General features: G+C 35.4%; 1 pseudogene; it reads left to right on the top strand.

Annotated features, from left to right (window-relative positions):
• Positions 1 to 13334: 13334 nt before the first annotated feature.
• LOC102927171 (large ribosomal subunit protein eL31 pseudogene) lies at positions 13335 to 67500 on the top strand (annotated as a pseudogene).
• Positions 67501 to 72089: the final 4589 nt, after the last annotated feature.

Raw genomic sequence — 72089 nt, 5'->3', positions numbered from 1 at the left:
TTATCATATGTACATATTCTTTTTCAGTTTTTGAAAAAGAAAACGTATTTCCATAAAATATATCATTGTCAATCAGGTAATCAGTAGTCCATAATACCAACTATAGGATTTTCTGTACCAACTATGGTAGCATACATAAAAAAAAATTACAAGGTATAAGAAATATCCCATTTATAAAATATTCCAAAATTAGGTATGGAATAATTCTGGGAAATAAGTAGAGCAATTAAAAAACATTTTTTTACTTGAAATTTGACTTTTTTGCTCATAGACTTCAGAATAATTAATAAAGTACAATATTATAAATGAGTAAAGAATGTAAATCTATGAAATTAATTGAAATGTGTTGTTGATCTCTTTCAATTAATTCATTCCCTTTACATGTAATGCTCTGGATCAGATCACTTTGGCGTCATGTAACATTGAGTTGCATGATGCCCCATGTTAGTTATTAGGACTGTGAAGACAGATATAGAATGAGAGTGTAAACAAAGAATCCAAATGGGAGTCATAGAAAATACATCTATTCATACAAAAATTGAAATGAATAAATCAGCCACTCCTTCCTATGTTAAAACATATATTATCCACAAAATATAATTGAGCAAAAAGTTCATTAATAACAAAGGCACCAGTATTTCTATGGATCATGAATTAATTCCAAAATATAAAATGTGTTAAAAGTTTTAATTATTGCTATAATCAAATATTACTTAAATATAAATATAATTGCAAAGTAAAATTAGAGAAAAAATATAAAATATTCCACAGAAGTGAAAAGTTGAAGTATATAGAGAAATTGAAGTTTCAAATTAATTGTTTAAGATATTTAATGACATTCTAGTACAATTTCTGTATTGTATTTTTGTAGATTTTGTCAAACTAGAAAACATATGCATAATAATTTATGAAGTAAACAGTACAGAAAGGAATGTTATCTAAGAGATCATAAATCATTTCAAAAATACATTAGGACTTTCTTCTGTCCCTCTCTCTTCCACCCATGAACACACACACCGATTTGTATATAAACATTTAACACCAACACACAGAACATTTCTTAATCAAAATGATTCATTATTTGTAAAGTAAAGAATATCTTATTTTCACATTATTGACAAGAAATATGAAAATATGTTGTCTTATTTTCATTATAAGTAAGGATCCTGGGAACCTAGCAGTTAATTTGAATATATGCACATACCTTGCATAGTCATTGGACATCTATGTTAGGTAGACATTTCCTTCCTCAAAAATTAGCTAACATTGAGCAAGTAGTTTAATATCCAAATGATTGTGACTTTTTTGATCATTTTTCAATACTTTTACCTCACGCTTTTTTTCTTCATTCTCTGTAACAGAGGTTTCTTGAAGATAAGGAAAAGTAGAAAATCCATAGGATACCTAATTCTTTTCTTTTTTATTATGCATTAGCTAGATTCATTGAGATAAGTAAAAGCAACTATACCAAGTATTCAGGTTTCTTGTAAAAATTTCACAATAACATTTTTGCAAGACTAAACTCAAATGTGCCATGAAGTTGAGTCCTAAAAGTATATTCTCCTTAATATTATCTTGCAACAGTTAGCATTGTTAGGATTAAATGATTATTATCTCCTAGAGTTGCTTTTCTTCTTTTTCCGGGTGGAAACTTGTATCATACCACATTACCATGTTATAATTCAGATAAAGTTTATCCCACAATATTTTACAGTCCATTGCCACTTCTCCTTCCAGAACCTTAATATGTAGGTTTTAAACACTATCACCTTATTAGCACCTGTCACAAAAGCTTAACACATACAGTATATACTCTTCATAATATTCTCATAATTGTATGGAATATCTTGCAAAACAATATTATAAAACCTATTATATTATGCTATATATGGTATATTAAAATGTTATCTTACTCCTAAACTATATATTCCTTAAGAAAGGATATACAGTAGCTTCTAATTTTGTATTGCCAATACTCATCTATCAGAATGCTCAGTATATTTACTGAATAGAGGAATACTGCTATAAAATAATTCTTAGTCTAGATGAAAAAGAAATGCTAAGGCCCTCTGAACATTTGAATAAGGCTTTATATTATTGACTTGTTTTATTCATAACAGATAAAACTATTCAGTACCATTTATAATATCTCTATAAAGATTTATATTTCCTTTAGAAAATTGGGGAAGTGTAACTGTTTCTAGTAATTTTGATGTCCTCAGATATCTATGTATAGAGATGTATGCATACATTTATTGTCTTTGGTATTTTGTTAAGAAAACTTCAAATTTAAAAATGGTTATTATTTATAGATTAAATGCTGAAAAACTATACTTTAATCTCTTGTAATAAGCAACAATCTTTGATTGGATAGAAAATGTTAAAACATTTTTCAGACTTACTGAGTATATTGGATTCTCATCTTAACTATGGAATATTTCTTTACTGAAACCTCTCCTATTGACTGCATTACCCATGTTGGTTTCTAAACAACTTCAATGAGAGCTTTTGTTGGTATAGGTTAAGAAGTATCTGATTGCTAATTGGCAGGACTACAGAAGTCTAGACTTATTGACAAAACTTCAAAATGAGCAAAGAATAATTCATATATAATGAAATTTACTACTTCATGAAAATAAATATTTCATCTTAAAATCAATTTTAAAAAGTTGCTTGAATCAGTAAGTTTTTTATGAGATTCTCCTAGTAATGTCAGAAGCTACACTCATAAAGTTTCACTAACATTTCTGCCTAAATATGAGCTGAACAAGGACAACCACAGACATGCAAAAGTGAATGGGGGAAGCTCACAAGGCCTCAACCTTAGAATTAGAGGCAAATATGGAATGTTGAGAGCATAAGAAGAGTATCATCAAGACAGAACATATCAACATGTTTTCCAATACCAAATTTTCATCCTGAAATCTTACATGCTAATAACAATATATAGACAAAGCAATGGTATCTTTAGGATATTAACAATTATCAAAAAATAGGCCATGAATTTGAGTGGAAGATGAAAAGGGTGTATGTCAAGGCTTAAAGGGAGGAAATGGAAAGGGGAGATAATATAATTATATTATAATGTCAGAAATAATTGGACAAAGGAAGTTTGGAATTACATGAATCCACACATACAAATATTTAACCATCAAAATGAAATAATAATCTAATAAACCTATGTGGAAATTAAATGTCAAAAAAGACTTGTTTAACATATGTGTGTGTGTGTTAAATGATGCCATGAAGTCTGAAATAATATTGAACATTAATATACTACTTGTTGATATTAAGTTACAGAAAAAGACAGCTGTTTGACATTTTTGTTCGTTTCTGTATTGTAGTTATAGCATTTCTCTCTTCCCTTTCCTCTCTCCAAACCATCTCAAATACCCCTCCTGATCTCCTTAAAATTCATGACCTCTTTTTGGTCAATGATTATTGCATGCATTTATATATTTGCATATACATATATAATTAGACTTTTAATGTCTGTATGTATCTAATTCTTAGAATCCTAGTGTCAACTTTAATTCAGTAATATAGGGAACACTATAAAATATTGTAAGTTATCATTCCTTAGAAAATTGTACTGGACAAGAATGTTTTCCAGTCATTCCCTTAAACATTAGTTAAATGCAAAATCAAGCATCTAATTTGGAAATCTACATTGCTAAAAAAAATCTAGCATTTATTATTTTAATATATCTCATTAAATGTCTACACACTTGACCTCAGGGGTACTGAATTCCCATGATCACACTTTTGAATAGCTTTCCTGTTGTTTAGTTACACAAATAAAACAGCTGACTGGAAATTTATATTAAGGTATTTTATTATATTTATTAAACAATAGATAAGTTACTACTACAAATTTCTTCAATGGCCTTAGATTTGATTAGATTCACCCAAACCCATTGTGTTCATATTTTCTACTTTCTTCTAATGAGTTTGATCATTAGAACAGCTTTGCTTTATTTCATTTCCTAGTCAATAAAATAATCTATTAGAGAAAATGAGAATGATTTAAATGTTTTATTTTTAATGGAGGTCAATTTTAGAGGAGCTTCTAGTTATGTTTTCACTTTTAAAAAACCAGAGTAAAAAAAAAAGAAGGAATGTGACTCACACTGTTAACTGTGATCATGTTCTATTTCATTGCATGTAATTTCTTTCTTTTCTTTTTTTACTGAAAAAAATCTTCTCTCATGCAGTACAACCCAACCACAGTTCTCCCTTACTCTGCCCCTTCCCAGCTTCTCTTCCTCCCTTCTCCCCCAGATCCACCACTTCACTATTTCCTTCAGAAAAGTGTAGGCCTCCAAGAAACAACAACAAACAGGACAGAACAACACACAATAAGACAAGGCACCAGCCCTCATATTGAGGCTAGACAAGGCAACCCAATAAGAGGAAGAGAATCCCAAGGGCAGGCAAAAGAGTTTAGAGACACACCAGCTCTCCTGTTAGGAGTCCCACCAAACACCAAGCTAATAACCAGAATACATATGCAGAGAACTTAGAGTAGACTCAGGTGGTCCCTGTGCTTGCAGCTTCCCTGTGAGCCTTGCCCATGTGAGCCTTGCTTAGTTGATTCCATGGGCCATGTTCTCCTGTGTCCTACATAAACATATGTTTTAAATAACAAATTTACCTATTACTTCCTGATATTAATCCCTAGGGACAACTTCTTTACACTAAGTAACAAAATGTCTTTTGTGGTGATGTATTGTGTCCCCCCAATATAATGTGCACCCTAATTAAGCTTATCTGAGGATCTGATGAAAAAGCCAGTGTGGTGATATTTTATTTGTATATTAATAAATAAAGTTTGCCTAGAGGACATAGATAACCAGCCATAAACAAAAGTCAGGCAGTGGTAGCGCACGCCCTTTAATAGGATCACTTGTCAAGCAGCGTCGCTGTGTGTTCAAGGACACAGCCAAGCATGGTGACACATGCCTTTAATCCCAGTACACTAGAGTCCTGGAGGTCCTGACAAAAAAGTGAGGTGGCTGGGCTAAGAGCCAATGAGAAGGCAGAACAGCAAGGCAATAAAGGTGCAGATTAGACAGGAAGAAGCTGGTTCTCTTGGGAAGCTACAGAGGCATGGTGAGCTAAGTTTGGCTGGTGACTTACTGTTTCTCTGATCTATACAGTTTTCACCCCTCTCTTTGGCTCTGTGTTTCTTATTTAATAAGACTGTTTAGAAATTCATCTACAAGTCAGCCACTATATTAAGCATAGAAGTCAGGCAATAGTAGCATATGCCTTTTATCTTAGCATTCAGGATGCAGAGACCAGATCTCTGTGAATTTAAGGCTACACTGGGGAACAGAACCAGGCATGGCAACATATGATTTTAACCCAGAACTAACCATAGAGTTCTGTAGGTCTATAAAGATAAACAGGAAGTGATGTAGCTGGGTGGAGAGAGGAAGTGAGATGCAGAACAGAAATCATATATGCGTGGGTATACAGCAAGTAGGTCTCTTTGGCTAAAGATTTTCAAGTGGTAAGAACGTGGCTGGCTTCTTTCTGCTTTTCTGATCTCTCAGTTTTTACCCCAATATCTGGCTCTGGGCTTTTTATTAAAACACCATTTAGTAATTTGTCTTACAGTCTTTTATTTAACTTAATTATAACTAAACCTCATTTTTAGAGCTGTCATCCAAAATGTTTCTAATATGAATTGATCTGCTATTTTCTTTTTAAATATATTTTTTAAAACAATTTTAAATTTTAAATGAATTTCACCATATTGTTAACCTTTTCCAAGTCATTCCAGATCCTTTACCCCTTTTTGCAAACCCAACTTTAATTTGTTTCTCAAAAACAAAAGAAAAACCCCATACAACAACAAAACCTCTAAAACAAAATAAAATAGCATCTAAAAATAAATAAAAACAAAAAATCACCAAACTATAAACAAATAAAAGAACATACTAAAAAAAAAAAAAACTGTGAAGTACATTATATGTTGGTTAATCACTCAAAAACATGAGACCTGCCTTGAGTGGTTGATGTACTCACGGTCACGGTCACATCAGAAAGATTTTACAGTCTCCAGAAGGTATAAAAGACAGTTCAGTTGATAACTTTTACCTCAGTAGCTTGGTTTTTATGAATTCATTCATCCATTCAGTTTTTACACATAACATAATACAATATAATATATTAAGATAAGACAAAACTATTACATTGAAATTGTGCACAAAAACAAATACCAACAGAAGTAAAAGAGCCCAAGAATTGGCACAGAATCAGACACCAACTCATTCACAGACTCAAGATTCAAATAAAAACAATACACTGGAACTCATAATATAAATGCAGAGGACCTGGTACAAACCTCTGCAGGAGATGTTCATAAATTGATGGATGTGCTGTAGACACTAAAAGACTACAAATACCAGCCTATACTACTATACCCAGGAAAATTTTTAGTCATAATAAATGGAGAAATTAAACATTCCATAATAAAACCAAATTTAAGCAATATCTGTCTAGAAATCCAGCCCTACAGAAGGTGCTAGAAGGTAAACTCCAACTTTAGGAAGTTAACTACATCCAAGAAATTATGGGGGATAAATAATTCCAGACTAGCAAAGTCAAAAGAAGGAGTGCACCCCCTCCTCTCTCTCTCTCTCTCTCTCTCTCTCTCTCTCTCTCTCTCTCTCTCTCTCTCTCTCTCTCTCTCCACACACACACACACACACACACACACACACACACACACACACACACACACACAGGACACACACACAAACAACAACCACAACAGCAAAATAACAGGAATCAACAATCTTTGCTAATGGCTATTTCTAAACATAAATGGTCTCAGTTTCCCAAAACAAAGACAGACTAAGAGAAGGGATGTGAAAACAAGAGCCATAGTTCTGTTAAATCCAGGAAATACAGTTTAACATCCAGGATAGACATCACCTCAGGGTAAAGTGATGTAAAAACAAAATATCCCAAGCAATGGGACCAAAGAAATGAGATCTGTAGCTATTTTAATCTGGCAAAACAGTCTTCAAACCAAAACTCATTTGAAGAGATAGTGAAATACACTACACACTATGAAAGGGAAAAAGCCCCCAAGAGGACATTGTATTTCTTAAGATATATCCCCCAAAATAAGATCACCTAAGTTTTTAAAAGTTACCCTATTACAGCTTAAATCACATATTGATCGTTACATACTTAAAATGGCATGTTTCAATAACCCACCCTGGCCGATAGATAGATTATGCAGACAAAAACTTAACAGAGAAATGTTGGAGCTAACTGATGTTATAAACTAAACAGCCCTAACAAATATTTACATAACATTTCACTCAAACACAAGAGAATATGCCTTATTTTAAAAACTCATGGAACTTTTTCCAAAATTAACCACATATCCACACACAAAGTAAGCTGTGGTCTGCTTTATAACACACATGTACAAAGGGATGGCATTTATGTTGTCTATGCATGCAACATACAGAATGTATACATCAATTAAATATATATTCAATATGTACCTTACCAGACCTCATTCTAAATACAAAGAACAGCTATATCATTGTCTACCATGACTTTCAGACAGATTAGTAAGAATATAGTACAATGAAAGAGTAGTCTGCCAATTACTAGTCTTGTCACCTTGGACAAGTTGCTGCTACCAGAGTCTAACACTGTTTTAGTGTGGTGATAATAATATGGTAGAATCCACCTCACGAGCCTGTTGTAATGATTAAAAGAGTTAATGAGTGCCTGACATATAGTCAGAGCTCACTAAATATTAGTTGCCAAGTTCTCATCCATACGCACCCTCCTCTTTTGAGATCTAAAGACAAAGGAAATGAAACCTAGATTGCAGGAAGGCTTCCTAGAGAATTGAGACTGGAGTTGGATTCCTAATGTAAAACTGAATGAAATTCTTCTTTTGAAATGTTGCAGGCTGAAACAGTTCATGATGAAGACAGGGGATCAGGAAAGCTCAGAAGAGAAGGCTGAAGAACCACATTGGGATATGAGGCTGAGGAGAGAACTGAGTTCACACAACACTGTTAATGAACCCATTTCATGCAAGAGGACTTAAGGACAGAATTCTTCCAAGAGAAAGGATATTAATGGCATTATAGCTTCTAAAGTCTTCTGCTGTGGGATGTTCTGTATGTTAAATGTGTTGCTCTGATTGGTTAATAAATAAAACACTGATTGGCCAGTAGCCAGGCAGGAAGTATAGGCGGGACAAGCAGAGAAGAAAATTCTAAAACAAAAAGGCTGAGGTGGAGAGAAGCTGTGAGCCGCTGCCCATGACAAACAGATGTTAAGCTACTGGTAAGCCACAAGCCATGCGGCAACTTATAGATTAATAAAAATTAGTTAATTTAAGATATAAAAACAGTTAACAAGAAGCCTGCCACGGCCATACAGTTTGTAAGCAATATAAGTCTCTCTGTATTTACTTGTTTGGGTCTGAGCAGCTGTGGGACTGGCAGGTGACAGAGATTGTCCTGTCCTGACTGTGGGCCAGGCAAGAAAGCTCTAGCTACAGTCTTCCTTCCATCCCATCCTTCTTTGAATTCCATTCACTATCCACATCAAGTTTTGTGTACCTTTTGCAGTGGTCTTCTAAGCTTAGATTCGAGAAAGTACATGGGTCACTCCCCTGTTATCCTCACGAATGAGTAAGATAAAAACCAAATTTGTATTAATCTACAGCATTTGTGTGGAGGTTGTGAAAGTGAGTTTTTTTCAAATTTTTTTTTCCAGTGGGTGGCCACTTGCACAGTATCTTATTCTTTTTTTTCTTTCATTTTTCTATTTTTCTTTGCGGGGGGTGTTTCGAGGCAGGTTTTCTCTGTATAGCTTTGTGCCTTTCCTGGATCTCGATCTGTAGACCAGGCTGGCCTTGAACTCACAAAGATCCGCCTACCTCTGCCTCCCGAGTGCAGGGATTAAAGGCATGCCCCACCACCGCCTGGCCTCATTTTTCTTTATTAAGAAAATTTCTGCTCACTCTACATAATATCCACAGATGCCCCCTCCTCCCTCCTCCCACCCCCAGCCCTCTTTCCTAAGCCACCCGGAATCCCCACATGCCCCAAATTAAGGTCTCCCATGGGGCATCAGCAGAGCCCAGCACACTGAGCCTAGGCTAGGCAGGTCCAAGCCCCTTCCCACTGCACCAAGGCTATGCAAGGTGTCACACCACAGGTACCAGGTTCCAGAAGCCTGCCCATAGATCAGGGACAGATCCCAATTCCCCTGCCTGGGTGCCCCCCAAACAGTTCGAGCCAAACAACCGTCTTCCATATCCAAAGGGCCTTTTCCAGGCCCATGGGGGTTTCACAGCCACCAGTCCACAGTTCATGGGCTTCCACTAGTGTGGCCAGTCATCTCTGCACATCCTCCCATCATAATCTTGACATCCCTCACCTGCAGTATCTCTCCTCTCATCAATTGGATTCCCAGAGCTCAGCCTGGTCCCTGGCGGTGAATCTCTGTATATGCCTCCTTCAGTCACTAGGCAAAGGCTCTATGACAGCTAGGTTATTTGCTTGGCTGGTCCACATTGGTCTGCTGGCAGTGGTCCAGAGGGTGCCTGGACAGGTCTACTCTAGTGAAAAGCATCTTATTCTAGCAGAGATTCTAACCCTTAGATTCCATTCCTATATGTTGCAATGTGCATAATATAATTAGGAAAGGTTAATTTTATCTGAAGAAATTTTCTTTAGTGAAAAAGTAATCCAAAAATTCTATGATAAATATGGTGGATAATCAGTTCTGCATCTAAGCCCCAATAATTTTCTCCTGAGATTTCAAGCAGAAAAATTATTATGACTCATCTCTATCAATATTCCAAAGGCATTTCTCGCAATGAGAAATTGAATTTTACTTCTAAGTTTTCAAACTATCTTTATGACTTGGTAAATAATATGCAAACAATTACTTTGTTGTTATGTCACAAAAACTTTGGTTAGTCATGCTGTTCTTTAAAGAGCACACACTCAGATTATCCTATTATTATTTGTTGTTGTTTCTGAGACAGGGTCTCTCTATGTAGTACTGGCTGCCCTATAAATTGCTAATTGAATATACTGGCTTGAACTCACAGATGTCTTCCTACTTCTGCTTCGTGAGTGCTGACATTAAAGATGTGCACCCTCCTGAAGGACCCCTAGAATTATTTTCAAATTATATAAATAAAGGCCCTAACAAGGTATCAGAAACACCATTTTCCCCTAAAAAAACAATTTCTGTACTGTATTAGTAAATAATATGTCTAGTACTATAAACATAATTTTAGTTTGGAATATCTATTGAAATTTTCTGAATTGTTGAAATATTAGTTCTCCAAAGATACACATACACTATATAACAATATGACCCATCTAATTTTTAAATTTATTTGAACATTTTATTATTTATTTATTTATTTTATTTATTTTGGTTTTTCGAGACAGGATTTTTCTGTGTAGCTTTGGAGACTGTCCTGGAACTCACTCTTGAGACCAGGCCGGCCTTGAACTCACAGAGACCTGCCTACCTCTGCCTCCCAAGTGCTGGGATTAAAGGCGTGCGCCACCACCGCCCGGCTGAACATTTTATTATAAATGGAAAAAGTAATGAAGTATATCTATTATAATTTCCTACCTTCTAAATTCTTAAGATAAAATATTCCTGAAATATTATATTTTTTTATAAAAATTGGCAAATTTTGTTTTAATTTTGTTGTTCCTTGTGTTCAATATATATTGAAATTTTAATCCATAAGATATTTACCAATAATTATTGGGTTGGTACAATATAGAAAACATGTAAAATCAACAAATAAACTTATGATCATTGTCATATTCTATTGGAAACACAAATCTTAAAGTGACAGATCTCCTTCTACAGTTATTTCTTCTTATATCATCTGATAAATACTACTTATTTCCAGAATGAGATTGAATTCATTCATCCTATATTTTCCCTAATTATTATACCTATTAATATATTCCCTACAATAACAAGTACACAATAGTATCTTTTGATATGTCAATGTGACCCAATTATCTAAAATCCTTTTCTTATGCAGAAAATACTAGAGAAATTTTGTGTCTAAAATCATCTTCAAAGGATCTGGAAACATAGCCCAGAAGTTAGGAATACTGGTTGATATTCCAGAGCACTCAAGTTGGAGTCTCAGAACCCATATAGTTTATCACAAATTTCTGTAATTCCAAATCCAGGGGATCTATGACTTGTGGCTTCTGTTAGAATCACACACACAAGTGGTACAGAGACAGATATGTAGGCAAAACATACATACACAAAACATAAATCACATTTACATCTGCCACCCAATGAGTTGATTAGTTTCTCCATAATTTATTGAGGATGATTCTGGAAAATGATATTATCTGCAATAATTTTCTTTTGTTTATTTAGTCTTCAATTTTTAAATAGACATCAGATTCAGGGGCAAGAGACTTCAGTGCTTATAAAAATGTCTCAGGACTAAAGTTCAAGATTGTTGGTAGTAGTGATGCATGTGTAAGAAAATCTACCATATTTGCAAAGTCCAAGAACAGTTGAGAAAGTGGATAAGGGGCAGTAGAAACTGTCTGACCAGCCTAGAAGTCTACTTTTGAGATAAATTTTGAAAATGATATTCATAAAGTTAAGAATTTGAAAATTTATTCTCATAAAGATATTATGCAAAAATATTTCTGAAATGGTATTGTGCAACCATATGGGTACATCTTTTATTATTATTATTGTTGTTGATGATGATGATGACATTATTATTATTATTTTGAGATTCTTATATCCTTTTATTTAAAAGATATGATTATATATTTTCTCCATTCCTGATCTATTGGGGTCCCTACAAGCCTCACAGTGGGCAGGAAATGATCAGCATGAGGTGAAAAACAAGACTGGGTTCTGCAACACTTTAGCAGGTGCTGGATCAAAAACTTCCAGATTCTGACCTTGTGGTTGATTTTCATACACATTTAAGCACAGCAAATACTCCACATGACAATTATCACAGAGCTTCAGGAATGGCTACCTTGATATTCCCTTGCAAAGTACACTTCTGTAGCAAAAAAAACCCCGTGACCTATACAATGAAAACGAGTTCTTTTGCCTGATAAGCAGTGCTCAGGGTAAGGGCCTAGGGAGGAAGGATTTATAGTAAGCATAAAGATAGATTCTATTGATACAGGATGCAAAGAACATGGGGACTCTTTCATAGGAAGGGTTTGTTCACTGAGAAACAATGCTCAGGATTTGACAGGATTCGCGAGAAGGCTGGCTCCATAGAAGAGCAAAAGACCACCAGGTTGTTAGACATCATCCATTTGTCTTCTCAGTGAAAAGGTGTCATTTCCTTCACTCGAACACAATAGGCATACATGTTTAGCAATTGTCATTCCCCCAATGCTTTCTCCAAGCTGTGCTTCTTATGTCTTTCCTCCTTAGAAAACCTCCCATTTGCTGCTACACCCACCAACTTTCTTTCAAATTCATGGCCTTTTTTCCTTTGTTTTAACTCGTCTGTGTGTGTGCGCACACGTGTGTGTGTGTGTGTGTGTGTGTGTGTGTGTGTGTGTGTGTGTGTGAGTGATTTGAATATTACCAAATATAGAAATAAAAACTATCATAACATTATATGGATCAGGTATGTTTTATTTTTATATGTATATATGACTATATCATTATATTTATTTATATGATTATATATATATTTATACATTTATTTATAAACATAAGGCTGACAATTTTGCTATTGGGTGATCAATTGCTGAACTATTTTCTGGGTAGACTGTGTCTTCAGCTCCTAGCATTTCTTACCTTTCTGTACTACTTTGTCTAAATGAGAATTCATTGACCTTTCCCTTTCATGGTAGTATGTCTGCTGTTCATGAATGTAGCCTTTCTGATATTTCTAGGAAAGACACTATGTCACTTCAAATTTCTTGTTCCTCTGGTTCTTACAATCTGTGAGGGTAAAATAACACGAAGGGTGTCAGAAAAGTCATAAATTATCCTATTAACGAACTACCTAAAATACACACAATATATGCAAGTTAATAGATGATAGATAGATAGATAGATAGATAGATAGATAGATAGATAGATAGATAGATAGATAGAGAGAGAGAGAGAGAGATAGATAGATAGATAGATAGATAGATAGATAGATAGATAGATAGATAGATAGATAGATGCTCAATAAAGATTAAATGTTTCTCTGTGGGCTTATGATATTCTTCCCCCAGGGGGCATAGATTATCTAACAAAAACCCCATCTCTAAGCATGAGAAACCCTGTTTGAGTTGCTAGTCATGGTTTTTCAAGAGACTCCCAAATCAGTGGCTACTGCTGCTGCCCTTGGTGGCAACATAAGTCATGGAAGGTAAGTCCCTATTGATTCATATTCGTAGTTCAAAGTGGATCTGACCTGTAAGCCTCCCCTCTGAGTAATAACTGTCATGGTATGAGATTGAATTATACAATCTTCCAAATGAGGAAAGCAACCAACAGTCCTACCCTGCTTTGATGACTATTAGACACAATTCATTTGTTTATTTTATTTGTGTGTGTGTGTGTGTGTGTGTGTGTGTGTGTGTGTGTGTGTGTGTGTGCTGTCTGTGTATCTGTGTGTCAATATGTGTTCTAAACTTTCAAGTGTCATGAGTTCCTGCATTACAGGGTTAATGTGAAAGGATAAAGATTACAAAGAGTCTTTCTCAGGTTACACTAGTGAAATCTGCTTCTGTCTGTAATTCTGCTGTCACTATAACATCTTATTGTGACAGTCACTAGCCTACCTTTATGATAGGCTATATTTTTGTTTTGCAACACATTTTTCTACATGTGTTTTGCTAGTCCTCACCACAACTTTGTGATGAAAGATGAGTCTGTGAAGTTATGGATGTACTTGGAAAATGAGGTAAAGAAATAGAAACCAGCAGCAATGGTCATCAAGACACTGCCTTAACTTTCTTTCCAAATTGCTCTTAGTTAACACAAGGCTCTTAGTTTTGAAAAAGGAAAGATGATTGTGACTGCTGTCTCAAAAATTTGCTACATTGAAACTCATCTCCTTCTGTTCATGGATCATTTACTTTCAATAATTTCAAAGATGAAAAATTATTGCAAACAAAAACTGAAAGCATGCAGTTAAAGATAGGACAGATTCAAAACTTTTATAATAGGATTAAGATTAGTGTAGTGGGAAGAGTGATTGTACTCAATGTAAAGGGTTTGAGAGATTTACTAATACAGGATAAGGTGGTACAAAGACCCTATAGTGTGTCAAGGATGATGAGGTCTTCAGAGTCAGAACATCTGTGTTAGTTCATTGAACTTTTCTGTTAGGCTCCAACCAATACTCTGACACAAGGAAGAATCTTTTCTTTCTTGATAATAAAAATGCCAAGAGATGAATTCAAGAGTTTTGGAAAGGAAATGTGTGGGTTTCAAAATATAAGAATCTGAGAGAAGTCAGTATCAGAGAATCCCAAATAACAACCAATAACTTAAAACTATTCAGAAAAATGTGCTAGGATCAAGGAAATCAAAGGCTTCAGGAATGAAACTGTTTAAAGTTCAGACAAAATAAGAAGATACTTTGATTCTATCAGTTACTAGGCAATTTGAAAATACATACAATAATTATGGACTGGCCATCCATATGATTAATATAAAAAAATAGGATGCTTTCTTACAAGATGAAGAACTAGATATTCTAGGATAATAAACTAAAAACAGTAACACTGAACTGAAATTATTTATGATTTATAATATAATAAAAATATGGTATACTATATTGATAAAATGGATTATTGTGAAATTTGGTTATAGTAATGAACAAGAAGTAGAAAAATTTATAATGTCTGTTAAAGAATTTGCTTTCTATGCAACATTCCAAAAGAATAATGAATGAATTATTATTCAACAATCAAAACAAAATGACATTTCAGTATTGCTAGCTTTAGAGATGAAATAAGTCTACATAAAATGATAAGGTAGTAATTAAATACATGCTTCCTAGTTTTGTTATAAATGAACATTTTTTGTTATAAATGAACAATTGAGCCTTGTCTTGATATATAAAAAACACAGACACAAGGCTCAAGAAATGATTTTTTTTTAAAGCAAAGAATTCTCATGGGTCTACAAACTCCTTCTGAGGGAGATGCTTGAAGAATCAAATGAATATTGGAAACATGCTGGAGGATTCTTATTGTATCTACTAAAAATCATCCCAAATTGAAATTATTATGTAGTATTTCATCTTCTTTTTTAAACAAAACAATACTGTGATTAAGAGCTCAAAAATTAAAATATTTATTCAATAGTTGTTAATGTTGAATATGATTTTACTCTTGATATCAAAATTTGCACCCAATAGATTCTTAGTGTCTTGAAAATAAATATTAAGTATGATAGTAAAAGAATAGTTGATGAAGCACTGCCCTCTTTTGGTTATATAAATTAAGTCTATAGAAAATATGAAGAGGTTAAACATTACGAAAAAGAAATAAAATATGAGGGCTATATGTCCAAATTATAAAGTTTATAAAGAGAAAGAAATTAGACAATAAGTAAACATCAGGTTTTAATAAACATAAGCACAAATCTTTGTAACAAACCCTCAGAGGTTTTGTGCTATTTCATTAATTTCAGGTACATTGGCAGGAGTAGATGGGAAAAAAACTGAGAGTATTTGTACTGCCATACAGGATACCTGTGTTGCAGAACAAAAGTGAATTGCAGATGGCTGAAAACAGGGCTTTATGTACACATCCATGAAAACCTGTGATTTGCAAATCAATGTGAGTGATAGCATGTTTATTCTTCTATGACTACTCAGCAATCATCAAAATTTCAACCTAAAAATTCAGATCAATGACTCTAGGTTTATCTATTAATATTTTTCAAACATAATTGCTAGATTAATAAGCTTATTTTCTGTCCATGCTATAAATCTCTTAAGAAGATAACATTTTATCACATTTGCCATTTCCTCTGTTGAAGGCAAATGAGGAGTAATTAAGCATTCTGTCATTTATTCCATGTTTTTGTTTTGTTTTGTTTCTGTTCTTTAATTATGCTACTAGGAGAGAAAAATAACTAGGAATTCCAGTCTTGTTGTGGAGTATAGTGAGCATGTGATAAAATCAAATCATTATTTAATAAATCAAAATTAATTCTAATACTATGTCAATTTCAAAGAAAGTTGATCTAAACTGATGCCTAGGTCTATTTTAACTGAACATACCTATGCAAACTAATTAGCCTTACAGAGTTATGGTAATCAAATACTTTGCATTATGTAGTTAATTGGTTATTAAAATAAATTGTATAACTGTGAGGGCTTGCTGAGAAGTATCCTAGAACTTATAGTTAAGGATATCCACTGTGATAGTAGTTCAAAAATTATTATATTTTTGGAATACTGATCATGGTAGAAGAATGTAAAATTAATATTTTATGATGTATTTTTCACATAAATGTATGGTATATTTATTTCTTTTTTTCTGAGACAGTTTTTTTCTTGTTTAATCAAAGACAGTAGCAATGTTATTTACAATTCAAATGGCCAAGAACTCAGTGTTGACCTGTCCCATTCCACTGAGTGTAGAAAATGCAGGCATGGGCCTGTATGCCTGGTAAATATTAATTAATGAAATCAAATGTAGTAGTCTGAAAACAAGCAGTAATATTTTAAATTTTAATAGTGCTATCAGTAACTAAGACAAATTATTTATAATTTATGTTTTGCCTATATTAGTATTATTTTTTATTTCTGTCTTTCTCATACCATTTTTTTTATACTTTTATTAAATTTTTTGACACAGGGTTTCTCTGTGTAGCTTTGTGCCTTGTATGAATCTCACTCTGTAGACCAGGCTGGTCTGGAACTCATGGAGATCTGCCTGTCTCTGCCTCCTGAGTACTGGGATTAAAGGTATGTGCCACTACCATCTGGCTCATGCCTTGGTTTAATAGCCATAATATTATTGTATTTATTTACAAATCTCAAACAACAAGTTGTAGTCGATAAGTAAAGATTCAAGCAAAGATATATATATATATATATATATATATATATATATATATGTATATGTATATAATTTTTGACTCTTTGTCCTAGAATCTAAACTTTGCCTTTTCATATCCAGTTAAGTTTTTATGAAAAATATTAGGTCATTACATATTAGTGTTATTTTTGGATTAATTTTTAAAACACAAAAAATTTAAATATTTTCCAATCTTTATTTTTAAAAAGCCATTTGTTTCATTCACATTAGAAATTTAAATTTTAAAGAATACTTGTCCATAAAACTTCTCTGATACCCAACATAGTTTTCTTTCTACTCATGAGTAGATAAAAAGCAAAACAACATCAAAAAATTTCTAATCACACCAAGGAAAACATAATGAATAAATATTTCTAAGGCAGTCAATCAAAAGAGGAGAAACACACACACACACACACACACACACACACACACACACACACACACACACACAACTACCACCATAAAAACAATAAGCAAAAACAAAATCAAAGTAACAGGTATCAACAAACAGAGCTCCTTGGTATCTTTCAACATTGTTAATTTCCCCACAGAAGACACAGACAAACAGAAATTATTCCAAAACATGATCCATCCTCTAACATATCAAGCTGCTTCCAAGAAACACATTAATATCAAGAACAGACATCACATTAGGGTGAAAGATGAAAAATATATTCCAAGCAAATGAACCTAAGAAGCAAGCTTGGGTAGCCATTTTAGTATCTGGCTGAATATACTGCAAATTAAAACTTATTAGAAGAGGTAGGAAAGGACATTAATTACTCATCAAAAAAAAATCCATAAAGAGGAAACTGAAATTCCTAACATCTATGCACCAAACCGTTGAGCAACCAAGTTAATAAAAGAAACACTATTACAACTTAAATCATATATTGACCCTCACTGATACTAGGCACCTTCAAAACTTCATGTCAATAGATAGGTCTTCCAGAACAAAAAAATAGTAATGCTGAACCTACCTTACCCAAACCAAATAGAGCTAAAAGACATTTACAAAATATTTCACCCAAACACAAAGTTTATCTCCAAAATTGATCACATATTGAGAGACAAAGCACGGCTCAACAAATACAAGAAAATTGAAATAACACCTTCAAACCTATCTTACCATCAGAGATTAAAGCTGGATCAACAATAAAAGAAACAAGAGAAAGTTTACAAATTCATACAAACCTTACTACTCAGTACTGGGTGAAAAATAGGTCAAGACAAAAATTAGTAGAATTGAAGACATTTAAATTTTATCTTATTTTTCATATATATTCTATCTTATATTTTATCTTATATTTCATATATATGAAATATAAGATAAAATTTATATATATATATATATATATATATATATATATATATATATATATATATATTTATTCTCTCTTTTTAGCCTACAGGTCCCTCTTGATTGGCTTCCAGTTTAGTGTTTTACGGGTTCCTGAGATGTGTGTCTATTTCTTATGCTTTTCTTGGGCTCTTGCCTTCTGTTTGTTTTATTTTATTTCAATGTGTTGGGTTTGTATTTTATTTTATTATATTGTTATCCCTTGAAAGCCCATTTGATTTCCAATGAGTGACTGAAAGTTTATGGATCCTGACAGGAGATGAGGTATGGAGAAACATGGAGGAGGAAAGAAAGGGAAAATCATAATCAATATATTTTTATGAGGAAATAATCTGTTTTCAATAGATGATTACATACCATATTTGTCTTTCTGAGTCTGGGTTACCTCACTCAGGATGATTTTTTTCTAGATCCATCCATTTGCCTGCAAACCTCATGATGTCATTGTTTTTCTCTGCTTAGTAGTATTCCATTGTGTATATGTGCCACAATTTATTTATTCATTCTTCAGTTGAAGGGCATCTAGGTTGTTTCCAGGTTTCGGCTATTACAAACAATGCTGATATGAACATAGCTGAGCAAGTGCTCTTGTGGTATGATTGAGCATTTCTTGGGTATATGCCCAAGAGTGGTATAGCTGGATCTTGGGGGAGATTGATTCCCAATTTTCTAAGAAAGCACCATATTGATTTTCAAAGGGGTTGTACAAGCTTGCATTCCCACCAACAGTGGAGGAGAGTTCCCCTAGTTCCACATCCTCTCCAGCATAAGCTGTATTCAGTGTTTTTGATCTTAGCCATTCTGACAGGGATAAGGTGGTATCTCAGAGGTGTTTTGATTTGCATTTCCCTGATGATTAGGGATGTTGAGCAATTCCTTAAATGTCTATCAGCCATTTGAGTAAGACAAATATGGTATGTACTCACTCATAGGAGGATACTATATGTGGAACAAGGATGACTAGACTGCTACCTGGAAAACAGGATCCCAAGAAAGACACGAGGATTGCCCAATGATGGAGAAATGGGTGAGATCTTCATGAACAACCTGGACATGAGTGGGAGCAATGAAGGGCGAGGGTCGAGGGAAAGAGAGCGGGAGATCCCAGCTGGATCAAGAACAAAGAGGGAGAACAAGGTATAGGAGACCATATGGTAAATGAAGACCACATGAGAAAAGGAAGAAGCAAAGTGCTAAAGAGGCCTAGAGAAATCCACAAAGATACCCCCACAAAAGACTGCTGGCAATGGCCCAGAGACAGCCGGGACTGACCTACTCTGGTGATGGGATGGACAGACACCCTAATAGTTGTGCCAGAAACCCCATCCAAGGACTGAGGAATCTGAAGCACAGACAGCCATGGCTCCTGAGTGGAGTGCCGGGAGTCTAATTAGCGAGAAAGAGGAGGGTTTATATGAGTGAGAATTGTTGAAACCAAGGTTGGATAAAGCACAGGGACAAATAGCCAAACGAATGGAAACACATGAACTATGAACCAATGGCTGAGGGGCCCCCAACTGGATCAGGCCCTCTGAATAGGTGAGACAGTTGATTGGCTTCATCTGTTTGGGAGGCATCTAGGCAGTGATATTGGGTCCTGTGTTCATTGCATGAGTTAGCTGTTTGAAACCTTGGACTTATGCAGGGACGCTTGGCTCAATCTGGGAGGAGGGGACTGGACCTGCCTGGACTGAGTCTACCAGGTTGATCTCAGTCCTCGGGGGAGGCTTTGCCCTGGAGGAGGTGGGAATGGGGGGTGGGCTGGGGAGAAGGGGAGGGGGGCAGGAAGGGGGAGAACAAGGGAATCTGTGCCTGTTATGTAGAACTGAATGTTATTGTAAAATAAAATTAAATTAAATTAAAAAATAGATGATTACAAACAAATTTTTAAGAATTAATGTCAAATTATATATATATATATATATATGAAGATCTTAAATACGTATGTATGTATTATGTAGGTATGTATGTATGTGTGCACATTTATGTTATTCCTAAGCTTGTAGATATAGTGGACTTCTCCTGGATGCATCACTTATACATATATGTATCTGAACAAACGGGTAAAAGTCAACATGTGTAGTATCTGATGACATTTGATGACACCTATCTTTGCCCTTTTTGTGAAATTCTTGTCAAATATATTAAATGATTTTATTTGGTACAAAGTTCAAAGAATTCTAGTACATGCTCTACAAAGACCATAAGTGAGCTTTCTTTTACGATATTGCGATGTTGTAAGTGAAGGTGGCTTTCAATGATATCATATACTATTATTTTGATGTCCTATTTTTGAGATTCTGTTTATAAATAACCTAAGTTAAAATTGAATTCTCACATGTCTTTAACTTCCATAGGGGTAATGCATGTTCAACTATCTATATCTACTCATGCTGCTATAATAAATTCTTTGGCTGTTAGACAGTGATGTGTTGAAAGCTTGTGCATTTATAACTGTGCATAAAATTATATCTTTTATAATGCAGAACTCAATAATTCTCATTAGCCAGTGATTATCTATTTCTCTATATTTTTTGTTTGTTTGTTTGGAGACACGGTTTCTCTGTGTAGTTTTGGTGCCTGTCCTGGATCTCACTCTGTAGACCAGGCTGGCCTTGAACTCATACAGAGCTTCCTGGCTCTGCCTCCAGAGTGATGGGATTAAAGGTGTGCGCCAGCCTATTTCTCTATATTTTTAAATCTCAGTTGAAGTAAAAGTTAACAGTGTGAGATGGAATGTAGATGGTAAATTTTGCTGCAGGATACATTTATATTCAAGATAATGACTAATCTTTCTGAGTTGTCATATGTTTGATAGACCTCTAGCAGTTACTGACCCTTCGTGGCATTGTCTGTTTCATACATAATGCCACCATTTGTTCAGCTCTTCGATTTTACAAACCAGACATTTTTTTTCTTTTTTTTTATTATTATCATTTATTTTACAATACTATTCAGTTCCACATAATAGCCACAGATTCCCTTGCTCTCTCCCCCCTGCCCCCTCCCCTTCCCCCCAGCACACCCCCATTCCCACCTCCTCCAGATCAAGGCCACCCCCGAGGACTGGGATCGACCAGACAGACTCAGTCCTGGCAGGTCCAGTCCCCTGCTCCCAGACTGAGCCAAGCGTCCCTGCATAAGTCCCAGGTTTCAAACAGCTAACTCATGCAACGAGCCCAGGACCTGGCACCACTGCCTAGATGCCTCCCAAACAGATCAAGTCAATCAACTGTCTCACCTATTCAGAGGGCCCGATCCAGTTGGGGGCCCCTCAGCCTTTGCAAACCAGACATTTTTATGCCATGTACAAAGTACTATCTCTGATTTCAATGTTTTGATTCATAAATTCTCTTTGTATCTTTGCAAATCTACTTCTAATTTGCCATTTCATACAAATGTGCAATGCTCAAAGTTGAAGAGATTTCCTGGAAGCATGTGTAGTGGAGCACAGGTGCCTCATGGATTATGCTAGATGTGGGTAAGTTCCAAAGGAGCTCAGAATAAACTTTGTCACATACATAGATTTCTCTACAGAAGTATTGATGAAAAGAAGTGATGCACAGCAATGATAACTCAAGAAATATAGTATATGGGCATCATGTTGCATGCCAAAAAATCTGAGAGTAGAAGAGACAGAAGCAAACAAATTAACAGGTTTTCTATGGCAATATTAGCTATCCCCTGGACCTAATTCACTAGCACTTCTCTTCCGAACTTAAATGTTATGTAACGCACTATAATTATTTAAGAAATAATTTACAAACCTTTCTTCCTTCTTTACAAATTGTTTTCAGGTGGCTTAGAGTATTAAAAAGGTTGAGGCTAATTTAACTTGTCCTTGATTTCGGAATATAAGTAAAAATTAATTGAGGTAAAACACATTCATTTTTATCTCTAAGCTGACAGACTTAAAAAAATGGATTAAATTGTCGTCAGTGTGACTGAACAAGTGATCACTTGCAATGGCAATGTCTTGAAACTGTCTTTATATTCAATCCAATGTTCCACAAGTGCAAAATATTCCCTAAGATATAGCCCCATTAGATCGACATGCTTTTCATTCTAAATATAGGGAATTTGAACAAAGAATGAGCGACAATAGGAGCTCCAATTAAATTGTTCATTGTGTACAGTGAACTTGATAATACAATGTCAGAGAGAAATATAACTGTAGACAAGAGAAAAAACAGGCATAAGCATCATGTGCAAATTGGGTTACCTAACCTTGCCCATTTCACTAGTAAATAAAATAACAATTGTAAAAATCGAAGAGTAAATTATATGATGTGTATAGAACATATTAAATATGTTACATTTAAGATTACGGTAGGAGTAAAACAGAGGCGACCCATTTTTTTCCAACAGGATAAATAAGAATATGTTTATTACAAATTAACACATTTAAAGGTAAAAGTTTTCCACAGTATGCCTTGGAATGTAGAAATTATTTTTACCATATTTTCTCTGAAATTAAATGTTTTCCATTTGACTCAAGTAGTTTTAACTCGTTGCTAACTCTTTTTAAAAGATCTCTAGAATTGATATTTTTAATAAAAATCTAATTTCTCTAGGGCTTGCCAATCTCATCATAAAGTGAATGTTTCATTTTAGGGTAATTTAAAATGAAGCAAGAATCTATTAAAAGAGGCTTTTTAAAGGTCAGGTAGACTGAGGTTAGCTAAGAAGCAAAGAATCAACATAAAGTTAGGCACCCGTGATGCTAAGGATTGCAGGTATGGTCTAGAGTTTTAAACCTTATACACTGTCTGCTTTAGAGCAGAGCATAGCTCCTTGGCATGTAGGCATATTCAAATAGTATGGTAACTACAGTTTGGTACCATAAAGAGGAGAAGGAACCTAGTACATCTGATTTGCAGGTCATATAATAAGTCAATGGGACTGGTATAGCACTTTCAAGGTCAGTATACCGTTCTAGTGCAACTAAAATTAGAATCTCATTTTACTCACTTGAAATGATGTCATTTTACCAGGGAAACTTACTCAGAGCTCATTATGCTAAGCATATGACATGGGTGAATGCAATGATTTTGATGAAAATAAAATCTAAAAAGATTGTTTTAAAAGATAGAAAATTAATAGGAAATATATGTATTATATTGAATAGTATTACACTGTAATATTTATCCTTAAAACCCCTAATTCCAAAAGTTACTTGTTTTGCAAATTAATTATATATATATATATATATATATATATATATATTCATCAATAATATACTGGTACTCACAACATAGCAATGCAAATTCCATCATATGGAAAATTTGTAGCAATGATTATTTGATATCTAAATGTATCAATAAGACATTAGCTATTCTGTAAGCTGTGCAGCCAAATATGTAATAATTATAATCACGATTATTTAAATAATGCTTAAAAATTGAGAATACCCTGTTAATGACATCACAGAAAATAGAAACCACTAAAAGATACTCCACCCTGACTGCAGAGGCAGCATTTGGACAACTAAAGCAAATGAAAGCACCTGTGGTTTCTCATCCCACTGTCTAAAACAGTTATTGACAGCTTTCAGAGCACAAAGGCCATTGCAAAACATCTAGTCAATTTCTGTGGCTCCTTGATGCAGTCAAATAATTTATTTCCCACTGAAATAACAATGAAAATTTAAGAAAGAAGAAAAAATATACAAGACCTCAGTAATTGGGAGAATTTTTTTTTAGTGTGTGCAAGTTTGTAAACATATTTTCCTCTTTAAAAATACAAGCATTTTTCTAAAGATCAGTGATGTGTTGAGAATAACTGTGATAACTGGATAATTAAAGATATAACAAATAATAAAGGTAATAAGAGATATATACAAGGGATTAAATAAATAAAAGATAGCAGCAATTTAATGAGCAAAGTTAAAATCAGCAATGCCAGTTACATGTTAGGTTCTTTCACAGACTTTAATATATTCTTCAAGATTACAGTGGGAAACCATATATATATATATGTATATATATATATATATATATGTGTATAAAACAAAAATATTGTAAGAGTTGTCACTTCTTAACCATCATGATCATGTGTATTGAATGTGGCTGGATGCAAACTCCCTCAGAGTGCTAACACATTTCATACATTTTATGCTTATCTGAATTGGTAATATAACTCATTTCACATTAAACACCCAGGGGGTAGGTAACAGTGTTGAGATTTTACCCAGTGTTCTGGACAGCATGAGGTTCCACAAATAAAATAGTTTTTCTAGCGACTGCTGTGCTCAACTGGTGTCTACATTTGCCACATGAATGGAATGCATTTTGTCCCTTGTCAAGGTAAGTAAGATACCATGAAAAATTTAATCACCCCTCTCCCTCTGATAGCTAAATATATTCCCTCTTGATTTGATAATACATAAAAATCAGTGTATAGTGATACATGACAAATGTTTTTCTTCTCTGTTCCATGGGCCTCATGGTCTGAAAACAGGCTCTCTGTTGTCAGTCAATCACACATATTTTATTTCCAAAAGGAAGGAGTAAGGACACAATGAGAAAATACTGCATCAAAGCAGGAACAAAGCACAGCAAGGCCAACTCCAACCCCTATAGTTTTATATCAGTTATCTAAGAGCTTGCACGGCTGTGCCTCTCTAGCTTTACTGGTTGTAACACACTGCTCTCTCTTGGACTGGTCCCACTCTTTCTATGCGGCTCTCCTTGGCAGATAATCCCCAGCTCTTGGATCTCCAGAATGTTGGGGTCTCCAACACAATCCACAACTCAGTTTCACAGCTTCACATAATAGCCTCTCTATGCTTCCATGCAGGAACTCTCTTTCTGCATTCCTGGCCTCAGTCCTTTCCCTGAATTGCGGAGGAAGATATATGGACTCTTTTACTCCTGTATCCTTCTTGCTTCTAAAGGCAGATTCACTGAGCTGGTGCTATGAAAGCAGACGTTTCTGTCCCGCCAACAACTCCCAAATGCCTGGCAGCTGCTTCCCAAATAATTGACTCAGAGGCTTAATATTACTTATAATCACTCAGCCAAGAGCTCAGGCTTATTGCTAAGTAGCTCTCACACTTAAACCAATAATTCTTATCTATGTTTACCCACGTGGCTTGATGCCTTTTTCTCAGTATAGTATTCTTATCTTGCTTCCTCTGAATCTGGCTGGCAACTCCTGACTCCGCCCTTCTCCATCCCATCATTCTCAGTTTGGCTTTCTCACCTAACTTCCTGCCTAGCTACTGGCCTTTCAGGTTTTTATGAATCAATGAGAGTTATACATATTCATAGTATAGAAAGGGATTGTTCCACAGCAGCGCTGCCAAGGTCCACTGCTTGCTTAGGATGGAGTCTGGCCACCTACTTGAATTACATTGGATAATCTTTGATATGTTGTTTTCCTTGGTTGTTTTCTTTTTACAGGCTGAAAGCTTGAAAAGGGGAGTCTTGTGTTGTGGGTAACACTCCCTTTTTCCATTGTTGACCACGCCTCTCCTTATCTCTTTCAGCACAAACCTTATGTCATTAAATGCCCTGCTGCTCTCTTTCTCCTCAAACTGTATATTTTCTAATTTTTCTTAGATTGTTTTCTCCTTTATGCTATAGATCTGCATAAGGGTGATTTGTAGTAAGTCTTCCAGAGAGTCAATGTTAGACTGTCTTGTAAACCTACTACAAATGAAATTAACTCAAAATCCTTCAAAATAGCCTCAGAACAAGGGTAAAAACAACCATTTTATTGCAATTATATTACAAGAATTTCCTCCATCTATTGGTGAAATTATTAAGGCCACTTCACGTAGTTAAAAGGAAAGTTTATTTTGTGGGGTAACTTACAAGTGAATGGATAGTTTACAGAGTCTGGGAAAGGCGTGGCCCAGTCCTGCGGTGTTCTCTGGAGAACTCTGCTCGGTCTACCTCTAGGGTCCAGGGTCTATCTGGATCTTGGGTCTTCAGGGTACTTTCTTGGCCCCGCCTTGTAAGCATGACAGTTACTAAAGCCTCAATGGGAGTTGGAACTTCCAGATCAAAGCTGGAATGGCTACCCACTACATCCATCTAATGTTATTCTCCTCTGAAACCTCTTGAGCTTGTCTTACTATGGACACATTGTTCTCAGCACCATGGTCTTTCAAGCTTCTAATAGTGAAATAAAAAAAGTATTTTTATTAACAATTGATTAGACATAATGAAACTGAAGGAAGGAGAACTGGAAGTAAAAGATGTAAAAACATATAATGATGCACAGATGGAAAAATGAATTATGGTGATCAGTGAGAAATAAAGGTGATATGATATATCACTATTTTAACCCACACAAAAAGAGGGGTCAGGGAAATAAATGAAGCAATAATATCTAAAATACAAAAGTTTAAAAAACTAAAGTAACATCAAAGTCTTTCTGTCTAATGAAGAAACCACTTTGAGATTCTACATAATCAAGTTGTTAAAAACCAGAGATGGAAAGAAAAGGTCAATAAAAATAATAAAAAGATATATAATCAAAGTGAAGGAACAGTTGCAATGAGAATAAAATGCAGGGGAAATGAGAATGTGTAAGAAACAAATTGTGAAAGTAGAATTCTGTATTAAATGAACGGTAGGAGATAAAACTGAAGCAGAGTAGACATTTTAAAATTTGATTGAAATATAACGTGCTTTTACAAATTTTTCTTTTCATATTTCAGTAGATATATTCTCGTTTATGTTAAATATCTTCATTTTATTTAAAAAATTACTAAATATTATTTTATTTTTAATATGGTTAAATCTAAAACAAAGCAAAAATGCTCAAAATGCAGAAATATTGTATGAAAAGAAATTGAATAAGAAATAATGATGAAAATTCAAATTAATTTATGTCATGGGAAAATCTGTATGAGTAATAATTGTAAGAAAAAAATGAAAATATAAGTAAAATATTTGAAAATATCAGCAACTAAACTGAAAAACATCAAACTAGACCTACAGACTCTGAAATTTATCTTATCAATATTTGATATGAGTGACCTCACTCACTATGATTTAGAATAAAAGATCCCCATAGATCTTTATCATAAGTATTAGATATAATGATAACGAGGGAATGTTAGGATGATAGTAATGAATTTAAAGTAAAATAAAATGCATATTTTTCTTCAAAGTTACAAATATATTACAGAATAAAGAAATATTTAACATAAATATTAATTAAGATACATAATAAAATGTCCACAAGAAATCAAACATATATTTCTTTGTAGCTAAAACATAATAGACCATTAAAAATGTGATATTTATGTGACATAATCTTTCTGAATAATAAGATTTCCAACTCATTTTATGTACCAATAACACACTGTAGTTAAGCTCCACAAACGTATAAACATCAAATGAGAAAATTATATGTGGTGGTATTCTAATTGTACTGAAATGTGATTTTGATTGTATGTTAATAAATAAAGTTGCCCGGGGGTCAGAGCTATTAGAGCCATAGACAGAGTGTGGCGGTGGTGGCACACACCTTTAATCCCATAGATCTCTGTGTTTTCAGGGATACAGCCAGCATTGGAGACATATGCCTTTAAGACCTAGGGGGCTGTACATTCAGACAGTGACGAGGCAGTCACGTGTTTGGGTTTAAAACCAATGAGAAGGCAGAATGACTGGAAAATCGACTTACACACAGGAATTAGCTCTCTTTCGGGAAGCTGGGACACCACAGGCGGAAGGGTGAGATTTTAGCTCTGAGCTCTGACCTCTCGGCTTTCTCTTTTACATTGTTTCTGTGTTTCTTATTTAATAAGACTGTTGGATACATCTACAATTATATAAGGATATATAAACACAGATGTTTACAGTGAGACAGATGAAATATATTTAACTACATATTAGCAAACCTAATGTAACAATATACCAGAAAAAGGGATTGTGATCAAAACAGAGTTAAATAAAGAAAGTTAATATTGGATTTAAAATTTAATTTATCTCAGAATGTTTTAAAGATTTTAGTTTACAATTGTATGAATAAAGAACTATATGGCCTACTACTGTGGGCCCCTAAGCTAGATCAAGCTAGACAACTGTCTCATTATGCAGAGGGCCTAGTTCAGTCCCATGGAGTCTCATCAGCTATTGATCTAAAGTTCATGAGTTCCCGCTAGTTTGGTTTGGTTGTCTCTGTAGGTTTCCCCATCATGATCGTGATGCCCTTGCTCATAGAATCCCTCTTCTCTCTCTTTGACTGGACTCTTGTGTGGTGGTAATCTAATTGTACTGAAATGTGATTTTGATTGTATGTTAATAAATAAAGTTGCCCGGAGGTCAGAGCTATTAGAGCCATAGACAGAGTGTGGCGGTGGTGGCACACGCCTTTAATCCCATAGATCTCTGTGTGTTCAGGGATACAGCCAGCATTGGAGACATATGCCTTTAAGACCTAGGGGGCTGTACATTCAGACAGTGACGAGGCAGTCACGTGTTTGGGTTTACAACCAATGAGAAGGCAGAACAATAATACTATAAAAAGGCGTACAAACAGGAAGTAGCCCTCTTTTCGGGAAGCTGGGACACCGCAGGCGGAAGGGTGAGATTTTAGCTCTGAGCTCTGACCTCTCGGCTTTCTCTTTTACATTGTTTCTGTGTTTCTTATCTAATAAGACGGTTAGTTACATCTACACTCTTGGAGCTCGGCCTGTTGTCTGGCTGTGGATCTCTGCATGTGCTTCCATCAGTTACTGAATGAAGGCTATAAGATGACAGTTAAGGTATTCACCAATCTGATTACTAGGGTAAGCCAGTTCAGGAACCCTCTCAATTATTCCTAGTAGCCTAAGCTGAGGTCAGCAGAACTTCTATATGTTGCTGGAGGGCTTCTCTCCAGGCTCCACCAAGACCTGCAGTCCCACAATCCACGTATAAAATAATCACTCAGACACTTATATTATTTATAAACTGTATGGCCGTGGCAGGCTTCTTGCTAACTGTTCTTTTATCTTAAATTAACCCATTTCTATAAATCTATACCTTGCCACGTAGCTGGTGGCTTACCGGCATTTTATATGCTGCTTGTCCTGGTGGTGGCTGTAGTGTCTCTCCCTCATTCTTCCTGTTTCCCCAATTCTCCTCTCTCTTTGTCCCACCTATACTTCCTGCCTGGTCACTGGCCATCAGTGTTTTATTTATATAGAGCAATACCCACAGCATCTATATGAGGGGTTGCTAGTGTTGTGTGAGAACTACTATTCAGACTGCTTCACACACAGTGAAAGAAAATACAAAAGAGGTCTTTATGATGCCTATAGGAACTGAAGTTTTGTAAGAATTGGTTCTCATTGAAGTGGGATATTATATTGCTAGACACACTCCAATTCCTGTAACCAAAGATTCATAGTCATATAATACTTTCATCTGTGGTTCACATTGCCTAATGTGTCCAGGTGCCAAGCCTGCTTTTTATGTCTGAGGTCTTCTTATTCCTCATGACATGTTCTTATGCCATTCTGTTTACACAGCTCAGAAATATGTATCTTATTACATTTTTAATGGATAACAAAGAGTTGGTATTATTTTAACACGTATTTTAAGCAAATTACCATAATTCATAAATATTGGCATGACAGTAGTAATGATGTTCTCTCAAGAATTTATTAAAAGGTATCAAGTGTTTCCTTAGAGAAAAGGTTGTAGTTTTAAAGATATTCTATGCCCTTAAATTCTTTTCTGTAGGCAAATCAAAACAGAATAAAAATAAATAAATTGATCAGTTTATTCAGGTCTCTTGGCATAACATTAATAAAATGAAGTAAAAAGACAGCAGATGAACATTACAATGTCAATCCTCTTATAATACTGTACTAGGTAGCAAATTGAAATTAAAAAGTCATTCAAAAACATTGTAATGATGTTCTTTCTAAATACTTCATAAGATTATCTAATAGGAAACAAGTATGTGAAAATTCTATACAGATACATTTTCAAATCATATTATTTTCAAAACCATATATATATATATATATATATATATATATATATATATATATAATAACAGACTGCTTTATGGCTGCAAAATCATGTTTGATTTTATTATAAAAGTATTTTTATCTGTATCTTAAAATTTATTAATTATAATATAATATTACATGATTTTTGTTTTAATTTCAGAAAGAATATATATTTAATAAATATGAATTGACAAACTGTATTTAAAATTGGAATAAGAATACATGTCTACGTTCTATTAATGAAATAACCAGTTAATAGTTGAAAGAAAATACTAAAGGATTTATAGCTAAAAGCATGTTTTGCATTTTTGCATACTTTGTACATTTATATATCAAAATGAAATATAAAATATGCATATGGCCAATGGCTGAAGTAACATATTTAATGGAAAATGTGACTTGTTTGCCAGGTACACATATTAAAAAGTATTTCAGAAAGAACACAGAACAGTGAGTAGATACAACAAAGAATCTTAATCAGATAAAATGAATAGAAATTATGTCACCCACTCATTCTCTTTCAGAAACTATCACATGATGATAATAGTATGAAATATTTTCTTAATTGAATTACAGTAATGTATTAGCTGTATTTACTGACTATATATAATATAGCTTACCTAATATATGTCTTTTCTTAGAAAAAAGTGAATGTTTTTGTACTCCAGCTTACCTACAATTTCTTTTAAAGGTCACCCTTTTATACCAACCTCTCAATCTGAAGCTATTCATTTAAAACCTTATTGAAAATGCATAGCACATTTCCTTGGAAGCCACCTTCCTCTCATCTTAAGAACTTGATATAAAGGGCATTTTGGAAGGAAACAGTCGATTGTTCTGAGATACACCGCTTTTTAAGGTGGTGGAGAATGACCCTGAAAGTATTTTAAGACTAAAAAGATGCATGAATTTTAACAGAAGAAAAGGTTTTTAAGATTTAGTAGATTACCATGGTGATTGCCTTTTGAGATATCATTCTGGGAAGGATTCTGTAAGTGTTAGTATTCATTTCAAAGGGTAATAAAACTGAAAAGATTAATAATCTTTCTTAATTGGACCTCAAAATAGTGAGCATAGACAAATACAATTCAACTTGTAGCATTGCTTCAGTTGGTTCAAATTTTGTTCTGCATACATTTAGTCCAATATGCCTGTATATGTTTGACAATTTTATCATATAGTGACACCAAGTGTCTACTAATAATGTTTCACTTTAGAAAAAATCAATTGTAATATTAGGCATTTATTAGGTTTATTGAGTGTTGAATTTGATATAATACAACTGATGTTATGAAATCTCAAAATATAGTTACAAAAACAAGACCTGCTTAATGACCACACAAGACAATACTTCAACATGGATAGGGAAAAATCTCACAAGGTTCCACCTTAGATGAAGTGTGACAAGCACTCAATGACTGCTGAGAGAAACAGAATTAGTACATCTAGGGAGTATCCCAATAGGAAGACACAATATAAGGGGTCCCTGATAGGAAGACACTATATATGTAGTATCCTGATAGGAAGACACTATATAGGGATACTCTGATAGGAAGACACTATACATGGGGTACCCTGATAGGAAGACACTATACATGGGGTATCCTGATAGGAAGACACTATATAGCAAGTACCCTGATAGGTTATCCAATCTAGTGTGTTCATGCATAAAAACTAGTACAGAGAAACAAAACTAAATGAGCTCAGTGGATAGACATATACATACTGACATAGATATAGAAGTGTGTGTGTGTGTATTTGTAATATATATATATATATATATATATATATATATATATATATATATATAATTACATTGTATATAGAAGAGTCACAAATTCACGAGTCAGTAGCAAGAAATAAGGAGAGTTGGAAGGTAGAGAATGATGGGTTGAAATGATGTTAATATAATACACATGTATGAAGTCATCTTATTTTTAAAATAATATTGAAAATAAATAAAAATTTTAAGTTGAAATTGAAACTAAAGTCTATACATCTCTTTCAACTTCAGGAATTTTATCTCTTTAAGTAATTTTTTTTCTCTCATAAAATCAGTAAATCACAGAACTAGGAAATCCTGATATGGTACTAAAAGTCCTTGGTTTGAAATTTCAATCAAAAATTCAATAACTTGCTGAAATTTGGTTAACAATTATTTCCATTTATGAGTTTTAGCTCTGGGATGGCGATGCTCACAGAATAGGTCATAGCAACGCTGTGGTGGTGAGGGATATGCAGTTCAAAATATAGTAACTCTCAGTTCATGCTCAGTGGTTAGCAGTTCTGAGTGACTTCCATCACCATTTAAAGACATTGGATTTCATGAAGGCAAATTAGAGATAATAGAAAACTTTAAATATATTTTTTTAAAGTGACGAAGCAAGCATCCAGTCCAGTCATTAAATGTTCAGAATGTTAGGGTCAATGAGTTCATAAAATATTCAGTGTCATGGAAAGGCAGAAAAATATTTTCATTACTTAGATTATATTATGAACAATAGAAAGAAAAACATCTGAGCTACAAGGAACAGTCAATCTCAGTTCGCTTGAGTTATTTATTCTAGATCATCTAAGAATGTAAACAAACAGTTATTGTGCATCCAAAATGAAAAAAATATGAAAAATTCAAAGCAATAACATTGAGGATAGAATATAATCATTTATACAGACAAAAAAGTACAAGGATTTTACATACCAATCACAAATCCCTCTCTCCCACATTTCCCCCCAACACATCCCCTATTCCCTCCTCCAACAAGGCAAGGTCTCCCATGGGAAGTCCACAGAGCCTGGTACATTCAGTAGAGGCAGGTCCAGGCTCCGCCTGCTGCATCAAGGCTATACAGGGTGCCCCACAATAGGTAGTGGGCTCAAAGCAGCAAGCTCATGCACCAGGGATGGATCCTGATCCTATTGCCCCTTAAGAAGATCATGCTACACAACTCTCTTGCATATGTGGAATTCCTGAATTAAAAGAGAGAGAGAGAGAGAGAGAGAGAGAGAGAGAGAGAGAGAGAGAGAGAAGAAAGGCAAAAGGGTAGACAATTACAATATCACCAATATCACATGACAGAGGTATAAACACAGATGTAGAAATGAAAAAAATTGAACAAAAAATAATATAAGGATTACCCAATTACAATTTTATACATCATGCTATCTTAGATTTTATTATTTGACCTGTCAAGCCAATAAGGTAGCAGCAGTATAATGCATAACTTGGGGGTAAACAATTGCTATCTATTTGGGCTTAAAAGTTTCCCAACAAGATGCAAACCATGTATAGTATTGAAAATCTAGACAACCACCTGGGGCTAATGAAATCATGGATCCTGGAGGAGAACTTAAAACCACCAGTTTACTCAACCACCATAATATATAACCACATTCTAAATATTTGTTCTTAGATCTACAGATAAGTAATCACCACTCATCAAAAATATGTTTTGCAGGGACACAGACCTTTAGGGAAAACCACAATCTATCAAAATTCAAAGCTGCAGAACATGGTCCTAATGGCTACATCTACAAAACACTTCTTGAGTATAAAGCTCTGGGATCCTTTAAAAAAGGAGCCAGAGCCATTGTAAGAGCCAAAGGATCAAGGAGATTGCTGTGAGATTATGTCTCCTTGTAATGTCAGAAGCTACACATACCAAGTCTCACCAACATCATTGCCTAAACCTGAGCTGAACAAGAAAGACAACAATAGACATGTTCAAGTGGAAAGGACATTCCACATGGCTTCAAATGTACATAAATAACTACAAGGCAATGAAGAAATGCTAAGAGTGGGTGAAATAATCCTCCCCAGACAAGCACACACAAATTGCTTATCCAAGACCAAATGGTCAGCACTGAAAACATACATACATGTGGTAATATACAGACTGAATCAGTTGGATTTATGCATGTAGAAATATATATGTGTACATATACAAATACATAAGTATGAAAGTCACCCTCTGAAAATTGACAGTGAGGTCCCATTTCATAAGCATAGCTCATTGAACATATGGAGGTCTAGTGGGCGCCTTCTTGGAGCCCTAACCCCTATGTTCAAGTCTCTTTGATATGAGAAAGTACTCTCCAGGCTATGTAAAGAGAAACCTGGACACCAACCCAGCCTCAAAACACTCCTCGACCTACAATCTCTCCTTCCTACAAGATATGCTGGGGCAACAGTGGCACAGAACTTTAGGGAGTGGAGCACCATTGTTTGGTTTAGCAGGAAGCCTACACAATGAAAAGGAGGCCATTCTCTACACTGCCTGGATAGCCAGGAACTGAAGAATGGATAACTCAAAGACCTAGGATAGAACCAAACACAACTGGTTAAGACTAAGAAAGAAAAAGAAAGAAAGGAAGGAAGGAAGAGAGAGAGAGAGAGAGAGAGAGAGAGAGAGAGAGAGAGAGAGAGAGAGAGAGAGAGAGAGAGAGAGAGAGAAAGAAAGGAAGGAAGGAAGAAAGAAAGAAAAGGAGGGATGGAAGGAGGAAAGGAAGGGAGGGAGGGAGGAGGGAGGGAAGGAGGAAGGAAGGAAGAAAGGGAGGAAAGAGAGGAAAGGAAGAAAAAAAGAAACACGATATTCTTCTACACTCATATCAGTGCTTTCTCTAGTCATCATCAGAGAAGCTTCTTCCAGCAGATGATGGGAGTGTACACAGAGAAACTCTTCCAGATTTTATGTGGACAGAGTGTCTAAATTGGAGGTCTCCGTTGTGTCCCCTGGAGATTGGGAAAACCCCTGGGGGATTGTAGAAATCTGAGAGGATGGAGGATGTCAGGAGAACATGGCTAACATGGCTCACTTGGGCTCAAAGAGACTGGAGTATCAAGCATAGGGCTGCATGAGTTTGCACCAGGTCCTCTGCATATGTTATGGCTGTTATTTTGTTGTCTTTATGGGACTCCTAACGGTGGGGACAGGTGTATTTTGGACTCTTTTGCCTTCTCTTGCGACCCTTTTTCTCCTACTGGGTTGCCTTGTCTAGCTTTGAAATGAGTGCTTTTGTGTTGTTTTTGTTATATCTTGTTTTGTCCTTTTCGTCTCCTGAAAGCCTACTCTTTTCTGAATAGGAAATGGAGGAGTAGATCTGGGGATGAGGGGAGGTTGTGTGGAGATGGGAGGAATGGAGGGAGAGGAAACTGTGGTTAGGATTTATTATATTAGAGAAAAATATATTTTCAAAATACTACTACTACTACTACTACTAATAATAATAATAATAAATAAAAATCAAGAAGCCACACATTTGGAAGAGAACATGGAGTGGTATATTGGCAGATTTGGAAGGAGGAGATGAAAGAAGTAAATTATCTAATTATAATCTTAAAAAGTAATAGGAATAATTAAACAAAACAGCAGAAATAACAACACAACAAAATTAATTCAGACTGATTTCAGTGAAATATTACTTTGATAGCATTGTATAAGCTGAACAACTTATGGCTACTAATATGAACAGTAGGCCAGTATAAGAAGCATAAACCATTATATGTTCAATCTGGAATTGAGCTGAACCTAGAAAAAAATCTAGCTAAAACAAGTAATGGAAACAAAGTGTCTATGTTAAGTAAAAAAAAAAAAACTGCAATAACTTTAATATGCGAGCCTAGCTTTGATGTATGGTAATGCACTTCATGATTGAAAGGATAATTATGGCAGGGATGTCATTCCCTATTTTAACACTGGAAGAACTTCTTGTTTTGGCTAGAGAAGAGTAAAATTATTAAGTATAAGTGAAAGAAAAGTAAAAGTACCAAATTCATTTTATAAATTATTTGATGGAAGAATTAATCACATATACTAAGAAGATAATTTCCCACTGTCAGTTACACTGATAGAATCGAAAATCAGGATCAACAAATCAGATAAGATCTTAGACGACAACTGAAAAGTCTTTAGATTATTGGATTCCTTTCACTTTTAAGGTAAAAACAATTAGTATATTGGTTAATAACACAGATAAAGAAAGGGCAAGGATGAAATAAAAAGATAGGAAAATTAATGAAGGTGTAAGGTTGTTATCCTATAGGCCATATAAAAAGGGGTGATAGATCGTGAGAGTATAAGGTCAAGAACCCAGACAAATTGCCACACATTCAAACAAGAAGGAAAGATAACAGTTATGACCCATTGCATTCTATGTTTAAATATACTAGGATAAGAAATCCAACAGGCATATTCTCAATGATCTTACTTTGCTCTAATTGAAATTAGAATTTATCTGCTGAGAGAGATGATGGGTAATCGCTCAAAGAATTCAGTTGTAAACATAAGAGCTCTAAGCATCAATACCAATGCAGTGAATTAATCTGGTTATTAGATGCATATGATATATATGTGCATATATATATATATATATATATATATATATATATATATATATATATATATGTATATCCAGAAAGTTCCTGATTAAATTGAATAGGAGGAAGTAGCAGAAGTGAGGAAGTAGGCATATTTTAATGTCAGTAGTCGGTTTTGCTAAAATTAAATGCTTGTGGGGTGATGGAAGATGGCTTTCAAAGAATAAAACTTTGGCAAAAGGATTGATTGTTACAAGTAGGGACTGAAGGTCTAAGATATTGATCTCTTGACTCAATGTGGGAAGTGAGTCCATGATTTCAACTCTGCATGAGTGGAGTATAAAAACAATTCTGGGCACTGAAGTGGAGCAGCCGTAATGTCAGCTGTGAAGTTGCCTTGTGGAAACCTTGCCTGGAATTAATTTCTTCCACAAATTCCCTTAGGGTTTTATGTTGCAGGAATTCTTAAAAGTTATTATTAATAAAATCAAACCCGAGGCGAGTTATTGGGGTCCATGCTGGTAGATCAGAGAGACAGAACAAGCCACAGCTATCTCACCTCGCTGGATCCTCAGCTGATCCTGTTTCCTCAGACTGGAAGCTTCTGTGTCCTCATCCCAATGGCTCTCAGCTGAACTGCTGCTCAAAAGCCTGAAGCTTAACCAGGCCAAATGCTTAACCAGCCAAATGCTTAACCAGCCAAAATCTCTAGTTTCTGGTCCTCATGCCTTATATATCTTTCTGCTTTCTACCACCACTCTCTGGGATTAAAGGCTGGCTTTCTGGGATTAAAGGCGTGTGTCACCATGCTTGGCTATTACCAATGTGGCCTTGAACTCACAGAGATCCAGAGGGATTTCTATCTCTGGAATGCTAGGATTAAAGGTGTGAGTGCCACCATTTTCTAGCCTTTGTATCTAGTGGCCATCTGTTCTCTGACCCCAGATAAATTTTTTAGAGTACACAATATTTTGGGGAACACAATACCACCACAGTTTTAGGTATTGTTTTTATGAACTTTGATCCTCATAATAAGTATTTTAATTTTCTGTGTACTTATCTTAACTGAATGCCCATGTGACTTAATTAAATAAGTTATCAAGAGTAGCTTTGCAGCTCTTATTTAAGACCTGTTACAACAAGTGTGAACATTCTTATTTCCAGTCATTCAAGGCAATCTGCAAGTTTGCCTTCCTTTTAAAGGACCAAGTTAAATGAAGAAAAATCAAGTTGATTCTGTATTATACCACACTGATGAAATTCTCATTTCTAGAAGTTTTCTGTTATAATTATCAGGATTTCCAAAGTATATGTAATCTGCAAATAAGCATAGTTCGACTCCTTTTCCTATTTGTATCCTTTTATATTCCTTCTCTTTTCCTACTGTTCCAACTAGTACTTTGACCACAATATATATGCATGTATTCTATTTACAGGCATCTTATTGAGCATTTTTGAGTGTACATTTATGACGGATGTTGGTCTGTAGATTTCTTTGTTGCATCTTAACCTGGTTTGGATATGACAGTGAAACTGGCTTTGTAGAAAGAGTTTGGTAATATTCCTTCTGTTTATACTGTTTATGAGTAGTGTAAAAGGATTAACTGGAGGTCTTCTTTGAAAGTCTGGTAGAATTCTGTTCTTACGCAATTTGTCTCCACATCTTTTTTTTTTTTTCATTTGAAAGGCTTTTTATTACTACATCAATCTCTTCTTTGGTTATGGGTCTGTTTACGGTATTGACTTATTCTTGCTTTAATTTTAGTGGTCTATCGGAATCTGGAAATTCATCCATCTCTTTTAAGTTTTCTAATTTATAGAGTTAAGGTTTTTTAAATTATTCGTTGATGATATTCTGGAATCCTTTGGATTCCATTTTTATGCTTCCATAATCATTCCTGATCCTTTTAATGTTTTGGAGAGTTGTGCCAAGGGTCTGTCAATCTTGTTTATAGTCTCAAAGACCTAGCTCGTAGATTTGCATATTCTTTATATTGTTTTGTTCTATTTTGTTGATTTATGCTCTGAATTTTATTTCTTGGTAAGTGGGTTTGTATTTTGTTTGTTCTTTTTTTTTCTAAAGTTTTAAGTGCATCATTGTGTTATTTATTTGTACTCTTTCTGACATTTTAATGTAGGCACTTAGAAGTATACATTTTCTTTGTAAAACAATATATCCAAGATTTGTCAGTGCAAATGTGAATTGTATTTTCATTTTCATCTAGTTCTATGGAATTTTTCTTAGTTTGTTTCTGTTTTTGAACTTGTTTTTTAAGACAAGTTTTCTCTGTGTAGCTTTGGAGCCCTCCTGGAACTCACTTCACATATCAGGCTGACATTGATCTCACAGAAATCTGCCTCCTGAGTGCTGGGATCATAGGCATTCACCACCCCTGCTCAGCTTGTTCCAGGAAATTGAACGTGGCATTTTAAAATTTGTCGTAGAGATGCTGGGAAGATTGCTCAATGGCTAAGAGCATTGGTCCTCTTCTTTTGGTCCCAGGTTTGTTTTCCAGAACCCATAGAGTTTCTCCAATCAATCCATAACTCTTGTTCAGGAAATTCATACAATCTTTGACCTCTGTAGGCACCAAAATCATGGTACACATAATTAGATGGAGGTAAAACTCTCACACACATAAAATGAATAAATCTAAAGAAAGTTTAACTAATTAATAAAATAAGGGGAAGATAGATTTTGCAAAACCAATAACATAATTATATTTATAGTTTAAACATATTACTCTATATGTGTTCATTTGTTCCAACCTATTACTGTTGTGTTCAATTATGTGTGTATTTATTGGTTTTAGTTTGCCTGTTAAATTAATATTCTAGGGAAAATTTCTAACTTCTTTTTCTGTAAAATGTTCTTTTGGCATTGGTAAATGGCTTAGTGTGCAAAAGTCCTTCTAGTGGAAGCATGATAACATGAGTTTGAACACACAGAATGCTTTTAAAACCCAGATACAGTAGCACACATCTATAGTCCCATCATGTCTAATTTTATATGGGAGAGACAAGAGAATCCACAAGAAATTCCTTTTTGGTTTGAATACAGAATGTAAACCAGTAGTAGAAACAAGAAGGTTGCCCAGAATCAAAAAGGTGGATGGTGTGAACCATAACATGGAAGCTGTCCTCTGAACTCTACACATGCACTATGACACATTTGTACTCTCACACTAAATTATGTAGAACACAGCATATACACACATACTTAAACATGAATGTCTTTTTAAAATATGTGCTTCTCAGTTTTTCTCTGACATTCTGTATTTATATCAAGTACTATGAATGTTTGATCAATTCTCATAACCATAGATATTATAACCTTGGTGAATTAAACTTATTTGCATAGAGGAAATCTACTTTAGAAAGATACATCACTCTTCTACAGAGAGAGAGAGAGAAAGACAATTAATAGGCAATATATAGTATTTACTGTTTAATAGCTCACCTTCTGAGTTTTATATTTTTGAGATATACATATTATTAGACATTCCGGAACAGGAAAGAGCACAAGCCATAACTGAAGATGAGGATGCAGCCTCATAAAGTAGTGCGGTTCAGGACAAAATGAAGGAGTTGAACTCACTGCAAAATAATGTTCAAATTTATCCACAGTGAATGAATTCACTTAAATTTGACAATGACTCATTGTATATCAATAGCCATCACTTGGAGACCCTGGCTGTAGCCAGCAGGTCGTCTCACTTTACCCTGTCTGTACTTCTGTGCAACTTCAAAATGAAACTGAACTAGGAGATGTTGTGGCTACTCCCTCTGGTTATTGTGAAGGGAGGGTGGAAAGATTTCAGTTTTTAAGATTGTATGCCTATTGTCCTTATGTCCTTTAGTTTACCTCAAAGCAGTAATCAGGTATTTCAATGCAAGGACTTTCTGTATTTTTTTCTTTGTTTCCTCTTATTTCTGATTGATTCACTACCAGTTAGGCAGATAGTTATTTCCAGATTGTAAGCACACTGACATGGACTTACAGGGACAAACTGTCCTCAAAAAGGTAATTACCCCCACAGATAAGTACACAAGTAAATCTGAAACTTCTTTTCCAAGTTATGCAACACTGATGAGAGCATCTTGATGTCCTTGGTCAGTACAGCATTCTGTAAGTCAGCCTCATTTATGCTAAAACAGATGCTCATTTTCTAGCTGTCTTTAAATCTTCTGAGGCACCTCATTTCAGACATTGCCTGAGATACTAAAAATTAAGTTATGAGAAACTTTTATTGACTAAATTCCCTCAAATTCTTGAAGAGGTAAAGACTTTTGAGGAGAAAATAAGGGTTACATGAGAACAAGAGCATGAATCCATTCTCTAATAAACCTGGTGTCCTTGCAAGAAGAGATAAGGCAAGCTGAGCATTCATAAGTGAGCCAAGAAGAGAATTCACAAGAAAAAAATGCATACTGACTGCCTTAACCTGTGAGTACAGAAATGAAGTGTGTTCAGCACTCCAATCAAAGAAAAAGGATGCATTGGTATATTATTTTAGTACCCTAAATAAGAGATAGGCAGTACCATTCTCATTGATGCTTTGCTCATATGTAAATTTTCACATTGCTTTTGTTAACAAATTAATATGGACCTTAACTGAAATCACATCACTATTTTGAATATTGTATTGGCTTATTGTGGAGAGTCCCTGTTGCTTTTCTGATGTTGCTGAGAATAAATTATAAGAATTATTTCTATTGCTATTTTGTATTTATTAATATGACTATTGTGTGCATGTGTGTGAGGATGCAAAGATAGCCCTGCCATGACATAGATGTGGAGGTCAGAGAATTTGGGAAGTCAGTTCTCTTCTACCTTCACTTGAGCAGCTCAAACTCAGCTAGTCAGGCTTGCTCAGAAGCACCTCTACCCACTCCACATCACCAGTCCATAATAACATGTTTCCTGATATCAGTTGAAACTAAAAACAACACTTTGTATAAGTGGCCAGTGGTTCAATGACAAAAATCTAAATTGTCCTCAGTACACTGCCCTCAGTCAAGAGTCAAGGAAAATCAATGGATGTCACTGGTCTAATAGTAGAAAGGTTTTATGATGGACATTCTCTTGACAAACAAGTATAACAGCAACAACAATTTCATTTTGCATACCCAGAAAAATGTATCTAAAATATTATTTGTTTGTCCTAATATTTTTGAGGGATTTCTGACATAGCTTCAAACTGCTTTGCTTCTATTATGGAACTACTGAAAGGTTACTAAGTGCCATGGTTCTGTAATATCAATCAATTGTACTCAAGCTTGCCAAGATTGAGATTTCACTTCATCTATTCACTTTGATACCGGGAAATAGTAGTCTCTACTTTTGACTAGATTCCTTGTCCTCTAAAGAACAAGTTCTACGTCCCTTCACATGAACATTTCTCATGTTAGTTCAACCAGTAGCAAGAGTAACAGAGAGACCATAGATAACAGAAGTGATAGTCTTAGAAGCATTTTTATTGGATTGAAAGTAATTCAATAAATTTAGATATTAACTAAAGATGCTCAATGTTATAGAGCTAGAGAGACGGCTCAAACATTAAGGTCCCTGGTTTCTCTTGTGAAAGTCCTGGATTTGATACCAATTATTCACATGATGATTTATATAATACCATCCATAACGCCAATTCTGGTATATCTAAAGCCTTCTTCTGTCCTCTGCAGGGACCAGCCATGCACACACATGATACACAAACACACTTGCAGTTAAAATATTCACATATAAAATAAATTAATACTTCTAATTTCAAATTTATTTTATTTTATTATTTTTGTATGACTGTATTTATTGCATATATGTCTATGAACCACAGGTAGGCAGTGATTTGGAGGCCAGAAGAGGTCATTAGATCCCCTGGAAACTGAAGTTATGGGTGATTATAAGCCATCATATGGGTAATGGGAATCTAACCTAGTCCTCCACAAGATTTACAAGTTCTCTTAACCTCTGAGTCATCTCTGCAACTCCTCTGGTTCTTTTAAAGATGCTTAACATTGAACCTCTAGTTCATCAGACCTTTTGTATTAGCAATTACTTTAGGGTTTATTGAAACTTCACTCAGATATCTCCATTTGTTAATTCTTACTAGTACTGCAAAAGACATGATGTTATCAGTTATGCTGAAGTTTCTGAACCACAGATTTTAATTGCATATGTACTTAATGGGCTCTGTAAAATTATTTTACTATTATGTTTCAATATGCATTGACAACCTTATTTAAATATCCATGCATCATTTTCTGACAAAATGAAATTAACCTAATCAAAATTGTTACATGTAAAACAATGATGTAACACCTCTTCTGATTCCCACACACTTCTCCATTTTCAAACTAGAAAGAGCATGCTAACTGATCCCTCTATTACTTTCTTTATCTCAGCCACTCTGAAATGAACTTGAAGAAGCTGTTCACATTCCTCACTGCTTATATTAACATGGTCCAGCAGTAGATATTTGTTTCTGAAGGTCATGCTTGTCTTAATAATAAAACAACAGTGGACTACACCATGTTTCTTTCACTTCCCCTGTACAGAAGTAGGACAAGGTAGAATTTTGTGACTGACCTATTTACAGACATCTTGCTCAGAATTTCTCATAAAATTACATACAATGTACTTTCTGTTTGAAACCTGGCTGATATAACCTGGAAGTTATTTGAATAATATCTACTTTGACTTCCATCATATAATATTTATACTAAAATACCATGAGCTCTTTCTTCTTATTTTCTGTCTTTAGTTTTTACAGATAATGACTTGACTCCTTTTATTTATTCCATTAGTTATCTCCTTTTCAAAAAGTTAAATAATCTTTATCTAATCTAACATTATAATTTTGAAGTACATAATTGCCCAGCACTGTTACCTGGGACAATGGTGACATCCAGATATGGCTGCATGAGGACTATGTCTGGGTCCGTGGTCCTGCTGTGGCTGAGGAATGTGCTGAAGTCTGAGTCTCACATTATCACTAAAGTTCACAAAGAAGCCCAGGTTTGGAGCTACAACCTGAGTCTTTGGTGGTATCCCAGGGCCATGCTACCACCATAACCATCTCAGAGTGGTCAATGTTTCCATCCAGAGCCAGGATGTTCTCCAGATCCAAACTCATGCCAAGGTCCAAAGCACACTTCCTCCAATTAGATCACTTTTACTCTAGGAAGACCACAGCTCCTAATAGTACCACTCTCTATGATCCTACGGGGGTCATTTTCATTCAACCAACTATATCCATGATTGAATTACTGACCCAATTCTTAACAATGATGCACTTTGACCTGTATAACTTGAAGTAAAATCCTTCTTCCTCAAGTAGCCTTTTGTCAGAGTATTTTATCCCAGTACCCAAGTGAAATTAAGATAGATACTGGAGTTTGGAATGTGGAGTGTTGCTGTAATGTACTTTTTGTTTGTTTGTTTTGTTTTTAGAATTGTTGAAAATGTTCAGAACTTTAAACTGGAAAAGACACTGAATATTCAATCAAAGCTTAAATGGAAGAATATTTGGAGCTTAATGTTCTGTGGGGTCTTGGAAAATTGTGTGTGTGTGTGTGTGTGTGTGTGTGTGTGTGTATGTGTGTGTGCATCTGAATTATAGAAGAAGAACTCTAGAGGGAGAGGAAAATATAGGAAAATGAATTGAAGGTGGAAATGAGAAATGACCTAACTAGAGGGTACACCTATATGAACTTGAGGCTTGAAAATTTTGAATTAGAAAACAATGTTGATAAAAATACAGAAAACAAAGGTAGTATATGAAGTTACACAGAGAAGTACATGATTTAATAATTTGGGAGAAGTTGGAAGTGGAAGAGTATGTAGGAGAAGTTGGGATAAAGAGCAATATTTCATACAGTCAAAATACAATGTAACCATCATCTAAGAATTAACAAATTTAATATATTTAGAAAACAGTGTGATATTGTTTCTAACCTAGAACTGAAGAATCATCTATAACTAATAAGAAACCAATATCACTTAAGTGAAACTTTGTGTGTTTTCCTGGAACAGTGGATACTGTGAGAGGACAATATTATTGAGCTGAAAATTTCTATGATTCAATGTGTTAATATGTGTGGGGAAGTGTTTTCTAAGGATCAGCACACAGAAGCTGTGGTCCAAGGGGGCACTAACGGTCCACACCTAGCTGGTAGCAGGTGTGGCAAAGAATATAGAACTGTGTTCCATGACCTGCTGGTCTTGAAGGAATAAAAGTAACATGGTAAAGCATATAAGGCACAGCACCTTATGGCAGGGTTGCAGTTTTTGTAGATGGGGGCCTAAGTGGCCATTGTGAAAGTGAAGACTCAACTACATTGGAGAACTCATTACAGTGAAGATGGTAGGCCTGTGGAGTGACTATCAAGGACAGTGATGTGTGTGGAGTAGAGCTGGCTTGAGCTAAGTATCCAGGATATGTTCTGAGAATGGCAGACAGAGAGATGAGGACACCAAAGCCATTGGAACTCTGAGGATCCAGAGTGAGTTCTGTATGTTAAATAGTGAATTATTTTCAGTGCTTATTTTTGGCAGTGCTTTGTTCTGAATGCAAATATAATTTGGTTTTTTTTCCCATTAAATAATAAAATAGATTTGATTTCTACCTACTCAAAATACCTCAGTCAAGAGATCATAAGCATTTAAAGGAATGTTAAAATTTTCTATTAGAACTTTTGAAAAACTGAGAAGTTTTTAAGTTGTTCTATGCTTATAATATCACAATAACAACAAGATATTTGGAGGACATTAAATGAAAAAAGTCATGGTTTGAAGTGATTTACTTATGTGTCCATTTGACAGGGAGTAGAGTGTTCAGGTTAACTTCAGCTGTCAACTTGAAATAGTCTCGAGTCTTATAAGGGATTCTCAATTGGGGATTGTCTGGTATGATTGGCCTATTGCCATGTCTGTAAGCAATTATCTTGATTCATTGATTTGGAGGGCATGGATCACTGTGGACAGCACCATAACTCACATTCCAACAGATCTGATGTCCTCTTTTGGCACCTGTAGGCACAAAGTGAACATACGGTACAGATACAAACTTGCAAAAAAAATACTCGTACACATAAAAGAAAATCTTTTTTGAAATGTCTTCTATAGCTCAATAAATAATAGATTAGTATCTAGAAATTAAAAGAAGTAAACAAAAAAGGAACGAAAAGAAAAATGAAACCTAAACACCTGGAAAGTAAATAACTCAAGAATTGGGTCATAGAATAAAACAGAAAATTCTCAAAAGAAGAAAACTAAATGACTGAGAAATATCTTCAAAAATGTTCACTAGTCATAGCTATCAGCAAAATTCAAATTAAAACTACTTTGAGCTTTAATGTAATGCCAGTCAGAATGCCTAAGATATTTATTTAATAGTAAAGAAAAATTATAAAATATAAAATTGAAGCTTAATGAAAAAAATCAAAATATTCTGAGTGAAATACCCAGATCCAGAAAGACAAACACTATATACTCTCTGTTCTAGGTAGATGCTAGTGTTGAAACTTGAGATATATGTGTTTAAATAGCAGTTTCCATAGAGGCCCAGAAATGGCCATTGGGTAGTTGAATCTCCAGGGAAGGAGGATGGAATACAGTATGAAGGAAGAATAGGGACTATTGGAATGAGAAGTGTTAAATGGAATAGTTCATGGAAAGGTGCCCCAAAGAAGGGAGTAATACTGAGCTTAATGGTACAGCTGAGATTGTCCACAAAGAGAGGCTTCCAACTCTGAACTGGGACAATGGGAATGGTTTCCTCAAGACAAGACAACAAACAGATGGACTTCAAAGTTCTGAAAGGAAATAATCTGGGGAGTTTTCTGCTTCTTGAAAACAAGAGCATACAAGCCTGCTGAAAATGTAATTCTCAGGTGTGATTGTCCCTCCCAAGATGGCTGTAGAGTTTGCTAGTGTTGTGCACATGCTATTGGCTTGGGAAGCATAAAAGATGAAAAGCTGAGGTGGCATTTTATTTTCCTCTGCAGTTTCAGAGAACCGCTGAAGCCACCTAAGTGTGGCAGGGGAGTCCTTGCAAAGCCATTAGAAACCAAAATGTGAAGCTGTAGAGGTGAACCCTGGATTTCAGTGCAGATCCCAAGTTGTTGGAAATCCCAGAGCCATGAAACATCCACTAAAGAGAACAGGTAATCCAAAAGATGCATGTTGCAAGCAGAATAGCTGAAGATGCAAAGTGATCTAAGCACTTTGAAATTAAAAGGAAGATACTGTATATGGTGCCACAAGAGTTGGTTATTGTCCTGCTAACTTTTGGTCTTGCTTCTAACATAATGGAATAGATTATTCCGTGACTTTTAATGATGAATGACTGTGATTTGTGTTCACATCTGCAAGAGTTAACACTTAAGAGATTATCTTTAAATTCATAAAAGACTGGACTTTTCATCAGCGATGAGACTACTAATGGCTATGGAGACTTTAGAAGTTAGACTAAATGCATTTTTGCAATATAATATGGTCACGAGCCCATGAGAGCAAGAGATTAGATGGTGAAGATTTAATAATAAATGTCCCAAATATGCTCAGGCATTTCAACAATTTGTTTCCAGTTGGAGATGTTCCTTGAGGTTATTGATCCTTTAGGAGCTGTAACATTGCTGGAGGAAGCGTGTCAATTGGCACAGGACTTGCACATTTATAGCCTCATCCCATTAACTGTTTACTCTTTCTGCTTCTTGAATGTGTGAGGAAATATGTTTTATCAGATTCTTCCTCTTGCTGCCTATTACCATGTTTCCTCCACCATTATGGACTCTCCCCCAGGACAGTAACTCAAAATAAACTCTCTTATCCATTAGTTTTCCTTGAGCATGTTGCTTTTTCATAGCAACAAAAAATAATACAGGAAGTAAACAGCTACATTCGGAATATGTTTAAAGTCTTATCCACAAGACACAACTCATTCCTGGAATTGTTAGATGAGACCAAATCCCTAAGACTGTCTAGGTCTTAGGCTTTAAGGAAGAACTTATTCTACTAAGTTAACATATTACTAAACTGACCACTACATTATAATCATCATATACATACATATACATAGATTGCTGTATCTTGTAACCCTTTTAAGGAAAATGCCATCTTTTCCATACAAACTAATTATTATAGAGGCCCACAACTTGTCTTGATGCAAAGAATAAGAGGCAAGTAGAATAAGAGAATAAATAGAGTGCTCATCTCTAAATGGAACTTCTACATCATACTACTCCTTCTGGTGTCATTGCAGAACAGAGGAAAGCAAGATTCTAAGAGCCAGAAGTAGTGGGTAGCTGCAAGTCAACATTATTTTTGGACATGACAGGGCCATTGCACATAGTAGCTGTGACTCTATGACCAACACCATACAAGATCAAGCCAATCAAAAAATTCAGCATGATCCAGCAATGGGCTCAGTATGTCCCACCACAAGACAAGTAGCCAAAAGTGACTGATGGTTGATAGAAGAAGGAGAGTAATTTTTCTTCACAGAAATGGCCCTGAAAGGCTATTCATGCTCCAGCAGATGGTCCTGTATACAAGTAGTTCTAAATACTCTTAGTCAAAAACAGACAGACAGACAGCAAGGGGATTCACAATTAATTTGAGAGTAAAATATGTTAAGGGATAGAGAAGGAATTGGAGGAGAGAAAATATGGCATGGATTTGATTAAAGTACTTTATAGCCATATATGAACTTCTCAATTAAAAAAAAATAACTCTACTGCTGTAGCTAGAGTTTTCCTGCCTTGCCCACAGTCAGGACAAATCTTTGTCACCCGCCAGTCCCACAGCCACTCAGACCCAACCAAAACACAGAGATTTATATTGCTTTCAAACTGTATGGCTGTGGCAGGCTTCTTGCTAACTTTTCTTATAGCTTAAATTAATCCATTTCCATAAATGTATACCTTGCCACGTGGCTGGTGGCTTACCAGTGTCTTCACATGCTGCTGGTCATGGCAGCAGCTGGCAGTGTCTCTGCCTCAGCCTTCTGCTTCCCAGAATTCTCCTCTCTCCTTGTCCCACCTACTTCCTGCCTGGCCACTGGCCAATCAGTGTTTTATTTATTGACCAATCAGAGCAATTTGCCATATAGACCAAAAAAAAAATTTTGAGACATGTCGGCTCCTGGCAGTACCAATCTACTTCAGAGAAAATATGGGCATTGAAGAAACTGCATATGGAGTCAACTTTCATTCTGGCAAAAGATAGCCACTGGACAACAAAGTATCCTCAAATCAACAAGACAAAATGGACAGACAGAACACGAAACAAGGGACTACTGATTCTTGCCAAAAACAACAAGGGGATGCTGAGATGAAGCCATATATACACAGCCAAGAAGAATGAACAGCTGAATTAAAAAACTGTCAACAATTTCCAGAATTTAAAATCCTGAATCATGACAGGACACTAGTGGAATTCAGGTGTTTCTGGTACGTGGACTGCTCTCACCCAATGTGAGGTTGAACTGTTGACCTTGTGTACATCCTACTTCACAAATGAGTCTGTCAGATACACTAAGCCTATAGGCTGAAGATGATGCCCCAACACTGCGGAGAAACCTCAGGTGACTGCCCAGGCAGCTGGCTGTTTCTGTCAACTCACAAATTTTTTGGAAGTTGCTTGCATGCACTTCCTGTTTTTACTTTTGTTAGCTAATATTATTCCCTTCTTGGGTCTCTGAGGGAGTTGAAGATTAGTTAGTTATGGTTGAAGATTAGTTAGTTATAGTTGAAAATTAATTAGGATAGAAAGTGCATTAGATACATCTTGGATTTACCAAAATAGGATAGATAATGGAATTGTTTTCTCTGATTTGTCAAATACCTGTTTAGGTATTTATTATTTGTATATATTGTATATAGTTACTGTACTTTTGTATATAGTTTTTCTTTTGTTAGTTATAACCTTTTGCTTTCTTTTTCTTTTTATTAAAATAGAAAAGGGGAAATGTGGTGGTATTCTAATTGTACTGAAATGTGATTTTGATTGTATGTTAATAAATAAAGTTGCCCGGGGGGTCAGAGCTATTAGAGCCATAGACAGAGCTGGGAGGTGGTGGCGCATGCCTTTAATCCCAGCACTTGGAAGGCAGAAGCAGGCAAATCTCTGTGGGTTCGAGACAGGCCTGGGCTAGAGTGAGTTCCAGGAAAGGCACAAAGCTACACAGAGAAACCCGGTGGCATGTGCCACCACCTCCCGGCTCTGTCTATGGCTCTAATAGCTCTGACCCCCGGGCAACTTTATTTATTAACATACAATCAAAATCACATTTCAGTACAATTAGAATACCACCACATACTACTGTAACTTCTTAATATTTTGTGAGCTTCTGCAATTACATCCAAAATATTGATAAACCTTTAATTTAGATTTCACTGGTCTCATACTTGGATTAATAACAGAGCTTCCTATTTTCTTTAGAAAATCATTACTCTTTAATCTGTATATTTTGCTAATAAGAATTCTGTGAAAATGAAAAGATGTTTGCATCATTCACCTAAGTGACAGTTGAACTAATTAGGAGATTTTACAGCATTTCATTCTGTTCTCAAATACACTGCCTTCAATTGTATCTCTATTATTTTTTTTACTCAGACTCCATTAATTGCTCCTCTGGCAACTGTACATAGTTCTAGACTTCCATCAATGTCTATAACTTATTAGCCTATAAAAATATGGGCATCCTGATTATTCAAATTCCTATAAATCAACAACTTCCTAATTTTGTTATTGTCACATATTCTGGCTTTAGTAGTTATCCACTCTAACATTTACCAGAACAGTATAGTCTAACTGTTGTTACTCTTTTGTGTACATGTGTATTTACTTATTTTTGTTCATTAAAGATTGCCTTCCTTACTATATTCAGGGTTCATATAAAGAAAAATTATATTAGAATCCAAGAACTATTTAACATTAAAGACAAAATAGTTTAATAGGTAATTGAAAGAACCTGAATGATGCTGAGAGTCATTAAATTACAGATACTCAAACACCATCTACTATTTCAAGTTTAAGAGTGGCATATATATAATATTATTGAAAATTTGAGAGTATACGTTTACTAATATGCATATTAGAAATAAAACAAGAATAAGAAGACTAAATATTGTATTTGGCAATGTTATTACTATTTTTCTGAGAGTCCTACTTGACCCCAGCAATTTATGTTTTGTATTGAATCTACTTCAAGTGTTTATGTGTAGCATTTTCACTGAAGAAAAGAAAAAGAATCCCTATTCCATAGAATACTACAAATCTCTCCACTCTTCTTTCTTGCTGTGTGTTTCTCCCCTCTCCATTCCACCTCTTTTTTCTCTCTCTTAGTCCTGCTTAGCATTCATTCTTTAAAAATGCTCTTAAGAAAAAATAGAAGGTTGGGGATTTAGTTCAGTGGTAGAGCACTTGCCTAGCAAGTGCAAGGCCCTGGGTTTGGTCCTCAGCTCTGAAAAAACAAAAACAAAAAAGAAAAAAAATAGTTAATTAGCTAAAGAGTTGATTTTTTGATGTGGGAGGTGTGGCTCACAAAGTTAAGTTTAAGGACAGAAAATGTGAAACTATCTCAGAAATAATTGGTTGTAATCCATCAAACTAACCATCCTGCTCACCATAGCTTTTTTTAAGGTAAACTAAATTTCCATGGTTAATAACATAGATTGAAAGTAAATGAGTATTCCCAATAAAAACTTCATGTGATTTGCATTTTCCTTAATCATAATATTAATACCATATAAATAGCTCTTTTAAATGAATATCCATATTAAAATGTCCAATAAAGATAAATATATGAAAAATAAATATCATAACAATGCTAGTTTTACGAATAGGGTTCCTTGAGACTTTATATATTGTGAAGAATGTATGCAAAGAATAATCATGGATAAAATGCTGTTTCACACAAATTAAAATTACAAATTTTTAGTAAATACCCCTACCCATTGCAGCCACAGATGTAGGCCAGCAGGCAGGACTCCTTCAGGCAGGCCTGACTACTAATACCCTTCCACTGGACCCTGTAACCTACAAGCCCCAAGCTATGGTCCAAATCCACCCATCCCCTGAGATGGCAGCAGTTCCTTGAGACACAACCTCTACCAGTTCTGATTGGACCAAGAGTGCCAATTGGACCAAGAGTGGCTCCATGACACCATTTGCCCCAATTAGAGGAAGAGATGGGTAGATGCCAGTGCAAGAATACATTCAACAACATAAGAAGGAACATGGCACCACCAGAATCTAGTGGTCTACAAAATCAACAATTGAACATCACAACATAGAAGAAACAGTAGAAAACAACCTTAAAAATGATTGGGCCCCCAACTGGATCAGGCCCTCTGAATAGGTCAGTCGATTGGCTTGATCTGTTTGGGAGGCATCTAGGCAGTGGTACCAGGTCCTGGGCTCATTGCATGAGTTAGCTGTGAAACCTGGGACTTGGCTCAATCTGGGAGGAGAGGACTGGACCTGCCTGGACTGAGTCTATCAGGTCGATCCCAGTCCTGGGGGAGACCTTGATCTGGGAATGGGGGGTGGGCTGGGTGGAAGGGGAGGGGGGCAGGAAGGGAGAGAACAAGGGAATCTGTGGCTATTATGTAGAACTGAATAGTATTGTAAAATAAAATTAAATAAAATTAAAAAAAATGATTTTGTGGAGATGATAGAGGACTTTAAAGAGGAAATGAAAAATTCCCTTAAATAATTGAGGAAAAGACAAAAAAAATGGAAGAAAGCAATAAATCTCTTAAAGAAATCCAAGAAAAACCAAACAGTTAAAGAAAACAGTGCAAGACTTGAAAACTGAAATAGAGGCAATAAAGAAGACACAAACTAAGAGAATGCTGGAAATAGAAAATTTGAGTAAATGAATAGGAACTACAGATGCAAGCATAACCAACAGAATGCAAAAGATGGAAGAGAGAACATCTGGCATTGAAGATATGATAAAGGAAATAGATTTGTCAGTCAAAGAACACATTAAAGCAAAAAAAAGCCATAACACAAAATGTCCAGGAAATCTGGGACACCATGGAAAGACCAAACATAAGAATAATAAGGATAGAAGAAGGAGAACAATACTAACTCAAATATGCAGAGATATATTCAACCAAACCACAGAAGAAAACTTTCCTAACATAAAAAAGGAAACACCTATGAAGATACAAGAAGCTTACAGAACACCAAATAGACTGGACCTCCCCCCAAAAAAGGTCTTTTTGCCACATAATAATCAAACCATTAGACATACAGAATAAAGAAAAATTATTAAGAGCTGCAAAAGGAAAATGGCCAGGTAACATATAAAGGCAGAGTCATCAGAATAACACCTGACTTCTCAGCAGAGACCCTGAAAACCAGAAAGTCCTTGACAAACATTTTGCAGATATAAGAGACCATGGATACCAGCCATACTATTATACTCAGCAAAACTCTCAATCACCATAGAGAGAGTAAACAAAATACTCCATGATAAAACCAGATTTAAACAATACCTATCCACAAATCCAGCCCTACAGAAAGCACTAGAAGGAAACTTCCAACCTAAGGAAGTTAGATGTACCTATGAAAACACAGACAATAGATAATCCCACAACAACATATCCCAATGAAGGGAAACAGACAACATTATCACCGAAAAAATAACAAGAATTCACAATCACTGGTCAGTAACATCCCTTAACATCAATAGATTCAATTTGCCTATAAAAAGACACAGGCTAACAGAATGGATACAAAGACCAGATCCATACTTCTGCTGCATACAAGAGACATACCTCAACCTCAAAGACAGGCACTACCTCAGAGTAAAGGGCTGGGAAAAGTCTTTCCAGTCAAATGGACTTAAGAAGTAAGCTGGTAGTAATCCTAATATTTAACAAAATAGACTTCAAACTAAAATTAATCAAAAGAGATTGGTAAGGGCATTACATATTCATCATAGGAAAAATACATCAAGATGAAGTCTCAAATCTGAACATTTATGACCCAAATACCAAGGCAACCACATACATAAAAGAAATATTACTAAAGCCTAAATTGCATATCAAATCCCACACACTAAGAGAGGAAGACTTCAACATCTCATTCTCACCAATGGACAGATCTGCCAGACAGAAACTTAAGAGAGAAATAAGGGAACTAACAGACATTGTGACTCAAATGGACTTAATAGACATCTACAGAACATTCCACCCAAACACAAGAGAATATAACTTTTTCTCAGCACCCCAAAAAACCTTCTCTAAAATTGACCACATACTCAGTCACAAAGCAAATCTCAACAAATACCAAAAAAAAAAAATGAAATAACCTGCTGTATTTTATTGGACCACCAAGGCTTAAAGTCAGAAATCAACAATGACAAAAATTACAGAAAGCCTACAAACTCATGGAAACTGAATAATGCTAAACTGAGTCAACCGTGGGTTAAGAAAGAAATAAAGAAAGAAATTAAAGCCTTTTTCAAATGCAAGGCAGTGAATGTATAACATACCCAAACTTATGGGACACTGTGAAAGTAGTACTAGAAGGAAAGTTCATAGCTCCAAATGCCTACATAAAAAAAGTTGAAGAAATTTCACATTAGTGACTTAATGGCACACCTATAAGCTCTAGAACAAGAAGAAGCAAACTCTCCCAGGAGGAGTAGATGAAAGGAAATAAGCAAAATGAGGGCAGAAATCAATAAAATAGAAACATAGAGAACAGGACAAAGAATCAATGAAGCAAAGATTTGGTTGAGAAAATAAACAAGGTAGAAAAACCCTTATTGAAACTAACTAAAAGGCAGAGAGAATATCCAAAATAACAAAATCAGAAATAAAAATGGAGGCTTAACAACTGAACGAGAATCATCAGGGGCTGGAGAGATGGCTCAGAGGTTAAGAGCACTGACTGCTCTTCCAGAGGTCCTGATTTCAATTCCCAGCAACCACGTGGTAGCTCACAACCATCTATAATGAGATCTGGTGGTCTCTTCTGGCCTGTAGACATACATGCAGGCAGAACATAATAAATAAATAAATAAATAAATAAATAAATAAATAAATAAATAAATAAATATAAATAAATAAATAAATAAATAAATAAATAAATAAATAAATAAATAAATAAATAAATAAATCTTAAAAAAAAGAAAGAGAATCATCAGGTCATACTTCAAAAACCTGTACTTCACAAAATTGGAAAATCTAAAAGAAATGGACAATTTTCTAGATAGGTATCATATAGCCAAATTATACCCAGACCTTATAAACAATTCAAATAGACCTATAACTCCTATGGAAATAGAAGCAGTCATTAAAAGTCTCCCAACCTAAAGAAATCCAGGGCCACATGGTTTCAGTGCAGAATTATATGAAAATTTCAAAGAAGAGCTAATAACCATACTCCTCAAAATTTTCCACACAACAGAAACAGAAGAAACATTGCCAAACTCTTTCTATGAGTCTACAGTTACCCTGATACCCGAATCACACAAAGATGCAACATAGAAAAAGAAATACAGATCAATCTCCCTTATGAACATTGATGTAAAAATACTCAATAAAATATTGGCAAATAGAATCCAAGAACATATCAAAAAAATCATCCACTCTGATTAACTAGGCTTCATCCCAGAGATGCAAGGATGGCTCAACACATGTAAATCTATCAATGTAATCCTTCATATAAACAAAATGAAAGAAAAAAAAAACATGATCATCTCATTAGATGCTAAAAAAGCCTTTGACAAAATCCAACACCCTTTTAAGATAAAAGTCATTAAAAGATCAGGAATACAAAGAACATACCTAAACATAAAAAGGTAATTTATAGCAAGCTGACAGCCAACATCAAATCAAATGGAGGGAAACTCAAAGCAATTCCACTATAATTAGGAACAAGACAAGGCTCTCCACTCTCCCCATATCTATTCAATATAGTACTCAAAGTCCTAGCTAGAGCAATAAGACAACAAAAGGAGATTAAGGGGATACAGTTGGAAAAGAAGAAGTCAAACTTTCTCTATTTTCAGATGATATGATGTGACCCCCAAAATTTGACCACAGAACTCTTACAGCTGATAAACACCTTCAGTAATGTGGCAGGATACAAGATTAACTAAAATAAAATCAATAGCCCTCCTATGCACAAATAATAAATGGGCCAAGAAAGAAATCAGAGAAACATCACCCTTTATAATAGCCACAAATAATATACAATATCCTGGGGTTACCCTAACCAAACAAGTGAAAGACTTGATACAATAGCTTTAAGTCTTTGAAGAAAAAAACAAGAAAATATCAGGAAATGGAAAGTTCTCCCATGCTCATGGATAGATAGGATTAACATAGTAAAAATGGCAATCATAACGAAAGCAATCTACAGATTCAGTGCAACCCCTATTAAAATCCCAACACAATTCTTCACAGACTCAAAAGAATAATACTCAACTTCATATGGTAAAAAAAATCTAAAATATCTAAAACAACAATTTACATTAAAGCAACTTCTGGAGACATCACCATTCCTAACTTTAAGCTCTACTATAGGGTTATAGTAATAAAAACAGTTTAGTATTGGCATAAAAATAGGCATGTGGACCAATGGATTCGAATTGAAGATCCTAACATTAGTCCACACACCTATGAACACCTGATTTTTTTTATTAAGGAATTTTTTATTCATTTTACATACCAATCACAGATCCCCCTCTCCTCCTTCCTCCTGCCCCTCCCGTTTTCCTTCCCAAACCAACACCCATTCCCTCCTCCAACAAGACGAGGTCTCCCATAGGGAGTCTGCAGAACCTGGTACATTAAGTAGAGTCAGGTCCAAGCCCCTCCTCCAGCATCAAGTCTGTGAGAGCTGTCTTACCATAGTGGACTCCAAAAAGCTAGCTCATGCACCAAGGATGGATCTTGATTCTACTGTCAGGGAACACCTGATTTTTGATTAAGAAGCCAAAACTATACAATAGAAAAAATACAGCATCTTCAACAAACGGTGCTGGCATGACTGGATGTCAACATGTAGAAGACTGCAAATTGATCCATATCTATCACCATGCACAAAACTCAGATCCAAGTGGATCAAAGACCTCAACATAAATCCAGCTATATTGATCCTGATAAAGGAGAAAATGGGAGGTAGCCTAGAATACATTGGCACAGGAAACTACTTCCTAAACATAATATCAGTGCCATAGACCAGCACCATAGAGGTCAACAATTAATAAATGGGACCCTCTGAAACTGAGAAGCTTCTGTAAGGAAAGAGCATGGTAAATAAGACAAAATGACAGCCTACTGAATGGGAAAATATCTTCACCAATCCCACACCTGACAGAGGGCTGATCTCCAAAATATAAAATGAACTCATGAAACTAGACAGAAAAATGTGAAACCATCCATTTAAAAAAAATAGGCTACAGAAATAAACAGAGAATTTTCAACAGAAGAATCCCAAATGCCCAAAAGACATTTAAGGAATTTCTCAACATCCTTAGTCATCAGGGAAATGCAAATCAAAATGACTCTCAGATACCATCTTATACCTGTCAGAAGGTCTAAGATCAAAAACACTAATGACAGCTTATGCTGGAGAAGATGTAGAACAAGGGGAACACTCCTCCACTGGTGGTAGGAGTGCAAACTTGTACAGCCTCTCTAGAAATCAGTATGGCTACCTCTCAGAAAACTGGGAATCAATCTACCTTATTACCCAATGATACCACTCTTGGGCATATACATAAAGGATATTTAATCATACAACAAAGACATTTGCTAAATTGTGTTCATAGTAGCATTCTCCATAATATCCAGAACCTGGAAGCAACCTAAATGTCCTTCAACCAAGGAATGGATAAAGAAAATGTGGTACATATACACAATGGAGTATTACTCAGCTGTAAAAAAAAAAAAAAAGATCAACTTGGACAGGGAAAACAGAGGTCTCTATGAATAAACTGGGGATAGTGGGACAATAGAAGGGAGGGGATGGGGCATGAGAACATAAGGGAACAGAGTGGTCGAGCTAGTGGAAGGATAGAATTGGAGAGCAATGAAGGAGTTACCTTGATGGAGACATTATGGGGTAAGCGAGAAACCTGATGCTAGGGAAATTCCCAGGAGTCCACAAAGATGACCCTAGATTAGACTACTAGCAAATAGTGGTGAGGGTGCCTAAACTGTCCTACCCTGGCAATCACCTTAACTGTCACCATAGAGCCTTCATCCAGTAACTGATGAAAGCAGATGCGGAGATCCACAACCAAGCACCAGGGTGAGCTCCAGGAGTACAACTGAGGAGAGGGAAGAGGGATTATATAAGCAAGGGGGGGTCAAGATCTTGATGGGGAAATCTACAGAGACAACTGAACCAAGCTCAAAGGAACTCAAAAACGTTAGGCCAACAGCTGTGGAACCTGCATGGGACTGAACTAGACCCTCTGCATAAGGGAGACAGTAGTGTAGCTGGATCTGTATGAGGGGTCCCTGGTAATATGATTAGGATCTATCCTTGGTACATGAGCTAGATTTCTGGATCCCATTACCTATGGTTGGACACCTTGTTCACCCTTAAGGAAGGGGAGAGGGGCTGGGTCCTGCTTCAACTGAATTTACCAGGTTATACTGTCCCCCCATGGAAGAACTTACCCTTTTGTAGGAAGGGAGGTGGGATGTAGGGGGGTAGGCAAGCCGAAAGCAGGAGGAGGGATAGGGAGGCTGTAGTTGATATGTAAAATGAATAATACATTTTTTAAATAAAAAAATTAATCAGTATACAAAAAAGCAGTAAATATTTGCTACTCTTTCCTAATAATGGATGATAAAGTTATTTTCAAGGCTGAACCACAAAAGTACCAATCCTACATTCTCACCCTTCTGAAAGGCAAGATTATATGGTATAGGTACATACAACTATACCTAGCTATTTGTATCTAAGTGTTAATGGTAACAAATTATTCTATAAGTAAGCTATAAAAGAATTCCTGAAGATCCATCCACCTCCCCCTACCCTTTTTTGAGACAAGGCTTTTCACTGTATTTGGCACTCACTGATGGACACTCACTGGCTGACAAGTGAGTATTAGGGGTCTTCCTGTAACCTTTTGCTCACTCTCTGTCCCAAACTCCCCCATCCCTCTGTATGCTTGGGTTACAGAATTAACTACCCTACTCTTTCCTGCTTTTATGTGAAGCCTGGGTATCCCAACTAAGGTCCTAGTATGCATCAAGGACATTATCCATTAAATCGCCTCCCCAGTTTTATTTCTTTTGAAAAAGTTTATTTGTAGCTTTTATTGTTCTCAAAGTTGCTATAAAGCTAAAAATAGTCTTGTAGACCTCGTCTTCCAGGTTTTGTCTCCTAAATGTTAGGGTTATGGGAATGTAGTACAGTGACAGTGACTGGATCCCTTTTTAAATTGTATATTCTCTAAGGTCTGTATTGTTTTGTTTTGTTTATACTTAAAATGATAATTATCCTTTCACAACAATATGTATTTATGAGGTATTTCTAGGCATTGTGATCTGTCTTCTAAGGTACACATGCTGAATTGTCTGAGAAATAGACTTACCACAGTTTAAAACTAACCCAAAGCATTATCTGCTCCTGAAAGTTGTCCCTGAGACTTTGGACCACAGCCCCTCTTTATGGAATTCTGTATGAACTTTTGTAGCTTGCATGGCTTCTTCTTCATTTATGTCTTACTTTAACCACATTGTATGTTTTAAGAAATACTTAAGCATGCCAATTGAATATGAAATCTGAATTTCCATTTCAGACATTTAATGTAGAGAAATCAACACTACAAAATGAGTGTGTTGATCTGAAGGCATGATAGATGTGGTAGAAAGCAGTGATTCACCATCTCATTAGTGAAGTATCCTCAAAAAAATTCAGAGGAGAGGCAAAGTGAGTTCACTAGTTTGGATGCCATGATGAGTAAGGGAAGTCACTAAAGAAACTGAACTGGTTACTTGAGGATTAGAGATCAGATTTTCTTTTCCTCTTGTTTTTGATATTTCTTTGTGTGTATGGGGCATGTTTGTTTATTTTCTTTTCTTACAGAAAAAGTTTAAATTAAAATGAAATAATGGCAGTGACTGAATTATGAATGACATTCAAATAAAAGAATACAGCAAACTATAGCAGCCTTGTTGATAAAGAGAAGAAACTGAATGCAAGGAATTGATCATTGATCAGAGGTTATAAAACAGAGAAGCTTAATGATGGTTGCATTGGCATTTTAACACTATGAGGTCCTAAGTAGATTTTTTTTTTTGATTCTCAAAATCGTGTTTCTTTTTTGGGTAACATATATCATTATCAAGAATGTTCCTTCACAATAGTTTGTAAAGATGGTAAAAATATTTGCAGCCTTTGGCCAAGTATCTATCACATAATAAACACATAATAAATGTTAAAATAAGATAAAAATACAGGACCCAAGAGTCTAACAAAAATGTTCTTGACAATTTTGGTTTAGCCAAACTGACCTATAAATAATTATGGAAGATTCAGAACTTGAGGTGGTTCAAGTTAGAAATTTTCACATTTACAAAGATGTAAAAATGATAATAACTTCTTTTTAGAAATTTGATGCTGAATATTTATCAAGGGTCTTTTCTTGGGTCTTATCTTGAGATAAGATGCTATTTGTAGTCCATAGTGGTGATAGGATTTGTAGGTTATATCAGACAACTGATTATGAGTATAAAGAAACATTAAACCCTGCTATGCTGATAAGCTATTATGCTCAGAAGATTTAGTTGTGTTTATGGTATTTCCTAATTATAGTATATTTAGTATACTGAAATTGAAGTGAATAAGACATAACCCACTGTAAATAGCAAGCCACCTGCATAAAAACTTCAGGATGAGCTTCTTCATCACTCCAAATATGGCATTTTCACAATCTCTGCATCATTCTTTTATTTGAACTTTGCTCTCCACATCTGGTGATCTTTCATAAAACCCATCAGCCTTCAACTTGGAGCTGAGCCCAAAACAAGTTTATTTGATTTAATCACTGAGAATAAGAGATAGGTGAATTAGAAAATTCACCCTGATAAAAGAAACTCTAATAATTGGCACTTCTGAATAACACTGATTACAAGATGTAATATATGAAGAAATAAATATGCTGTCAAGGTTGTTGAAGAATACAGATTAAGAGATACCTGTGGATTTTGACATACACAATTAATATAATTTTACAATATGATTCATATGTGATTGCCAGTAATAAAGACGCAAATGCTTTGAAAGTTAGTTTTGTAATGGAGCATTAGAAGGGAATGTCATTCCTTCAGGGCTTTCTCTGACAAGTAATTGCTTTGTGTAGACCAATCAACATTGTTCAATAGTATTCTTGCTGCAGTGTCTGTCAAAGGCACATCACACTTCTTTGTAATAAACTGTATTTCCAAGACACCTATGCATTGGTCAGACAAGCAAATAGTGGCATGACATTTTTCTTACAGAATGTGGTCCTGTTCTGAAAGCAATTTTCCTCGTATAATTTCTGTTTGAAAACCCATTCATTTGTGACAGCAGTGTAAAGAGAACATTAATTTTAGTACATTCAGGATTGCTTTCCTTCATGGTCAATGTGACATTGTCAAAGAGAGTAAAGGAAGTAAAATCGGCAGCCTACTGGCCATCTTGCAGGAAGAAGACCCTCCTAGAAACTGAGAAAGGAGTTTCACGGAATTTAAATATGTCTATTTTGAGGCTCTACATATCAGAAAGTAAATATGCTTAAATTTATACTCCTCCCATGATAGAAATGCCACATCTGTATTCCTATTGAGAGTGGCCAACTTTTTTTCTCAATGTGAAGGAGTTTATGGATGAAATTTACAGACTTAAAAGAATGAAAATAATGGATACATCTTCCCTTTCAGATACAGGTACTTGAAGTTTCAAGCCAATAAAATTTCACTTTTCCTGGTTTTTGCAGACAATACTGAATAAGGTGGATGGGTCAAGCTGTCTGTGTGTAAGATTTACCTATGGTGATGGTTAAGCACAGACCAGAAGCTGCCAACGTAAGGACCCTATGAGATTAGGCCTACTTTTAAATTTATATGTTGTATATACCTTATATGTTATTTGTAGCAAGATGATGTTGCAGATAATAACAGTGTGTTTAATCAACAATAACAGTTGATTAAAATTCTGAGTCTGAAGTATTTGCTGAAGAATGTAGTCAGACCTTCAAATTTCAATATGTCTTCTGAAACATCAAGAATAAATAAAAACTTACAGAGGGATCTGGATGCAGAGAGCCACGGCTAGGCCCCAGGTGGAGCTCTGGGAGTCCAATTAGCGAGAAAGAGGAGGGTTTATATGAGCGAGAATTGTTGAGACCAAGGTTAGATAAAGCACAGGGACAAATAGCCAAACGAATGGAAACACATGAACTATGAACCAGTGGCTGAGGAGCCCCCAACTGGATCAGGCCCTCTGAATGGGTGAGACAGTTGATTGGCTTGATCTGTTTGGGATGCATCCAAGCAGTGGGACTGGGTCCTGTGCTCAGTGCATGAATTGGCTGTTTGAAACCTGGGGCTTATGCAGGGTCCCTTGGCTCAATCTGGGAGGAGGGGACTGGACCTGCCAGGACTGAGTCTACCAGGTTGATCTCAGTCCTCTGGGGAAGCTTTGCCCTGGAGGAGGTGGGAATGGGGTTGGGCTGGGGGGAAGGGGAGGGGAGTGAGAGGGGGGAGAACAAGGGAATCCGTGGCTGATATGTAGAACTGAATTGTATTGTAAAATAAAATTAAATTAAATTTAAAAAAAAAAAACCTTACAGACCATGGTTTTGCTCATTCAGGTCCATTTTCTACCTTTGACCCTAGATTTTTAAGTAGTGTCTTTTTTTTTTTTTTTTTTTTTTGGTGTTTTAAGCCATTTAGCTTGTGGTTATTTGCTAGATCTTTAATAGAATATTACCAGGGAGTAAATTGAAATGAGTATGTGGCATATCTATAATGTCAGCCACAGGTCATGTTTTTCTAACTCTTTCTACTTCTTCTGCAAGGTTCTTTATCCCTGAGGGGAGGGATTTGATGAAGATACCCCATTTAGTGTTGAGTGTTCCAAGGTGATTCATTGCCTGCCTAATGTCTGTGAATCTCTGTATTTATTCCTATCTGCTGCAGTGATCTATGACAGTGATCTATAACTATAGCAGAATGACATTAGGAGTCATTTTACTGCCACCATTTATTATTTATTTATTTACTTGTTTATTTATTATTTTTATTAGTTTGTAGAATAGCAATATTTTCTTTTACTCTAGCTCCATATGCTGTATAGTCTCTGTTTCTTATTCACCTTAGCAGTGTTGGGTATTGGTTCCATCTCATGGAGTGGGCCTTAAGTCAAATCAGATAACAGTTGTTTATCCCCACAAGCTTGGTAACACCATCTTCCTAGCCTATCTTTCAGGCAGGACATCTTGTAAATCCAATGATTTGTGGCTTGGTTGGTGTTTCCATTTATCTTTTTTCTTTTAGTCTAAGAATGTATTACTCAAGAATTAGTAGACAATCAATCATCTGTTCTCCTCACACCTCCCTGCTCCTCATAACTCCTGCTTCAGGCTTGGCCCACATTCTTCTGACTTCCTAATCACCAAGAACTTACTATTGTTCAGCAAAACCAGCTCAGTCACGTGGCAGACCTCCAACTTTGAGACCTGGAAGTTGCTTTAGGATGATCCTCAGGGCAATCCACCCCGTATATAAAATGAACTGTTTGGGTCAGAAGCTGTTAGCTCTTTACTTGTGGTTACAGGATCCCAGATACTTCGAATACAGTGTTTGCACATTTTCCTGATGAGACTTGCAAGAGGAAAGACAAAGTGATGACAAACGAAGTCCTAACAACAGAACAAGTCAATGTGACTATGCACTACCATATTGCTCAGGGGCCTTTTGTTTTTCAACTTTTAATATTTATTTACAAAGATTACTATAGGAGTTTAACTCCTTGAGGTAGAAGGGAACTAAAGTAGAAAAAATAACTCTCAATAAGATCTTGGGAAATTTTGCTTACCATTTAATTTTATGCTTTAATTGAAAGGTTTTACGGAGTGGTTTATGATGCTGAGGTTCAATTTAAGACTACATATAATAGCAGATTAATGTCTATTGAAGGTATGTGTCTATGGTCCACGGGTGGGAGCATTAATTTTTAACTAAAAGGACTGATTAAATGGCATTTCTGATCTTAGTAAATGTAAAATTCCAGAATATTTCAAAGTTATTTGTTTTGATTAAAAACTACTATTTAATGTGTAATTCAGCTCTACCAGACCTTCTAGTCTTTTATTTATCTATGTCCAATTAAGTAAAGGATCAACAAAGAACAATTACCCATTTTACTATGTAGAATCTGGGTTCAAGTGTTTAAGTATGCTTCCTGAACAGTAGACAATGCTTCTTTTGAAGTAATTTGATAAAAAAAAATATATGTTCTTGTAAACTGTATATAAGTTCTTTTTCTTAGTAAAAATGTACATACACATTTCAAATAAAAATCATCTTTTATCTCTGAGGAATAATTTGGTTTATTCTCATTTTTTTCTTGGGTTGTCTGTCTTTCCAAAACACAAAGCTGCTGTTCATTGGTAGACCGTACTCAAATATAGGTGGTTTCACATGTGTTTAAATTGTGTTTCACCCCATCTTCTGTGAATTGACATACAGAACTAAATACAAATAGATTCTTACTTGTACCAGTATCTTTGAACTTCCAGTTTTCAATAATCTCTAATATTATATTTCTCTTGTAAATGAGAGAAAGAACAAAACAATTGTTCTTTAAATTAATATTGGAATGCTCAAGAATTATCAACAAATGTACTTTTTATTTTATTTCAATTTTTCTTAATTGAAATTCTCATATCTTTTACATGTAAAAGGTTTGTTATAAAGAAAATCTCCCACCTCAAAACCAGGGCCATGAAACAGGCCCAAGGTTTCAAAAAACCATCAGCCCATGAAATGCTGGAAAGCAGCCCACACCTCTCCCTCAACCTGGAGCAGGGAGGTCTAAAAACAAACAATCTGGCTTACCTCTCACTCTGAAGTTATCTAAAACCACAGTTTCTACATCTAATGAAAGCAGGAGATGTCCATCCCTCTCCTTACTTTCTGCTACAAAACTGACTCTCATACTCCACATGACATGGTGTATTTCCCTGTACCCTCAAATACTGTAGTGGCCTTTGGAAGCATCAAATTCAAAGTGTTATATAAGTCTGCTTTTACAACTAAAAAAAAAAACCCTTACATTCTATGGTTGATTCAAGATACTGTCACTGTTTTTATTAATATGGAATTGTCTGATTTTTCTTTCATAAAGTATTATACATTGCAGTTTTCTTCATTTTTCTATTTTTTTCTAAGGGAACAAGCATTATAAAAAAATTATCAAGGATCTGTGTTGCTTCTCCCCCTCCCCTAGCTTTACTAAGATATGAGAAAACATAAAATACATGTAAATTTTGTACATATAACTTAATGTCCTTATGGGTCTATACATTATAAAATCATTGCTACAATAAAATACCTATATTCCTCCATGTAATGCTTAAGCTTCCTTTGTGTGTAGTTAGACACTTAAAACTAATTCTCTTCGATAATAAAGTGCTATCCTTTAAAACTACAGTTACTTTAGAATATACTCACTCCACATAACTAAACAACAACAGGCCAGTTTCTTTCCATTTTCCCAACCCTTAGTGTTTGGCAAACATCTTTTAGTTCTGTCCTTCTGTGATTGCAGCTCATTTAGATTCCACTTAAAATTGAGATCACAAATCTATTGTTCTTTGTTCTCTGCATTATGCATCTTTATCTGGTCATCTGGTAATGGACATTTATGTTGTTTCCCTATCTTGGTATTGTGAATAGTGTTGCCATAAGTTTAGATTTATAGATGATTCCCCCTATATATAAATTTAATTCCCTTTGGATGGTGTCCCAGAAATGGGATTTCTAGATTTTACATTAGTTCTGCTTGTACTTTTTCCACTGACATCATTCTGTTTTTCTCAGTGTACCATTTATGTTTATATAAACAATATATGAATCTGCTTTTCTCAATGTTATCAGTATTTGATATGATTTTAATATATAAGGTATTCTACCAAACACACAGTGACATCTCATTGTGGTTATTATTTGATTTTTCTAGAGAATCAATTGATGCTGAAGCCCTTTTCCCGATCTGTTGGCCAAATTTCATTATTTCTTTCTTTGACAAATGCCTATGTACATTCTTATCATTTGTAAACCACTGTCCCTGATGTTTTTGTTTATTTGCTTTGTTGTTGTTTGTTTTACATGCCTTCAAATTGCCTTGATGGTACAGACAGATAGAAAGATACAACTACCTCCTCAGAAATATGGTTTGCAAATATTTATTTTATTAAAGTGTTTTGCTTTTTACCCTGTTGATTATGCGTTGCTCTTATGCAAAAGACTTATGCATGGACATTTCTGTTTTAAAGATCTAAGCAGAAAGTCAATCAAGACATAGCCTAACAATACCATTGTATACTATACATAGCTAGGTGCAGATGTTTTCATAAGTAACTGAAGAACACATCTTTTTTTCTTCCTCAAAGAAGTATGGAAAATTTTACAAGATAAATTCCATATTAGTTAAGAAAGTTTTAACAAATTCAGGAAGAGCAGGAAGTGGCTCTTACCCCCTTCAAAGCCCTCCTAGAAAAGAAGTTATTGTTATCATTATCTCTTTTTTTTTACTTTCTAAATCCCCAGTTAGATGGTGATTTGGAGCTTCTACCAACTTCTGTTTTTATGTAATGGCTATTAATTTATCTAGTTAATTATATAAAACATCAAAGCATTAAGGTAAATTAAATTACCAGAGATTACTCAGAACTGAGCATTGGTTCATTGGCTCTAATAAAATGAGATATAAATGTAACTCAAACCACACAGCTGGGTTTGGAGAATGTTGCTGTAGAGAAAAATAACTTACAGCTATAAGTATTAAATTGCCAACCACCAATAATTTAAACATTCATATTGAAAATCAATAGCATTGTGAGACTAGATATCAATTCTTGAAGCCATTGTGGTAATTCAGAGAAGGCCTTAAAAAAATGGTCTCTTAAAAAAAATGGGTTTTAAAAATTATAGGAGTGGCCAGGCAGCGGTGGCATAGGCCTTTAATCGCAGCACTTGGGAGGCAGAGGCAGGCGGATCTTTGTGAGTTCCAGGCCAGTCTGGTCTATAGAGCAAGATCCAGGACAGGCACCAAAGCTACACAGAGAAACCCTGTCTCAAAAAAAGCCAAAAAAAAAAAAAAAGCAAACAAACAAAACTTAATTTTATGTCCTTTCCAACTTGGGCTGGGCAGAATGGCTCTCCAAAGAAGGGTGGTGAGAAGAAGGGCCGTTCTGCCATCAACGAGGTGGTGACCCGAGAATACACCATCAACATTCAGAAGCACATCCATGGAGTGGGCTCCAAGAAGCGTGCCCCTAGGGCAATCAAAGAAATCCGGAAATTTGCCATGAAGGAGACGGGTACTCCAGATGTGCGCATTGATACCAGGCTCAATAAAGCCGTCTGGGCCAAAGGAATAAGGAATGTTCCATACTATATCCATGTACATTTGTCCAGAAAACGTAATGAGGATGAGGACTCAGCAAACAAGCTCTACACATTGGTAACTTTCATACCTGTTACCACATTCAAAAATCTACAGTCAGTCAGTGTGGATAAGAACTAAGCTGCTGAGTGTCAAATAAAGTTGGAGAACTACCATCAAAAAAATTATAGGAATGGATGTGTTGGTTTACATGGTGAGTTCTAAGTCACTAAGTTCTAGCTTGGTTTACATAGTGAGTTCTAAGTCAGCTAGGGCTATTTAGGCAGACTACATAACCAAAATGAATCTAGAGTATCTTTTGTGTTTATATGTCTTGATACACATAAGTGTATATGCTTGTGGTCTTCTATATTCCAGAAAATGATATCCAGTGTCCTATTCTTTTATTGTTCATTATTTCAACAATGGTCTCTCACAAAAGCTAGAGATGAGCTGACAGCCAGGAAATACAAGACATTCTCCTGTCCTTTACCCCAGTTCTCCAGTACTAGGCTTACAGGCACATAGACAAGATTGAGATTTATGTGGGTGTTAGGTTCTGTACCTTTGTTCCTCATATCTGCAGAGTAGGCACTCTGTTCACTCACCCATCTTCAGCTTCACTGGAATAATTTTGTACTGATTGTAGAACTCTGTAGTTTTCTTTCTTGATTGTAACAAGTTGGACACCTCTGGATGCTGTAAGTAGACTTCCAATAGTAGACATGAATAGAGATATGGTTTTGAAACTTGTTTGCTCCAGAGCATCTCTTGACAACTAGAACTGTGCCTCTACCTCTCCAGTACCCTGCCAAGCTCACAGTCAGCAAAAAGAAGATCTACACAAGGGGAAGAATAAAACTTGAGTCAATACCATATTTGTAGGCACTGAGTCAAACTTCCAGAGTCTGACCTCAGGGTTTCTGCTCCTGCTGTTGCTTTCTTCTTCTTCTTCTTCTTCTTCTTCTTCTTCTTCTTCTTCTTCTTCTTCTTCTTCTTCTTCTTCTTCTTCTTCTTCTTCTTCTTCTTCTCCTTTTCTCCTTTTCTCCTTCTCCTTCTCTTTCTTCTTCTTCTTCTTCTTCTTCTTCTTCTTCTTCTTCTTCTTCTTCTTCTTCTTCTCCTTTTCTCCTTTTCTCCTTCTCCTTCTCCTTCTCCTTCTCCTTCTCCTTCTCCTTCTCCTTCTCCTTCTCCTTCTCCTTCTCCTTCTCCTTCTCCTTCTCCTTCTCCTTCTCCTTCTCCTTCTCCTTCTCCTTCTCCTTCTCCTTCTCCTTCTCCTTCTCCTTCTCCTTCTCCTTCTCCTTCTCCTTCTTCTTCTTCTTCTTCTTCTTCTTCTTCTTCTTCTTCTTCTTCTTCTTCTTCCCCTCCTCCTCCTCCTCCTCCTCCTCTTCCTCCTCCTCCTTTTGATTGATTGATTAATTTATTATATATACACAGTGTTCTGCCTGCATGTATGTCTTCAGGCCAGAAGAGGGCACCAGATCTCTCGTTATAGATGGTTGTGAGCCACCATGTGATTGCTGGGAATTGAAAACAATACCTCTGGAAAAGCAGCTACTTAGCCACTGAACAATCTCTCCAGTCCAGGTTTGTTCTTCTTACACATTTAAGCACAGTAAAACTTGGGCAACATGTTTCCACATGACAATTATCACAACACAGCTTTAGGCAAAGCCACATGGATATTCCCTAACAAAGTAGCAAAGCACCTGTGATCTTTACAATGAGGAAGGATTTATGATAAGCATCAGGGTAGATTCTATTTGTGTAAGATGCAAAGAAGATGGGGCCTCTTTCAGAAAGATGAGTTTTATTCACTGAGAGTCAGAGCTAAATATTAGGGCCTAAAAAGGGCTCAGAATATTGTGGGAATTCAGGTGGAGTTTGGCTCCTAATAGAATAGCAAAGGATCACCAGGTTATCTGACCGCTTTCACTCTGGCATTCCAGGTGACCAGCCATCATTCATTTCCTTCCATTGAAGAATACAGACCCATGTGACTGACAATCCTGGTTTCTCCAATGTTTATTCAAAGAAGTGCTTCCTAAATCTACCAGGAAATAATTAGTAAAGTCAAAATATAGTTGACCTCTCCATTAGAGCAGACACTAGATCAAACCATTGTGGAGCTAAAGAATTCAGTAGAAAAAAAAAGTTAAGAGTGAAATATTTTAACCCTCATTAGATACTTCATCATTTGTCTCCTTTATTTTTCTCTGGCTTTGTTCTTTCTCTCCTTCTTTCTTTCCTTTCTTCTTCCTCCCCTTTCTTTCTTTCTTTCTTTCTTTCTTTCTTTCTTTCTTTCTTTCTTTCTTTCTTTCTTTCTTTCTTTCTTTCTTCTTTTACATTTGTAATGTACGTTCAAAGTATGGTCTTCAAAGTATTCATTTTCTGTAACTCCTCAATTACATGATTTTCATTTATGAGAGCATGTTAAAGGAGATAAAAATGATGCCTCTAATGAAGATATTTGGGTAGATTGCTGTAGAGATTTTTGACACTTCCTCTTCCAAGAAGAAATATAAGATGATAATAAGAAGCTCCTTACAATTAGGACAATCATGTTGAAGATAGCATTTTTACCTTGGAAACCCCAATTTTGTTTTACTATGACACATATGAGAATGAGGTCAGGACATTAAGTAGAAGCTGGTTGATGATGGGCCACACACATTGTGGGAAATTGTTGTAGAGACAATTGACACTCAAGATATGTGCAGTCCAACTCTAAGCTAAGCACTGACTTCTGAAAGGACTGTAGCTGACACTGAATTCCAACATGAAGCCTATAGAGATGAGGAAACTGTTTATCAATCTTGTCATGTTTAGTTTGGGAGGTGAGGAGGTGAGAAATTGGAGCTGCCAAAGGTGACAAGTGACAAGTTATTTCGTTTTTAATCTCAAGTGTGTATGTGGTTAGCTGCACTGTCAGTAATGTGATTTCTCCTGTCATTGTAATAGAACTGAGTTTTATTCATCACCATGTGGATTCACTTTGACTTGAAATAAGTCAATGAGTTACAATCAACCATTATTATCCCCCATTGTGGACACTGTATGGAAATATTGCAGGTGTCAAGAATATTTAAGTTTCTGAAGACATCAAAACATTTTGATATTATTTTTAAATGTTATTTCATTTTTTAAGATTTTAATATAATTATTTTCTTCTACCCTTTACTTCCTCTAATCCCTCCCATATACCCCTCCTTCCTCTGTTTCAAGTTTACCACCTCCCTTTTTCATGAATTTTGTTACATATATGTATATCTAAACATATGTGTTCATTTATATATAATATTCATAAATTCATAAATTTAACCTACTCCTTCTATAGAGTGTCATTTGCATGTATGTTTTTTAGTGAGGGCTTTTTGGTTTTGAATAACCAATTGGCATGCTTTTTCCTGGTGTCAAAGAGAAAATTAAAATAATGGCAGGTTAATTTTGCAAATGGTAAATACCTTAGTTGCTACTTGTAACCTAGTGAAAATTAAAGGGATATTTTGATCTCTTTTTTCCCACATGTTAGCACATTCCATCTCAAGTCAACATTTCTAGAAGATAGTTTGGAAAACTTTTGTCACAATCCCAGGGCAGCAAGCTACAACATCTAGAGAAATACACTATAATGTAAAATATGAAGAAACTTGGCTCAGGATGTGTGGTGTATTAGCCTGATGTTTCCAAACCTACATTTTTTAAATGTAGTTTTTCTTTTCATAATTCCCATCTTTTCATGACTCTCATCCAGTAGTATATTAACAGTAAGTAGTCTTGGTTCAGTCATGTTGATGCTCTTTTTTTAATGGAGACACAGTATGTCCAGTTTAGGTTCATAGTTTTGTTAAAATATTTTAAAATAAATTTAGAAGGAACATGGGGGAAAATTTATTAGAGTTTAAAATGGCCAGCAAGGTACTAATCTTTTCTGCTGCCTTAAGGAGGAAAACAGAGAAGAGATATAGAAAGTCTTGCCTTTTTCAATTCAATTTGACAAACAGCAAACAAGATAGAGTGCAAACAGGGCTACAGAGCAAGATGGGGGAAAATCACAGTGTTTCAAACAGCATGCCCAAGCTTTGCCCTATACCTGAAAAAAAAAAGTACATAGAAGTAAGGAAAGGAAAAGTTACCCATTCCTTAGGATGTCAAAGCACAGGTAGTTTGGCTGGAAGAGTGTCTGTCTTCTGCTGCCTTGAGAGCTCCATAACTGGATCACCAATAAAGGGCCTCCTTGGAAAGGTAAGTATTATCTCTTTAAGGGATAGTTAGTCCTCCCATTGTCTTAGCATGTTCAAATGAATCAGAGCCAGGAAAGTGATAGACTCCTGACCAAGCTGCATTAACTCTTAAAAAGAGGCAACATTATTTGAGTAGCTTACAATGTTCGTTCTCTTCCCAGGGCCCAAGTTTAGACGTAGATGCTTTAGAATAATATCTCTGATGCCTGTGTCATTTTAAGTGATAATTTGACCCTAAAGAGAGCACACTCTTCTAAGTTTTACCTAGGAAACTTAAGGTAAGATCCATCCTTAATCAATGACTTTCATGTCTACAAAACTTTCTTAGCAAATTGACAATAATTATTCCAAAATTGTAGCACAAATCCTAATTGATCTTAAAAAAATTGAGCCAAATATCAGGGTAAATGCTGAAAGGTCAGAGAGCAAAGGAACAAACACAGCCACCTCTCTCCTCACCAACTCCTCAGCCTAAAGGACCTGAGCTCT

Source organism: Peromyscus maniculatus, chromosome 10 (assembly GCF_049852395.1).
Source record: "Peromyscus maniculatus bairdii isolate BWxNUB_F1_BW_parent chromosome 10, HU_Pman_BW_mat_3.1, whole genome shotgun sequence".
Taxonomy (NCBI): domain Eukaryota; kingdom Metazoa; phylum Chordata; class Mammalia; order Rodentia; family Cricetidae; genus Peromyscus; species Peromyscus maniculatus.
Note: the sequence above shows the minus strand (reverse complement) of the source record. Positions and strands in the feature narration are given on the sequence as shown.